The sequence below is a fragment of the Lissotriton helveticus genome, chromosome 5_1, assembly GCF_964261635.1.
Source record: "Lissotriton helveticus chromosome 5_1, aLisHel1.1, whole genome shotgun sequence".
Classification (NCBI taxonomy): domain Eukaryota; kingdom Metazoa; phylum Chordata; class Amphibia; order Caudata; family Salamandridae; genus Lissotriton; species Lissotriton helveticus.
Window position 1 is genome coordinate 1,879,349,564 of NC_136065.1, and position 72,089 is coordinate 1,879,421,652.

The 72,089-nt window shown below is 45.5% G+C and overlaps 1 pseudogene; it reads right to left on the reverse strand.

The window, feature by feature from the left end:
• Window positions 1-34,160: 34,160 nt before the first annotated feature.
• LOC144756884 (U2 spliceosomal RNA) lies at window positions 34,161-34,336 on the reverse strand (annotated as a pseudogene).
• Between the last annotated feature and the right edge of the window lie 37,753 nt (window positions 34,337-72,089).

Genomic DNA, 72,089 nt, shown 5'->3' on the forward strand with positions numbered 1-72,089 from the left:
TCACATGTTCCCGACCCTGAGGCAAAGGCCAGCTGCGTGATAAACATCATATGTCCGACTGTTTATGAGTGGGAGGGTACGAACCAACTTGTCCAAAATGTATGGCATCTTGTCCGGGGCGGGATACCAAGCCTACATGACACCGCTCATAAAGATTGTATTGTCGAAACACTGTATAAAAGTAGCCTGTTGAAGAGTTGAAGTTAGAACACCTCCTTGAGAGACATCCCGTTGTCTGCGGTAGACGTTCTCCCCTCTAGAGTAAATAAACCTCGTTCTTGCCTTCCAGTGTCCAGCGCCTGCCTCGTTGTTTTAATAGAATCAAAAGTGAATTAAAGGTGATAAACCAAGCAGCTTCAGGGGTCTCAAAGGGGGCTGCTTTTCATCAGTCTGCAGATCCTCATCTTGGCATTGAGGCCACAAGGCGTGGCGATTATGAATGCTGCTGCCCCCACACCATCCACATGTCTGCCCCCTGGTGTGTCAGTGCCTCCCAGTGCGGCAGACCTATCCACTCCGTCACCTGATGTGTCAGTGGGACACAGTGCGGCCGATAATCCTCCTCTGGCCCCTGATGTGTCAGTGGCACACAGTGCCGCAGCCGGTACAGCAACACCCAGAGGTGGGACAGAGCACTCATCCGGGGACGAGGAGGTGGATGTGCCTGTGATCATAAGGTCTCAGTAGCATTCATTTCTGCCAAGTGGCCTGTTTCTGCTTGGTCCCGCACTGACCTCTGATTCACTCAGATGCACTCAACTTGGACAGCGACATGGACTGCCACATCCTATTTGATGACCAATGACACAGCGACCAGACTGCGGACTGTACCCTTCCTCTTCCTCAGTACTTGTCATCCCCGGATGGACTCTGGCTGGCCCTTCACGGGCCCATATTGTGTAGTGTGCTTGGCATTGTCCTGTACCGCTCCAGCTGCAGAACTGTACTGGATATGCAATAAACATCCAGTGATGCACTGCTGTGTCATGTCTTTCACCATTCATATATGTATGTGTGGATGAATGTAGGGACAGTGATTTCCCTTGCATCAATGGTCAATGATGCTCATCCTGTGGAATGCCAGTCAGATGGTGCTACATAGCAATTTGTGTAACGGGTCCTGTGGACACCACAACAGGGACACATGCATCAGCCACTTCCTTGTCCGGACATGGACTGAGCCACCCCCAGAGCCCACTCGTCATTATTGCAAGCCCTGCGCTGTTCGGCGTACGGCAGGCCAAACCACTCCGCTAACGCTCCGAGGGGGGTGCTCATTGCTACCTGTTGCAGGCGTACTCACTGGTAACGTGCAGGTCACTGGTCCAGATGTCAGCATGTCACAGCCACTTCCTGAGGGCAAGTTTGCACGCACACCACACACATCCAGCACAGGCGTCACAGGCCATGTGACCCCGCAAATATAATGGGCTGACAACGTCACATTCCCCTCTGCCGGTAGTGACTGGATGACAGACACTTCACGGTGCTCAATCATAAAGGACCCATGATTTGCAGCGCACAGGGTTGGTGGCACCCGAGGCCTTGCGGCCGACATGGGCCTACCACCAGATGGCGCTGACTGGGCGTAGCACATGGTTAGTGGCATCCGAGGCCTTGTGGCAGGCACAGGTCTACCACCACGTGGCACTGACTGGGGTTGCACAGGGTTAGTGGCACCCGAGGCCTTGCGGCCGGCATGGGCCTACCTCGACATGGGGCTGACTGGGGTTGAACAGGGTTAGTGGCACATGGAGCATTGTGGCCGGCATAGGCACCCTGCCACAAGACGGTGACTTTCGGTGCACTGAGGTAGGGACACCTTAAGTGCTGAGCGGGTGTGCAGCCTGCGATGATGCCACGTCCTGGTGGTCCGGACAGCTCAGGTTTTGTGTGCCCTGCTGGACAGCTGTGTAGGCCAGAGACAGCAGGCAGCGCAAGCCTACCACCACGTGGCCTCGCTTCCGGGATCACAGAGTTAGTGGCACCCATTGGGCTGAGCGGGTGGGCAGCTTGCGATGGTGCCAGGTGCACTGGTATGTCCTATGCCATGGAGGAATTAAGACCCAGCACCAGACGTGAGACCTGGTGGCCGTCGCAGTGTGGCTGCATGGTGTGGAAGGTGCCATGTTAGCAGGCCACTGTCTTTTGGCTTGCAGCGGCATGTGGTAGGACCTCATGTCTACACGCCGGTGGCAGAAGGTGAGCAGTGAGACCTGGGTGTGCATAGGCGGGCATGCTCCAATGGGCGGCGGGAGGGGCTGGGGTGCCTCTGCCAAGGTGTGTATGGGCGGGCAGGCGATGGTGTCTCGTGTAAGTGTGTGTACTGTGCCAGTCATGTATCTGGACTCTGTTTCAGATGATGGCTCTGACTCTGATGTGTGACCTGGTGTACTGCTATACGTGCACAAAATGCATCATTTGATATTTTTTGCCACTTGGAATTACTTACGCTACATATTTCAGTTCAATATACATTGATATTTAAAGTATATTGAACTTTCACCAATGTGATTGTAATGCATCACTTGGCAGTCTTTTCTCCAACATTCTCTTGGAGAGGGCCCTCAAACAAATTGGAAAATATCTTTTAAATTCTAACACTTTTTCGCAATTTGAGACTTTTTTTTTAAATACAACATGTAACACAACAATTTTTCTAAGGAATTTCTAGGAAAGAACTATCTAATAAATGGATTGTGAGAAATCAATAATGCACCGGACGTTTTGAAATCTTGTGATATTGTATCATTTACTTGGAATAGATTCTAGAAGTAATCTCTTTCCACACCTCATGACCCTTTTATGGTGATGTTACTGGGTGCCATGCCAACAAAAAGGGTGCTTCTTAATACGGCCCTGTATGCTCGTACTGTTCAGTTTGCATGGGTTAAGGTAGAAAATGAGGGTAGAGGTGTGAATATCAGCAGGGATAATTCATCCTGTCATCCTTCTCAGGTTCACTGGCAGCTGGTAATTGAACCAGGGAGGGGGTTGGGGGCAGGGGGCATACACGCACACACACACACATCCCCAACACTCACTAACAAATACACATACATTCATACATACATGCATGCATGCACCAAACATAAACAAAAAAAATAAAACTTACCTTACATGCAGATCTCCATTAGGAAAGCCTTGGAGTTCCCAGGAGCTTTTTGACTACCGGCTTCCCACAGTGGCTGACCTTAGGTCAGCCAATGAGGAAAGGCAGCAGACCCAAGTCTTGAAGGTCCCAGGAGGGTTGCTCCACAGATATACAATTTACCATGCCACAAAGCCGGAAGGCCATTGCCTTTTTAGGGGAAGGCTGGGCAGTGCATGCGCTGCTCTGCGATTCATGCTGTATTTGAGTATAGACTTGAAGCCCCGCCCACTCTCTGCCCATTTGTGTCATTGGCTTGTGTCAAAGTCCTTCGTAAATGCTGGCTTCTGATTCGTTAACAGGCTTGTTAGTCCTTCCTTAGTACTGCCTTGTCTTCATTTGTAACCTTCCATGAGGACTGGCCCTTTTAATTCGGCTGTTACACGGTATGTCTTATTTAGTCTGTAAGCACTATTTTGTTTAATGAGTTTCTCCTACTGCAGGCACGACATGCTTTCCTGCAACATTCAGCTTGTCATCTCGCTTTCCCTTTCCAAGCAGCCTGGGACAATGACGGCTTCTTCTTTGAAATGAAATAGGTCTTGCATTTACAAGAGTTTGAGCTATTGGCATTGCAAATGACAATGCCTTTTTTTTATGTGTTAATTATCAAAACAGATAAATAAAAGTCATTGTGATTTACAATGCCAATAGCTTAAACTCTTGCAAATGTGAGACCTATTGCATTGCAAATGCTTGTCGGATTTATGGATTAAGGTTGTGCAAGAACAAGTGGTTGGCTCCCTTTACAGAAAATCCACAGAAAGAAACTCCCTGCTATACTATTCTAGAAGCCACAACAAGAGTTTGAGGGACAAGTTTCCCTTTGGGAAATTCTTATGTATACGCAAGAATTCCACAAAAAGATCAGATTGCTTCGATGATTCAGGCGTCATCATCATAAAGTTGATAGAAAGGGGATACCCAGGCCGCCTGGTAATCCAGGCAAGGAAGAGAGAATGGTACAATCTAACATATGTTAGAACCACGAATGAGAGACAATTTAGGAGAACGGATTGTCGGTGTTACCATATTCAATCCGGCAAATAACGATGTCAAAAAAGTTGTCAAGAGACACTGGGAAATAGTCATAGACCTCCTCACTATCAAAGAAGACCACTGGTCTCTTTCAAAAGAGTGAGCAATCTCAAAGATGCTCTAGTAAGGGCAGCACTGTCTCAACATTCCAAAATCACCCCTAATATTGTGTGGGGATTACCAGCTGTATTAGGCCATTACAGGTGTGGTTAATGTGTGGTCTGTATATTTTGCACAAATACAAATGTTTTTGCACACAAAAATGTCACATTTTCATTACCTGTTTATTCCAGTTGTAATACTCGCGATGTCATCCATGCAATGTAATGCCCCTGTGGCGATGTAAAAAAGCCCAATGTAGAATCTTGCAGCAAAGGAGCAGATTAAATGTGGAACTGCATAAGCACCATTGGTAGAACATTTCCAACAAACAGACATATCAGTGAGGACAAATGATGGCAGGTGGTGGAACATATTTCTGTGGGCTCACGTGGCAGAGACAGGTGGCAGCTGGTGGATTTTCAAAGTGGTGAGGTGCAAATTCTATACCTCCGTATAATGATCAGTAAGCAAGCACGAAGGGAAAAAGTAGAGTGTGAGGTGGAAGGGTTCTCGGCCTGCAAGATAATTTTGAAATACATTGATTCAAATGGTGGATTTTATAGCACATATCTACTAGGACTGCAACATAGGAAATGCAGGTAACAAAAGAATTTCTGTGACAAAAGCAGTAACCCACTGAGCTATCCACATAAAAAACAGTTATGTGACCTGAACGTTTTTTTCCTGTTTCATATAGTCTAAACTCGACCTGAAGGGATTTGGCATGCTTAGTAGACACAGGGAGATTAAATGATTTGCCCAGAATCAGAGGGAGTTGAGCTTGACACCCAGACTCGAACCTAGTTCCCCAGCTGCAAGCTCAGCAGCTCCTCTCCATGTTACATGGTTTGGCTTTGCAGGAGGCACATTAACCCCTACCACGCTTATGACGGAACTGCTCCGTCACGCCCCTCGGGTGGGCTGTGCTGGTGACAGAGCGGTTCCGTCACGGCCCGCTCGCCGCGCCTGCTTGGCGCTGACTTTGCACCTGCGTGGCGCGTTCTATTGAGCGGGCGGGGCCATGACGGAACCGCTCAGTCACAAGCACAGCCCACCCGAGGGGCGTGACGGAGCGGTTCCGTCATAAGCGTCGGAGCGCCGCGCGGCTGCCCCCCGCCCCTTAGCGCTGCGGCGGAATTGCCGCCGCAGAGAAAGGGTTAAAGAAAAGTCCAATCTCTCCTGAAGGTACATTATTCACCAGCTTTATCTTACTGATAATTGCTGGGAGCAATAAGAGCTCTGCCACAGATGGCTTTAACCCAGTGGTCTTCAAAGTGTTTAATGCCGCGCCCCACGCCCCCCGCTGCAAAAAAAAAGAAAATCATAGGCCCCCATCATAAATTTTCACAATTATTCTATTAAACTGGCAATGTTTAAATATGTCTAGACTTATTTAAACATTGCAGGTAAATTCTGTTACCATTTTAAAAATGAAATCGAATACATGATTGTCAAACATACTATTCTGGTCAGACAGGCCTTACCAATGTGTAAATGTTTCCACTGTGTAATTATTAGAAATGGTGGTGGGGGTTTTGAAGAATTATTGGAGTCTCTTCCCTTTTGACACATTTTCCCAGCCAGAATATGATTGAGAAAAGATGTTAGTGATGGCCCATTACAGAGTGGATTACTGCCACTCATTTTTATTCCTCTTAAAACAAAGCACTGTTATCACCATAATACTCCTTTTGGCAAGAGCCTAGTGCCTCCCCTGGGATCACTCGAGGCCCCCCAGTTGTAGGACCCTTGCTTTAACCCATTGATGTTTCAAACTGCAGCCTCCCCACCGCCCCCTTGGGCTCCAGTGTCATGCCCTAAAACTAGCACAGGGTGAGAAGTGGTGGCGATGCGTGAAAGTGTGAACGCAGCAGGGCCCCGTTCTGCGAGCCCAATGACTCAAGTATTATTTTATAGTGTCCCTCAAATCAGATTAAGTGCTTAGAACGTTCACCAATTCATGCCAAGGATAGTAACCTACATCCACCACTCTTGGTCTTACCTCCCAACCCTAAGTCTGCCTGGTAGTTGTTTTTGTATAGCGTTGTTTGATGTCCCCGTGGCCTAGTGCTTAGATATATGTGCAGCTTGGACTTTGTTCTGTGCAATCCAGCAAAGTGTTGCCTAATTCAATGGCACTTCATTGGTCCTACTCAGTGGACGAAGTGGGAGGGATCGGCAGGGCACGGCGAGCCCCTACTTTTTAAATTTAATACAATCCATTCCCCTACTTTTTCATTTTAAAAATGGGTCCCCTGACAGAAGAAATAACTAAGGCCTATATATAACGCTCAGCCGTTCAGGAAGGGTGGGGTGGCAGAGAAAAAAAAGCATTGGCAAAGCCAATAGGTCTTATCTTTAGCACTTAATAGTTTTGCCAATGCCTTTTCGTGACGCTGTACAACTCAGTCAAAAGATCGGGGCTAGGTCAACTAACGCCCACAGGATACTAATATGTAGCATGACCAAAAATGTTTTTAAAAAACAGGATCGCAGGTGTGCAGTTTGGGCACACAGAGCAGCGGAGACAAATGTAACTCATGCAGAGTACATTCCTGTGACTGTCCCAGCACAGGTGTACACTATGTACATTATTTTCTCTAAGGTTAGTGCAGATACAATGCATTCTATTCCCTTTTGAGTATGGTGGCAACTTTTACCCCAGAGCGTGATTGCACCTCTGTGGCATGTGTGCATGCAAAACTCTAGCAACAGCGACTGTTCCACCCACTGGGCCACCTTCCAGCCTCTAGAAGATGCCACCAGTCCCGCTTTCATGAAATCATCTCTTTTAGCCACCTTGGAGAACAGCACCCACTTAAGCAGATCTCGGACCTCCCCAGCAGACCCATTGGGCTGCTCACTGACATGCCATAAAGCCAGTTTCACAAATGGTTTATTGACCTTTGACCAAGCCCCTCGGCCGTCGCTGGCCCCTTCCGGTGCACGCCCTGCTGGGCCTTATCGGGTGACTGCAGCCCTTGAAAGCAGCTCTGTTTCCTGCGTGGCTGCAGCTCGGTCTCCCGGGCAGCCCAGCAGGGTACAAAGTAGGTTACCATGGCAACCAGTGCTTTGTATTGGTATTTCGCCTGTCGATTAATCGTGTGATATACATGGTGTGCCTTATGAGTCACAGCACAGGCCTGGTGGTGCCACGCCACATTCTCACAAGCATAAACTGAAATGAGGGCCTGGCAAAGACCAGGGGAGGGGAGAGAGGCGATGAGGTAGAGAGAGGATGCGAGGGACATAAGCACGAAAGGAGAGAGAGAGAAATAAAAGAGCGACAGAAACCGAGAAGGAAATCAATGAACAGGGGAGGAAAATCGGGATAGTGGGAGAAAGGGAAAAATACAGAGGAGAGCAGAGGCACTGAGGGTAGAATGGTCCATGCTGGACAGAAGGAAGAAGGAGCTGATACATGACAGGAGAAGAGCAGACAACCAATATGAGAAGGAACTCTGAGAGGTACAGTGAAACGGCGACAGGGGGAAAGATGCGGAGAGTAGGGAGCGAGTAGCAGTGACAGATGAGACGGAGCGAGGGCAGTGATAGGAGAGAAAAGTGAGTGGTGAGATGAAGTAAACAAGCAAAAGCGAAAGCACATGACCCCATGTTACCCAGGAAGGATGCAGCTTCCACCCAGCATGCCACTGCTCCCTCCCAAGACCCAAACGCCATGGGAGTGAAAGTTTAGAGAAAAGACGGGATATGCACCGGTCTTTGGCCAATTGCGTGCTTTCATTATTGAAAGCCACACACAAAGGCCGATGGAATGTTTGGGAGTTGCCAGACCCACACGGAGAAGTCTTGTGAAAGTTAAGAGTGCTTACAAGAAGCCTCCCCATAGAGCAGCGAATGTGCGCTGCGCTAGGCTCGACCTAAAAAGAACGTTGGGCCTCATTTATGAAAAGTGATGCATCGCTGCGTGAAAACAGCAATGCGTCACTTTTCACTGCGCACTCCTTGCGACACCGATGATGCGTCATATTAGCAGTATGACGCATCATGGCGCAAGGAGTTACAGATACGTCAGTATTTCTGACGTATCTGTATGGCGCAAAAGTGACGCATTGCTGGAGTGTGTCACAAAAGTGACGCAACTCCAGCAATGTGTTCTTTCACATGGGGCAAGCCCCATGTGAAAGAATTTGTGTGAGTCTTACGCCTGCTGTGAGGCAGGCGTAAGAAATTGACGCACTTGTGTCCTAGAAGTGGCGCAGTGAAATCTTATAGATTTCACTGCGTCACTTCTATGAGCCTATCTTGCGTCAGAACGCCCCCCCTGCATACATTATACCTGGCGCAGGTATAATGTGGCGCAGGGGTTTAAAAAGTGACGCATCTACCTAGATGCGTTACTTTGTAAATATGGTGCAACAAGGCACATTTTTTACGCTGCTGATGCGTCACAAAAAGTGACGCACCGGTGGCGTAAAAGTGATGCACGGCCTCATAAATGAGGCCCGTTGTCTTTTGCTTCTTGCACTGGGAAGACAGGGACAGTGTCCTCTTCTCCTGCTGTGCCACTGGCAGCTGCCCTCCACCCTCTTTCTTCCTCTTATTCCCTCTCTTTCTGTCTCGCTCCTCCTCACTTGCTGAAAACTCTGACTTCAAAAGGCGGCTCTTACCCTTTCTTTCCTCTCCTTCCCATCCCCTGTGAAATGGATCCAAAAAAGAAAAAAACACTTTTGCTGTAAATGTAATCTTTTTCTGCCATTTTTCTCGTCCAAGGTGCATCCTCGGGACAAAGCATTGAAGAACCGGGATAACCCACTTACTGGGTCTCGGCGGCGGGGAACCGCCCAAATCTTCCATACCTTCCATACTTAGTAAAAGGAGACACAGGAGCCTTCGTCTGCAGGAGGAACCCAGATTTATTTCAATAGCCCGGGCTATGGAACAGAGTCCCAAGCTAGTCAGAGACAAGACAGAGGAGGCTGCTACTTCACTCTGTAGCTTCCAAGCCTTTTATACATTTTTCATCTCAGTCTTTTGGCTGTCAGACCATTGTTTAATCAGGGCAGTGTTTACAGATGATAACCAGATTCAGACAATGTTTGTAGTTAGTGACCTGGTCAAGGCTTGGTAAACAGATCATTGTTCACTCAGCTTTGATCAAGGCTCAGTTTTTCAGGTCTTTGTTCAATTGCCTTGATCAAAGCCCGGTCCTTCAAGTCATTGTTTAATCACCCTGATCAGGGCCCAATAGTCAGACCATTGTCTAGATAACCTGATCACGGTGTCAAGGATGTTTGCCAGGCTGGGAGCAGGAGATGGAAAACAAGCTTGTTTACACAGGGCGTGGGTGTCTCATGGCTTTCTGTTGAACTGCAAAGAACAGGGGGTTGGGTGTGCGACAGTTCCTGGGCAGAAAAGCAGGCTGCAAGATGGTTTTTGTCGTGTCAGTTTAGATTTTCCTCAGGCATCAGCAGAAATGACCAGGTGGGTCGTGTGGAAGTGTTTGACACGAGATGGCAATGAAAAAACAATGGAGTCCCGGTACAGATTATGCTAATCAGAAAAACACTTTTCCTCAGACCCTCCTTTTGCCATTGAGTGGCAAATAGTTTTAAGAAATGTCAATGTACATAACACCATCTGTTTCTTGTTGGAGCATCATCATCATCATATTGGTGTTGTGAATGTTAGAGGGTGGAGGCTTGATGGTCTGGACACACATTGTACAGAGCACTGGCAGGCACTGAAAGCACAAACAGCAGTAGACCAGGACATCTACTCCCAAGGCAAGGAAGATGAGGACCCTCCAACCCCATAGGGAAAGGAGGCCACAGATCCAGCCGGTGAGGGACCAGCTGCCTTCATCCAAATGAATTTCGGAAGAAAGGCGATGCAGATGTCGGATGGCATCGTACACTGTAGGTGCGTTGTCTGGGATGTACACGCAGCAGCAGCCGATCAATTTACATACACCACCACCATCAGCAAGGATGACGTCGAGGACCATGCAGTTTTGGAGGGATGTATGACATTACAACGCATGCTTTTACATCGCATGCTTTTACATCGCATGCTTTTACATCGCAGTTTTTACAACGCATGCTGTTACAACACATAGCGCTTTGGGGTGCTGGATAGTGAATAGTTTAATTTACTATTCCAACTCCAGTCCCCGTGGATAGTAGGGAAGGTGTTGGATAGTAAATTAAATTTATTCCCTATCCTAGAGCGCCCCCCAGCGCAATGCGTTGTAATGGTTTGCGTTGTAAAAGTTGCGATGTAAAAGCACTGCGTGGTCAAAGTTGCGTTGTAAAGGATGATTCCTGTTTTGGAGCATTATAAGGCGGTCCGCCTGCTGCTCTGCAGTGATATTGGAGAGGGCACCAGCTGTTACAGTGATGGTGGCCTCAAGACCCTGGTCAGTCCTCGTACAGCCTGACTGTTTGCCATGGGGGCCCAGAATGGAAGGAAACCTTGAAAGAAGTCCCCAGCTTCCTGGCCCGCTGTATCCTCAGCTGATATTGATAGAGATCGCAGGTCACCCGACCCATAATTTCACCACTTAGGTTTCGGGCCCATATACTTTAATTCACCATCTACATTGATCAGATGACCTCACAATCTACTACCAATAACCATGAGTCCTTTCGATTGTTTCTAGTGTACCCGACTTACCATCCACCGTTACGGGTACCTATGACCACGATGGGTCAGGGAGCTAGCTGTAAAGGAAAGGCAAAAAAATACAAACCCAACTTTAAATAACTTTGATATTTTATCAAATGACCAAGGACAACTGGGAAGTTTTAAGAATTTTATCTTAGTAATCTGTTTCTGAGAGTAGTAGACTTACAGTTAAAGACAGTCAATAATCAAGGATAACAAAATCATATAACCATACAAGAATAAGGTAAGAGCAAGCATTTAGGTTTTCTATATGATAGTGCGACAGGGAACACGCTTAAGTAGAGTAAATTGTTACTTCAAGAATAGACATCTTTAACTGGGCATAGCTTATGCAAGTATACATTTATACTATGGGAAACGTATTTCATGAATATGAATGGGAAATTAGGAATCCTAAATAACTATAATAAGAGTGAAAAGTGGAATACGCTATAACTCTAGAAAATTACTTCAGTCAGTTTTATATGAGAAAATTATAGACCACATCAGAAAATTGCAAACTGCAATGGAGAAAATGATTTCTAAAAGGTAGGGTAACATAGGAACACGCTATGAAATTAAATGCAAATGACTTTATAAGATGCAATGGTTGTGAAAAGCATGGAAAATTATCATGTGCAAAGGTATGTCTTTATTGAAGCAAAGACAGAAAAATAGAAAAGGTGCAGTTTTAGAGTTTCAGCAAGATATTTACCTAGACTGGTGTGAAAACCAACCCTGGCCACGGGTCAGTTAAGGACAGGAAATACCCCACGGAAGGACAGTCATCAATGGGACAGCAGGTGCAGAATGGACACCCCAGGACCGGACAGGAAACCCAGATTAGGATCAGGACAGGACCACCAGGATACGACCAGCACCCGCAGTTCAGAAGCAACGCCTGCGCTCCACCTTCTCTGCAGCTATCAGTCAGAACCCCGATTGGGTTAGCGAACTCCCCAGCAAAGTGCTCCGCCAGCACTTAAGGTTTAGTAAAACCTTTGAGTCTATGGTCAAATTCGGACAGAGTGCTCCGCAGCGCTCTGTAAATTCAGTCACCTATTGAGTGCGTTGGGTCAGTGACAGGTCAGCTATTCGGACAAGTCGGACAAATTCCCTAGGTGAACCTAGGCTAGTTATACTGTTTTGGGTCAGTGTACCACCCCCAAATGTTGCAAAGTGTCAGAATCCCCAATTTCGATTGGTCCTAAGGTAGGATGGGTTAACACACCAATCAGAACAGACTTTTCTAAGACCTAATTTACATTCTAGGGTACCGCCTAGCAAGATTGGGGTTCCCATGAGAAGTCGCACTGAATACAATAGGAAAGAATACATTGTATATAATGTAGCACAATTTGGTCTCTCTGGCTGGGTGAAGGTGCATCTTCCCAGGCACGTCTTGGCAGCGACTTTCTCTTGGCGCTGTGTCAACGGGACCTCGCTACTTCTGGTCCTGCGCAGTACCGCACTCCAAAATGGATTCATAAACCCCCATCACCCCTCCGTGCCGAGGATACATGAAAAGTAAGCGAAAACAAATTAACACATAGAAATAAAGAAATGTATTACATATTGTGATTTCGTATTTCAGGTTTATCATCATAAAAATATACTATGCGATTAAGGGTAAGTGCAACAGACAATATCACAAGAGCAGCGGTGCAAGCTTCACCACGTTATCACATTAAGCGGTCATCTTATGGCTATTACGCATGCGCACCCTTTCCCTCCAAACTGCAATTACGTAAAGTCACGTGAGTGTGACTAACGCATGGGCAGAAGCAAAATTCAAGCAGCGGCCATTTTATTTACAAGGGTTACTCGTATTAGTAAACCACATAGGCAAGCATCACTATGATACACACGCACATTCAAAAACACATAAAATTAGTAAAACGAACGATTTTGGATTACAGGATTATAACAGATTTCGAGGTTCTTGACTCGAGCAAGTCGCGATGCGAAATCTTGCTCTATCAATCCCCTCTTTGATGATATTTACTATCATCACAAAATAACGGAACCAGATGCCAACTTTCTTTCACACTTTGTACAACTCTATCTCCTCCAACAGGCGATTCAGTTTCTCTTTCTCATTTTTGGTAGGGTGAGAATTTTTCACCCTTTTGTAAATCTGATTATTCATCTCTTCCAATTCAAGCTCATCCGCACTCCGTTTCACTCCTCTCGCATTCACTTGGTACTTCTTTGTGTGTTTGCGACATTTGCAACAGACGAATATGAGGAATAGGATAAAACCTATCACTCCAATTGGCATCAGTACCTTAAACAATAAGCTTTTACCTAAGCTAGCAAACCAATGACCTATATTGGAGAGACCATCAACCAGTCTCTTCCAGGCACTGTCAACCTCGAGTGGTTTGAGTTCCTTTTCCAAATTAGTAATGTTTTTCACATATCTTTTGAGCTGCACACTTTTGTCTGGAATGTAAGTGCAACAATGTTGCGCCTTCAACATCCGGCAGACTCCGCCCTCTTTTGCTAACAAAGTGTCAAGAGCAAGTCTTTTCTGCAAAACCATTGATCTGATCGCAACCATTTCAGTATTGACCAACAGAAATCCATGAGCCATGTCAGTAGACAACACATCCACTATTGTGGATAATTTGCAAATTCTGTGAGTGTTCAGAACCACTCCCACTCCAGGTATCAGTGCACTAAAAATACTACCCATTATTTCTCCTACGCTTTCTCTTTTACTACGCACTAAGCCATTAGCGTTTTCATTGCTTCCAGCAATTTCATTCACATGGTATATTTTCGGGAAGACAATGCCAAAGTAGCAGCTTCCATACCAGTGATCCGGCAATTTGAAATAAGCCTTGTTTCCACATATATAATAAATTCCAGGAAACACAGGTTCTGACCCATTTTTGAAACCCCAACCTCCAATTACCTTGTAATTGTGCTCACATTGACTGGAACCAATGAAAATGTTATTATAATAACTAGTCTTCTCGCGGTGAAGACAGAGTTTCCCTTTCTTTTCGAAATCCAGCAACAAAGCAGGCCCAGCCCCGCCATTTGAGGTGCTTTCCATGTCCTCAGCCCATTTTGGGGTTTTCTGTCTTTTGTCATTTGCCTTTCTTTGGAAACTCTCCCTTCTTTTCTCTGCCATGTTCAAAAATATTTTTTCTTGTTCATGTAATGAACAGGTCAAGTTGTCTCTGTGTGCGTCATTTAGGTCTATGGTACCTATAGTCAGAAAGTATTCTCCCATATAACGTATAACGTCACTCTTAGTATGTACAGGATTCAGATTTCCACGTATAGGAAGTTCAGAAAATATCACGTCATTGTTAGAGTAATAGTACTGTAACGGTCCTCTTTTGTAAAATAAGCTTGCTAAAATGCTACAGGAAATTCCATATGTCAAGGGTAGGTGATGATAAGTCACGCCTTCAGCCACAGAAGTAGGTAGCTTCATGCAGACATAGCAATCTTCTATCTCCATAGTTTCTACATAATGTACTAACAGGTTTGCGAAAACATTTAAATGAGTCTGGTTCTTAACTCCGTGGTAATGCAGTCCTTCCTCATCTGATGCTTCTAAGTCTCGTTTTGTTTGTCTGAGTGCTTTTTCACGTCTTTCTACACTTCGTGTTGTCAGTTCTTCAGTGTCAGTAATCTCAGTAGGGTTAATATTAGTATTTTTGCTTACCATAAAAGGAATGAAAACTGTTAGTCCTATCCAAACTATTATTACTATAGCTACACTACATATACATACTTTGCAGCATGTTCTGCAACAACTGCGACTAGGTCTACCATTCACGTTTGAATCAGACATTTTGGCTCAGAAGAAGTTCTCAACCCCTCTCTGTAACTTTACACAGGTAGCTTACTCTGTGCAATTTCAGGTGAGCTCGTCTTCTTCGGCAGACAAATCAGCAACCCGTTCTCCGTCACTTTCGTCAGTGATATCCAGATCCTCAAAATTTTCCAAGACTAGGTATGTCCATTCAGGATCCTGGTATTTTTCGTTCAGTCTTTTTATTCGATCACTCCTTGTTTTGGAGCTTTCTCCAGCTTGCTCTGCTATTCGTAGACTTTTCCTTCTGTCAGCAAGTTTCTCTTCTACTGTTTTTTTTCTCAGTCTTAGTCTCTTGATGTATCTTGGTTCGATATTTTTCTTTTTCTTGAGTCTTTTGGCTGACACTGTGAGTTGGCTTTCTTCTAATGCTCTTTTATTTTCCTTTGTTTGTGGCACTTCTTCTGTCTCTTACGTTCCTGTCTGACTAGTCCCAGGTCTTGTATCTATTTCTTCTGCCTGGTTACTAAACTGGCCTGGTTCAGGTGAATTTTGGTTTTGGCTTTCGAATGTCTCTGTTTCTGTGTCCTGAACACGTTCTTCTAATTCTATCTGATCCTGTTCAAGCACTTCGATCCCTCGATTTTCTTCTGCTCGAACTTTTACACTAGTTCTAGTCAGTCCCTTTTCGATTTCAGGAGTTAGTGGAGGTGTGTCAATCACCTGTTCTGTCCCTGTCTGACCTTCCTCTTCGTCCTCAGACTTGACGTGAATCTCAATGATCTGAGGGTCTTCGCCTGTGCCTATCTCTTCTTCTCTATTCCACTCTCTATCTTCGTAGATTCGCTCTCTTGTTCTGATTGGGTCTTCGGTTAGATCGATTATGGGTATCCAATCTTCTTGGCTGGTGCTCGGTAGTTCGTCATCAGCTACTTAAGGACCAACGTCTGCAGACCCCTCAGCTGGACAACCTTCAGCTCCAGGCTCCTCGTCTGGTATCACCTTCTGGGTATGGCTGGCATGGATCCACTTGGGAACGCCTGCACACTTCACCGCTGTCGTGGTTACCAGGATTATCTGGCGCTTTTTCCCCCACCTCGGTGCAAGGCAACTTGAACGATTATGTTTCTTGATTTTAACCCAGTCACCAGGAACCAATTTGTGAACTGGAGTTGTCGGGTTGGCGACGGCGTCTTCCCCAATCTGGCGAGAGATAGAACGCACTTGGTCACCCAGTTGCTTGCAGTACTCAAGTACCAAATCATCGGTAATGCTTAACAGTTTGTACCCTGGTACCCATGCTTGTCTCATCACTCTTCCCATCAAGATTTCATGGGGGCTCAGGCCTGTTTTTCGGTCTGGAATACCATCAGAACAAGAGGCAAGGCAGTAATCCAATTCATTCCAGTAGAGTCACACATTTTCCCTAATCTTGATTTTATAGTGCCATTTATTTGCTCTACTACTCCAGAAGCCTCTGGACGATGTGCACAGTTCAGCTTTTGTGTGATTCCAAATGCTTTACAGAGCTGAGCCATTACCTCATTCTGAAAATGTCCGCCTCTATCTGATTCAATAGTGACTGGAGCCCCTAACCTAGGTATCAATTCTTTCAGTAACAATTTGGCTACGGTTATGGCGTCACTCTGTGTGGCAGGGTAAGCTTCCACCCATTTTAAAAATAGGCAGACAATGACAAGGACATATCTTTTTCCCTCGCAACGAGGCATGGTGATGAAGTCAATTTGAATTCTTACAAAGGGACCCCCTGATTTTCCAATTTTCCCCAGTTCAACTACTGTACTTTTGCCAGCGTTGAACTGTTGACACGTCAAGCACCTCTGGCAGAGTGATTCTGATACCTTCCTGAACTTCGGGTTAAACCTGGTCTGTTGAAACACCAGAACCATGGCATCTCTACCAGTGTGTGAATTTCCATGTATCAGTCTGGCCATAGAGGCAAGCAGGTGCCTAGGTAACACAGGCATACCATTTGGGCCCACAATGACACCATCCTCACGTCTTGGTCGACAACCAAGTTTCCTCCACTTCTCTTGCTCTTTCGCTGGCACAGCATACTGCCAATCTCTCACTTCATCCCAGGTAGGCACTTCTTCAAACACCATAAGTTGGCAGCTGTTTCCAGTCCCTCCCAGTCTGATATTTATTGACATGCGTTCCATAGCACATTGTTTTGCCACTCGATCAGCAAAATCATTTCCCAAAGATACAGGGTCAAGGCCCTTTTTATGAGCAACACATTTGACCACTGCCAATTCCTTTGGTAATTGGATTGCCTCTAGAAGGTCTTGTACAATCTTTCCATTTCTAATGGGGGTACCTGATGAAGTCAGGAATTCTCTTTGTAGCCATAATTGGCCAAAATCATGCACAACCCCATAACAGTACTGACTGTCAGTATACACTGTTATTCTTTTGTCTTTTCCCAATTTACAAGCTCTTATTAGAGCAATCAATTCGGCTATTTGTGCAGACTTTATCCCAAATAAACAGGATGCTTCTTCAATTTTGTCTAAAGTGACCACAGCGTATGCAGCACTTAGGCCTACAAGTTCGTGTCTCATGCATGAACCATCCACAAACCATTCCTTATCATGTTCGGGCAAAGGTGTTTCTTTAATGTCTGGACGGGGTTTAGTACTGAATTCTGTCAGGTCAATGCAGTCATGCTCGTTCTCTCCCTCAGCTTCCATTTCCATTGAGTCAGGGAGTAGAGTGGCTGGGTTCAAAATATTACACCGAGTGATGACTACATTTGCAGCACCCATGAGAATTCTCTCATATTTAGTCAGCCGACTAGGGGTGAGATACTGGGTCTTAGTCCGGGTCAACAAAATCACGACTGCATGTGGAACATACACAGTTACAGGATGTCCCATGACAATGGATTCACTCTGCTCTAAGCGTGTGCAAGTGGCAGCTACCGCTTTCAGACACCCAGGTAATCCAGCAGCCACTGGATCCAATGTGGCAGAGAAATATGCCACGGGTCGTCTGGTCAAGCCATGCTCCTGAGTTAGGACTGACAATGCACAATTATCACGAGTGTCACAAAATAGGGCAAACTCCTTAGAATAGTCAGGCATCCCTAGAGCAGGGGCTGTACACAGACAGTCTCGCAACTGAGTGAAGGCTGTTAAGCTCTCATCATCCCATTCCACAGGGTCCTGTGCTCCTTTCTTCGTCATTTTTTGTGGAGAAGTGTGGCTCACTGGTTAGAGGAGGCAGACCTGGAAGCAGAGGTCAGCCCGGGACCAGGGTTCAATTCCCGGCTTGGCGGGGTCTTGAGTCCTAAAATGTCCATGGACTCGACAATTCTCGCTCCGGTGCCTACTCGATTCACGGGTTCACACTCTGCGACTCTGGGCAATAGCTTGCTTAATCTCCACAACGGCCCCTCGCGGCGGGATGCCTGGCTTTCACCTTGCGGATACCCTGCCGGGGTTATCTCACAGGGGAATACCAGGACGGGTTCCCTAAGCAAGCGCTTAGAAACCGTTCGGTGATTTGCGCTATATAAATTCCTGTACATTTACATTTACATTTACATTTTTATCAAAAGCTTTGCATGGACTGCGAATCCCACAATCCATTGCCTGCAGTAACCTACAACTCCGAGGAACATTCTGACTTCTTTCTGAGTACGGGGTAACTGCATATTTTGAATTATTCTGACTCTCTCTGAGGTGACTTTTCTGACGCCTTTCTCTATCTGGTGCCCCAGATATTTTACTGATTTTGAACAAAACTGCAATTTTTCAGGGGCCACTTTATGTCCCTTTTCACCTAGGTGGTTCAGTAGGGCAATGGTGTCAATCACGCAATCCCTATGACTTTTGGACGCCACCAAGAGGTCGTCAATGTATTGCACCAGTACAGACTTTCCAGGTAAGACTAAAGATTCAAGGCATTTTTTCAAGATCTGATTAAAGATAGAGGGGCTTTCTGTGTACCCCTGGGGGACACGATTCCAAACATACACGTGACTGTTGAAAGCAAATGAGAAAATAAATTTGCTGTCTGGATGCAATGGGATCGAAAAGAATGCATGACACAGGTCTATCACAGTAAACCACTCAGCATCCCAGGGAATCTGAAACAGAATCATTGCTGGGTTTGGGACGATAGGACAGCACGGAACCACAATTTTATTTACCTTTCTCAGGTCCTGTACTACTCTGTATTTGCCACTAGGCTTCTTGATGCCCATAATGGGTGAATTACACGGGCTACTCATCACTTCCTGTATGATGTTTGCTTCTAGCAATTTCTGTATTTCAATGGCAACTCCTGCTCTCACTTCGGCACTCATTCTGTAGGGCTTAGTATTGGGGTAAACTGCATTTTCTTTTATGGCTATTTGTATGGGGTCTACGTTTTTCATCAATCCTACATCTTTTCCAGTAAAGTCCCATACTTCTGGTTTCACTGTCTGTTGAAGTTCTTCAGGTAAGTCCTGTATAGTCATTCGTTTTATTTCTGAGTCAGGTCTGACTAACATTAATTTGTAGATACCATCTTCATCTGGGGTCTGAATTTCGACGCCCTTTGGTGTGCAAAAGATAGTGCAGTTCATTTTGCACAGCAAATCACGTCCCAGTAAGTTCACTGGACTAGTATCACAAACGACAAATCTGTGCATTTCTTTGAAGTTCCCTATTGAGATTTCCATGGGTTCTGTAACGGGGGTACTAATCAATTGATTAGATACACCCACTACTTGGATTGCTTCTCCCGAGAGGGGTAGGTTTGGAACGTCTGCTGTTCTAACAGTAGAACGGGTAGCACCAGTGTCCAACAGGAAGGTGACATCATTTCCATCAACCTTTCCTTCAATGTATGGTCCTGACTGGTCTACCGGCAAGGAGGCGCCAAGTACACACTCCTTGTCCTCCCCTCTCAGGCCCCGTCAGTACTGGTCGGTACAGAAAAAAGTGTCATTTAACAAATACTGCGAAGTTGCTGCATTTCTGTTCTCATTGCCTCCCCAGATCTCTACGTCGTCACCCTGCGGTGATTTCCCCTTAAAACTAGGTTTTGGTGCTCGGGGCACTTGAATCGTTTTTACCTGCTGCTGGGTCTTTCTTTGTTTTTCATTCTGCGTCTGTGGAATTAAATCAGGGGTTTGGGTATTATCATGCTGTAAATACGGACACTCGTCTCTCCAATGTCCAATTTCTCCGCACTGGTGGCAGGGAAATTTCTTTTTAGCTTCCTCTCTGCTCATTTTTGCTCGGGGCTTTTCCCCACCCCCAGGGCCTGGATTCTGAGTATTCTTACTGATTTTGCTTAATTGTTTTTCCTGTTGTTCTGCGAGCTTCACTTGTGCCCACATCACTTTCTCCTGCAAAGCCTTTTTCTTTTCTGCCATTTCGTCCTCACAGTACTTTGCGTACCGTAGGACCTCATCCATCTTTTTGGATTGCCAACAAATTTTGTTATCTTTTATCCACTGACAAATTTCGGGTCTTAAACCGTTTACAAACCTGTAAATGAAGTGGGTCATATCCTTCATCTCGATGTTATCTACACCACTGTATGTTTTGAACACCTGCAACAGCCTTTCATAAAAGGAATGCACAGTCTCGTCCCTTTCCTGCGTGGTTCTATCTATCTTGGTCCAATCAGTTTCCTTTGCGGGCACCTTTCCCTTCAGGTGTTGAATTACTTGTTCATATTTTTTCATCACTTCTTTAGATGGTTCTCCTGTTGTTGAGTCCCTCGGGTATTCCTCACTAGGCCAAGCTATGGCTATTTTACACTCGGTCCACAAATCTACCGGGACCACAATGTCAAAGAACCCATCCAAATCTTTCCACAGGCATTTCTGCACTTTTACAAACCTTTCTACCTGCCTGTACCAATCCACAGGCTTCTCTCGTAATTTCGGGAAGTCATTGATAAAGGACACAATATCCTGTCTGGACCATGGAACGTGCACATATTTTCCACCTGGCACTTCGCGCATAGGGTATAACTGTTCTGGCTTGTCAGCTTCTTTTAGAACGAATTCGGGAGTTACCTGCTTAGACCTGGCCTCATCTTTTTTCCTAGCCCATCTAGCTTTCCATCTCTCTACATCTCCCCATTTCTGCAATACTGTCAATAATTCCTTAACCTGTGCCTTTTTCCCTGACACATTCAGGTTTTCCAAATCTTTGTCTAAGAAATCTGCTCTGTATGGTTTCTGCAAAGGTTTCGATTTTGAAATATCTATTCCCATGCTAGCAGCAGTATCTGTCAATTTTTCATGAAGTACTCGGGCATTTCGGGTAAGACTTTTGCAAATAAACAGCAGCTCTTCTTCAGAGTAGGTATTTAATCTGTCTAATCCTACATTTCCTGCCATTAGCTCTTCTATTTCTACTCTCAATTTGTAGAGATCTAAAAGTTTCGTCTGCGGAGTTTGTTTCTCTAATTCTTGACTCCATCTTTCGATTTCTTCAGGAGTCACCAACGTGACACTCTTAGTACCCGAAGTCGATTCCATTTGAATCTCCCTCGTGTTGAAAGGATTATGTCTTTTCTGCATCCTTTTCCCTGTATTCCTAATGGGCAGATCCAATAGTGATACTTCAGATTCGCACTCACTCGTCTGTTCGTCTACGATTAAGGGTTCTGGTCTGGGTTGTGCTACGACTGGGGTAATGACTGGAGGTTTTGGACTCTCTTGCCAGTCCCCATACAACGGAACCACCGGTCCGATAGTTACTGGGATTGTCAAAGCTTCAGGACTGGTATTTAACTGGGAGATTTTCTGAACTATCTCAGCTCTCTGCTTTGCTAGAACTTCTCGCTCCTTCTCTTCCAATAATCTCTCTAAGGATTTGTCGTGTAACAACTGCGGGGTTAAGGTGGGAGCATAACTCGGGGCAGTGGGATGTGTCTCACTTGGTCCTTCACCATAATTAGGTCTTGGGAACAAACTTCCTGTACCTAGGGATCTTGGTTCCTCCTCATATAGAGGTTGTAAGAACGGCATTCCTGAACCTGATGGTCTTGCCTCACCTTCATAGGGAGGTCTAGAGGAAAAGTCTCTTTCACTGGAGTATCTTACATCCCCACTAGCTGGTATTCTTGGATAAATATCTCTTGTATCTACAGGACCTAAACTCTCGGGATAGGGAGGTGTGAGGCAACCCCCTCCTACACTGACAGATCTGGCCTCATCCTGGAGATGAAGTCTTCGGGAATTATCCCCCTCACTGGAAGGTCTATTTCTTTCATTGTAAGGAGGCGGACTTCTCATAAACAGGTCATCTAATAATTCATCATCCGACTCTCCAATAGGCACCCAATGTTTGCATTTTTCTTGTTTGCAATACTCCGTCATCTTTCGTGTATTCCGCCCAATTTTCCAACCATACACGTGTTGTACCATTTATCGAACATCATGAAAGATGCGGGAGTGTTGGGTGGCGGTATGACAACACCTTCTCTAGTTTTAATCGGCTTGTCCTTTTTGAAGTAATTATTTACATTATTTACAAGAGACAATTTTATCTTGTTTCCGTACATAATGTCGTTTTTAACTCCTTTCCACTGATCGTTCTCAAATCCCATATGCCGTGGATCAGGTCGAGTATGCGGTCTATACGAGTGCCACATACGATTCCTACGAGTGACCTCTGTTTACAAAGTCACTTCCAATCTAAGTGCGTCTTTTATTTTCGTGCGTCCAATGAAATGCACGAATTCAAATATTCTCGACCAATGGGTGCGCGGCCCTTTCGCGAGACAGTTCTCACGCTTCGGCGCTCACCCCTCCTTTAAAATTCCAGCTCCGCTACTCACCCGCTGCGTCTACCAATCCCAGCGCGGCACAGAGTGACGTCAGAGCAGCTTCGTGCCTGACTCCCTCTTTACAAGGTAACGGAAACTTTCTTTCTTTCTAAAGTGCTAGTGCTTGGTTATTTAACAACGAATACACATTCGCCACTGTACTCAAATGTCTAGACAGGAAAGAATTTTGTTTCACTGCAAGTAAACTACTTCCATTTACTTTTCACACACTACGGATAGATCTCTTCTGCCTATCCTTCACACAAGCATTGGAGAACCTGCTACTTCCCTAGACTCATCCACTTTTCCGGGATATATCCAAGTCTAAAGTTTCACCAGCGAGCCCCTTTGCTTTCACCCAAGCTCCGATGAACCTGCTACTTTTCCGGTGTGACCCTCACTAGGTTATGCCACAATAGGAATTTTGCCAATGAACCTCGTTGCTAACATTTATTCAATCATACATTCAGAAAACCCTAGTTAGTGCTTCCAGTTCTGCCTAACCCGCACCAACTTTCCTTGGGCCAGTGACCTCAAAGCAAGTGGATTCTATTCACCACTCGCTATTCAATTCCCCGGGGACTTCCGACAACACAGAAGACGTTTTACAAACAAATGGATTAATACATATATCAATATAATAATAAGAATTACGATTTTAAAACATTTCATAACTTTTCAAAGTAAACATTTCAAGCGAGTGATCAATTCCCTTGAACTGCCTACTCTCGTAGCAGCAAATAAGGTTCCCTACCTAGCAGCATCCAATTTAGCTAATCTAACTAGTCCTACCTAACCTTTAACTATTCCCTAACCATCCGCTCTGCTACCAGAAAATTACTGATAGAGATCGCAGGTCACCCGACCAATAATTTCACCACTTAGGTTTCGGGCCCATATACTTTAATTCACCATCTACATTGATCAGATGACCTCACAATCTACTACCAATAACCATGAGTCCTTTCGATTGTTTCTAGTGTACCCGACTTACCATCCACCGTTACGGGTACCTGTGACCACGATGGGTCAGGGAGCTAGCTGTAAAGGAAAGGCAAAAAAATACAAACCCAACTTTAAATAACTTTGATATTTTATCAAATGACCACGGACAACTGGGAGGTTTTAAGAATTTGATCTTAGTAATCTGTTTCTGAGAGTAGTAGACTTACAGTTAAAGACAGTCAATAATCAAGGATAACAAAATCATATAACCATACAAGAATAAGGTAAGAGCAAGCATTTAGGTTTTCTATATGATAGTGCGACAGGGAACACGCTTAAGTAGAGTAAATTGTTACTTCAAGAATAGACATCTTTAACTGGGCATAGCTTATGCAAGTATACATTTATACTATGGGAAACGTATTTCATGAATATGAATGGGAAATTAGGAATCCTAAATAACTATAATAAGAGTGAAAAGTGGAATACGCTATAACTCTAGAAAATTACTTCAGTCAGTTTTATATGAGAAAATTATAGACCACATCAGAAAATTGCAAACTGCAATGGAGAAAATGATTTCTAAAAGGTAGGGTAACATAGGAACACGCTATGTAATTAAATGCAAATGACTTTATAAGATGCAATGGTTGTGAAAAGCATGGAAAATTATCATGTGCAAAGGTATGTCTTTATTGAAGCAAAGACAGAAAAATAGAAAAGGTGCAGTTTTAGAGTTTCAGCAAGATATTTACCTAGACTGGTGTGAAAACCAACCCTGGCCACGGGTCAGTTAAGGACAGGAAATACCCCACGGAAGGACAGTCATCAATGGGACAGCAGGTGCAGAATGGACACCCCAGGACCGGACAGGAAACCCAGATTAGGATCAGGACAGGACCACCAGGATACGACCAGCACCCGCAGTTCAGAAGCAACGCCTGCGCTCCACCTTCTCTGCAGCCATCAGTCAGAACCCCGATTGGGTTAGCGAACTCCCCAGCAAAGTGCTCCGCCAGCACTTAAGGTTTAGTAAAACCTTTGAGTCTATGGTCAAATTCGGACAGAGTGCTCCGCAGCGCTCTGTAAATTCAGTCACCTATTGAGTGCGTTGGGTCAGTGACAGGTCAGCTATTCGGACAAGTCGGACAAATTCCCTAGGTGAACCTAGGCTAGTTATACTGTTTTGGGTCAGTGTACCACCCCCAAATGTTGCAAAGTGTCAGAATCCCCAATTTCGATTGGTCCTAAGGTAGGATGGGTTAACACACCAATCAGAACAGACTTTACTAAGACCTAAATTACATTCTAGGGTACCGCCTAGCAAGATTGGGGTTCCCATGAGAAGTCGCACTGAATACAATAGGAAAGAATACATTGTATATAATGTAGCACAATTTGGTCTCTCTGGCTGGGTGAAGGTGCATCTTCCCAGGCACGTCTTGGCAGCGACTTTCTCTTGGCGCTGTGTCAACGGGACCTCGCTACTTCTGGTCCTGCGCAGTACCGCACTCCAAAATGGATTCATAAACCCCCATCACCCCTCCGTGCCGATGAAAAGTAAGCGAAAACAAATTAACACATAGAAATAAAGAAATGTATTACATATTGTGATTTCGTATTTCAGGTTTATCATCATAAAAATATACTATGCGATTAAGGGTAAGTGCAACAGACAATATCACAAGAGCAGCGGTGCAAGCTTCACCACGTTATCACATTAAGCGGCCATCTTATGGCTATTACGCATGCGCACCCTTTCCCTCCAAACTGCAATTACGTAAAGTCACGTGAGTGTGACTAACGCATGCGCAGAAGCAAAATTCAAGCAGTGGCCATTTTATTTACAAGGGTTACTTGTATTAGTAAACCACATAGGCAAGCATCACTATGATACACACGCACATTCAAAAACACATAACATTTGTAAAACGAACGATTTTGGATTACAGGATTATAACAGATTTCGAGGTTCTTGACTCGAGCAAGTCGCGATGCGAAATCTTGCTCTATCAATATGACGCCCCTGCGTGAACGGCGCAGGGCGCCCTTCATTGACTGGTGGTAACCTCCATGGGTAGAGTATGTTGGTGGAAGGAGGAAGGCCAGATAGCAGGTACCAGGCCAGTTACAGGGGAGGCAGGTGTAGGCGGCAGTGCCACAGATGAAATAGGTGTTGGGGGATGCCACCAGCTTCGGGGGAGATGTAGAGTTCAAAGCTTTTATGATATCACACGTACTGGTACCAACTTTCTTAGTCCCTAGGCCATGGATGCAGACACGGCCTTGCAAATTTATGACATTCACAGTGTCTCGTTCATCAGGCAGTATCCTTCTTGTGCGGAATCTGGAAAATGTTCGTCGAGTGGTTGAGTGGAATACCACCATTTCACTGAGTTCATGAGTTCATCTGGTGGTAGTAGCAATGTGGACGAGCTGATCGGGCAAAAAGGAGCATTGGCATTGCCAGATCTGTTCCACCAGAAGTCATCCCGAAATGTCCCAAGGATAGAATTGGCAGTACCATTGACAGTGTAGGCCTCTTGCATCAGCATCCACCATGCAAGACAAGACCCAGTGAATGTAGAAGGGGTAAGGAAAGAATGGAACAGGGTGTATCATGGAACGCGGCATCAGTCCACAAACCCAGCAGTTGGAAGTGTTCATGATCAGCTGATGATGATGATGCAACATTTGGATGAAGGTGTTGTTGAAGAATTCTGCACGGCGGGGTAATTCGTGGGCTGGTAGCGTGTAATACTGGTGTTCTGCAGGAGTCGGGGTAGGAGTTGGTGAGATAACAGGATGGTAGATTAGTAACAGCCAACCACGGATAGAGAGGATGAGGGAGACAAACGGCGTCACCACGGTGGCTATGAAGCATTTACTATGTCGGAGACTGACATCTTGTTTCTGGACTCTGGCGTTTTGGACGGCTGCCATTGTGCTAAGCCAGGGACCTCTAGCGGCTGTCTGTGATTGGTGGTTGCTTCACTGGGCGCAGGTGCCAAGGAGCCCTATGGCATACCTTAGTCTGACACACCAGCACTACTCTCATCTGGGAAGATCATAGCCCTACAGCCTATCGACACTTGGCGAAGTCAAGGGCAAGCCTTCCCTCGGGGGCGCAAGTTATATCGGTCGGAAGTAGGAACAGTATGGTCAGGAAACTATTGCTCTTGGTGTTGAGCAGAGTTAGGGGAAGGTTCCGCGCTTCCTTTCAGGATGTTGTCACTCTCTGCTTCCGTAGATGTTGAATGCAGTCTGGCATCGCTGAATGGGACAAACGTCGGAACTGTTTCTGTTTCTGAGTCTCCTTGTCCTTCCCTCACCCACTGATCATAGGGGAGGGGCAGAGGCACACGCCGGTAGTGAGACGAATGAACCCAATTCATCCGACCTTCTACTTTCACAGCGGTGCGGGTGGCCAGTAACACCTGACGGGGCTGTGTCCAGCGGGGCTCGAGGCTCTTAGTCCGTTGAAAGTTCCGGATCAGGCCCTCGCTTTTGTCAGGTATGGCCTTGTGCACCTGGTGATAAAGAGTACAAAAGGTATTAGTTAGACTGTACAGATAATCAGTTAATACAGGGTATTCAACATCAGACAGTTTCTTTGGCCGTGGGACACCCCAGACATTGGCAGGCCCCCCAACACGATCTCGTGGGGGATAGCCCTATCTGGGTGTGTGCCGTTGTTCTTGTAGACAGTAGGGCTTGGGGCAGAGCATCAACCCAAGTGACACCTGTCTCGGCTACTATTTTGGCCATTTTAGTTTTTAGGATGCTATTGTACACCTCTACTAGACCTGCTGACTGGGGGTGGTTAGCTGCATGAAACTTTTGTTTTATACCCAATGCTATACAGACATATTCCATAATTTGGGCTGTAAAGTGGGCCCCGTTGTCACTCCAGACCAAGCGGGAAAAACCGAATGGTGGGAGGTATTCTTTTAATAGCACTTTGACGGTAGTGATAGCGGTGCAGTCTTTGACGGGGTAGGCCTCCACCCATCGGCTGAAGGTACGGACCACCACCAGGACACATTTTAGATTGTTACATCTGTCCATCTGGATTTAATCCATTTGGAGGACTTCAAAAGGGAAGGTAGGAGGAGAGAATCCTCCCTTTAGGAGTAACTGTGCCTTTTCCTGGGTTATACATTAGGCAAATCATGCATGTTTTAACCAGCTTCTCAGCATATGCTGGTATCTTAGAGTTGTACCACGTAGGTTCCAACAGCTTGCATATCCCTTTTGCACTAATGTGAGCAGGATCATGGGCCATCGTAACTACTGGTGGCACGTGACTGTCAGGTAACATCCATTGTCTTTCCATAGTCGTACGTACCCAGCAACCATCAATTCCCTCCTTTGCTAATTGCTCCTTCCACACCCTTAGTTCCTCAGGAGTAGCATGGGACTGAATATCAATCACTCTTTGTACTGTGTTTTCAACCATGCCCTCATCTGTCACCCACCTAGCGGGACCTCCTACATACATTCCTTCTCTTTTCCTAAGAGCTGTTTGTCTGGCCGTCTGGTCAGCCAGGGCATTGCCTTTCCCAACATCATCTGTCACTTTCTTATGGGCCTTACATTTTATAATGGCCACGTTTCTCGGGAGTGTCAGGGAGTCTAACAGTCTGTGAATTAGGGGGCCATGATGGATCTTGGTCCCATGGGAAGTAAGGAAATTCCTTTCTTTCCACAATCTCCCGAAGTTGTGGGCCACCCCAAAGGCATACTGACTGTCAGTATAGATATTTACTGTTATTCCCTTGCTTATCTCACAGGCTCTAGTGAGGACCACTAATTCTGCTGCCTGAGCAGAGCACTGCGGAATCTGAGCTGTTTCTACTACTTGCCCCAATGTTGTGAGGGCGTAGGCAGCTGAGGTGTTACCATCTGACCCTCTGAGACATGATCCGTCCACATACAGTGTACCTTCTGGTTCTGCTATCGGGGTATCCTGTAAGTCAACCCGTCCCTGTGGCTCCTCCTCTCTCCTTAATATGCAGTTATGTGGGTCTAAGCGGGCATCCTGAGTATCCAGTGGGAGTAATGTGGCGGGGTTCAGAACAGTGCATCTTTTGATGTTGATGTGGCTGACAAAGAGTGTCAGTTCATATCCTATGAGTTGTGCGCTAGTGAGGCACGGTGTCTTGGTGTTATTAAGGAGGGTATCTACAGAATAGGGGACCATCAGAGTCAAGGGGGAGTTCATGACGATTCCCGCACTCTGACGGACCATGAGGGCGGCCGCAGCGGTCGCCCGTAGGCATCCTGGGAGAGCCCTTGCAACAGGATCTGAGGTGTCTGAAAAATAGGCACATGGCAGTTGGTGACCTCCAAACATCTGGGTCAAGACAGCGCATGCACAGCCGTCTGTCTCATGTACAAAAAGAATTGTCTTTTGCTATAGTCAGGAGTACCGAGGACTGGAGCAGTACACAGGGCCCTCTTCAAATCTTGGAAGGCCTGCGCATGCTCTGTAGTCCATGGAAAGGAACTGTCTGATGTGTCCTTAGTGGTGAGGGCAAGAAGAGGTTTGACCATGGCCGGAAAATTGGAAATCCACTGTCTACAGTATCAGGTTAGGCCTATGAAGGCTCGCACCTGCTTTTGTGTTCGTGGGGCCGTCATAGCATTGATAATGGCTACACGATCAGCGGTGAGCTGCCTTCCCTCCTTCAAGAGGAGATGACCTAAGTAGGTCACCTTCTCTTGACAAAACTGAAGCTTTTTCAAAGAGACTTTGTGGTTATGGAGGGCAAGGTGGCGTAACAGACAGAGAGTAGCTTCTTTACATGTTGGGGCAGAATTTGCAGCAATGAGGAGGTCATCTACATATTGTAATAGTGTGGAATTATCAGGGAGTTCCAAGGAATCTAGTTGACTTTTTAGGGCTTGACTATAGATACCGGGGCTCTCGGTGAAACCTTGAGGGGCGCGGCAGAATCTAAAGCTTCGCCCACCAAGGAAGAAACCAAAGAATTGTCTGCTGTCAGGATGTATAGGGATGCTGAAAAAAGCATTCTTCAGGTCTATGAGAGAAAAGTGCGTGGCATCAGAAGAGACCATTGTTAAGAGGGCTGTAATGTTGGGGATAACAGCATATTGGAAGATTGGTATTTTGTTAAGGGCTCTCAGGTCAATCACAAATCGGTATATTTTAGGGGAGAGAGCATCTCCATTGGTCTCTTTAAGAACAGGAATAATGGGACTGTTACAGATATTGCCTCATCTCTCCTCCACTACGCCCTTGTCCATCAATTCAGATATTATTGTCAAAAGGGCAAATTCTCCTTCCGCGGGTAGTCGATACTGCCGGAGCCGGGGGAGAAGTGCACCTGGCTGGATGCGTACCACATGAGGGGGTCTGTTGAGACACCCTACATCAGTGTCTGATGATGCCCAGAGGGAGGAAGGTAAAGACTGCAACTCTGGTGGGAGGGGACCGGACAGGTACATATGGGAAGCTGTGGTGGGAGAAATTGTTAGGGATATACCTTGGGGACTACATGATATGGTCGCATACAGGGCTTTCAGTAAATCCATGCCTAACAAGTTTTCACTGCAACCTGTAGTAAGAACCATGGGAGCGTCAACATGTGCAGGGCCAATATCGAGAGGGAGGGGTTCTGAGACAGGACTGGTCACAGGTGTTCCTGCAAAACCCACAGAGACATTCATATTGCCAGTAAGGGGTGCCTCCGGGTCTGACAGACGTGCAATAGAAGACCTGGTGGCCCCAGTATCAAAAAGAAAATTCTTATCGTTCCCCACAACTGACATTATGAACATATGGGCCCCTTTGATCCACTGGAATTTGCACTCTGGTAATACCCCTTTCCTGGCTGTCCTATGCTTGGTAGGATCCTGTCTCATCAACTTCGTCATAATCATCATTGTAATAAGTGTGTGTTGCTTCGCACCCATCAAACCTATTGGCCGGGCGCGGCCAGACGGGAGCGTCATCCCTGGGCCTACGTTCCTTATCCTGTGGATGGGGCGGGCCATGGTCCCTAGTTGGCCTCGCTTCCCTAGGAGCGCGAGGCCGAGTCTTCCCTGTTCTTATGTTTTCCGCTAACACAGGACACTCATCTATCCAATGGCCGTACCCCTTACAATAAGCATACTGATCTGCTTGGAGGGCTCCCGTACGTTGAGGGCTGGAGGGGGTAGACTGGCGAGCTCTCGGAAGGGGTTGTAGTTGAGGTCTAAAATTCTTGCGGGCATCGGGACCTCGGGGAGGGTAAGCCTGCTGCAGAAGTGCCTTAGTCTTAAGATCCCTAACCTTCGTTCTTTCCCTGTCTCTATCTTCATTCTCCCTATTCTCGTGATATTGTGCCATAGCCAAGATACCAGTCATAGTTTGGGCAGACCACGTACTTTCAACTTTCTTAAGCCTGGCGCAGATCTCAGGAAGCAAGTTTCTGACAAACTTATCGACAAATACTAGGCCAGAACCTGGGCTCCGGGGATCCAAACCACTGTGTCCCTTGTATTCTGTCTCAAAATGGGTAAAGAAGTCAGCCACATTCTCATCTTTTCGCTGCCTACAGGCGTTTATTTTATCCCAGTTAATGACAGTTTCCAGCAAAAGTGTTTTCATAAACGTCATTATTTTACTGGGCAAAGTCAGGATGGCAGCTTCTGGTTTAGTCCCTCCTACCCTTGTTTCTTCCATAGCCTCTAAGTCAGCCCATTTACCTCTCAATGCCCCTTCATGGTCAGTATGTCGAATCTTGTCCCAAATTTCAGTGGGGACAACCATACCAAAACGTAAATCTATATCCTCAAGAACGAGAGTACCTGCAGATATAATCTGACCTAATTCTCTGTAAAAGGCAGCCGGATTCTTCCGGGGATCTGGTAATTGTCCTTTTAACTGCATTACTTCTGACCTTTTCCAAGGAACATGAACCCAAAGCCTGCGCCAGTGTGCTTCAATAGCCCCATAGCCATTATTTTAGGCATCGGTAAGTGCGCTAACAAAGACAGGGGCCGCCTCTCTCATTGGCATAGCTGTTTCCAGAGGGATGTTGAGAAAAACTGTTATATCACGGTAAGCCACTACAGCAGACATAGCGCAAAAACATCCCCTCTCCCTGAACATCGCCTCTTTTTATTTGTGACCTAAGGTCCATTACTCCGGTGGGTACCTGTTTAAGCGCATTCTCAAATCTTTGCACGACCAAAGTACACATATATTCAGCCCAGGTGGTCTGTTCCATAATCGTCCACTGAGAAAAGGTGGACCATATTTCCTTAAAGGTATAAATATTCCCGTTATTTAACCAACATTCACACTGTTGCCTCTGTAGATCATTTTCTCAAAGGGAAGAAAAGCTGACTGCAGAGCGCAGGGAGGTCAGTCAGGGGGAATTCAACAATTTATATAAATCCTGCTTAACTGTAGACCACTGTGAAGTAGGAAAAGGGCGGGTAGGAGTAAGGCCGCAGGGGTTAGGCGGATGGAGACTTGTTATCATTCCCGCAGCGAGGACAGGGTTAACGGGCGTGGTTGGTGTCATAGGAAAAGTCGGGAGGGTCGGTGTGACAGGGAGAACAGTAAGAGGGGCAGTGGGGACAGGAGTGGGCGGTGGCGGGGGACATGCGGGGTGTGAGGCATCAGGGCAGGGTACATTGGGGCATATGCAGGAGGGCTTTCTAGCATGGTATCAAGCAAGGAATCACTTTCTTCTCCCCCTTCCATATGGCCCTTTCCTTTCTCCTCACGTGCTGGATAACAATTTTGTACCCGTGCCCCATGCTCTCTATCGGCTATTTCTACTGATTTTGTCATTTGATTTTGTAAATTTTCTCTGGCGTGGTCGGCCATTGACATACGTTCCTGTTTTCTTTCTCGAGCCTTCTGTTTTCGAGCTCTCTGCTCTATCTCTCTTCTCCAAAATCGGACAGATTCAAACATAGACGGGCGCGTTTTTCTTTCCATTAATTGTTCCTCTAAGTTGGCGAGAACTTGGGAATTAAAGGAGCCATAAAGTGGCCACTGTAATTCCATGTTACTTTTTTTTGTATATTTTACCCAGAATGAGGAAAACATTATGGCAGAAGGGCCATGTTTAACATACATCGTATGGCATGGGGTCCCTTCTGGAGGAAGCGGACAGGCCGCCTCCAGCTGGGAGTCCTGCGAACACATACAACAACATAATCTCTTGAACTTACTACTGGCTGGCATGCTTAAACGTTCAGCGCCAGTGCTGAACGTTCGAAGAAACAGGTGCGGCCGCGTCGGCCGTTGGACATGCGCAGCACCAGGGAGGTAGCTCGCGCGACGTCCAACGGCCGACGGCAGTAGCGAAGGGGTTAAAAACAGATAACAGACACCAGCGAGTTTTTCTAAAACTCACCTCGCTTGCTTGGCTTTTGCAAAAGTCAATAACAGCAGAATCATACAGAACAGACACCAGCGGGTTTTTAAAACTTCACTTCGCTTGCTTGGCTTTGTCAAAAGTCGATAACAACTTGGCTTTTGCGAAAGTCAATAACAGAATCATACAGACTTGGTGGATGATCAGTCCACCCTTACCTTACAGGGGTAGTTCTCTTCTGCAGATGTAGGGCTGTGTCCTGCTCCAGAAATTATTTGCTAGGGGACTCCAGTGAGAACGCTGTCATGTGGCCCAGACCGGGTGTGGAGGGACAGCGGGCGAGTCGTTCGGTCTACCGGAATACAAGAATCCCTCGGGTAGGGTGTCTCCGTCGGAGGCTCTCCGTGCACCTCCTCACATCCACTGGGCCTGACCTTCGTGCTCATGGAGTCCCTGTTCAGGCTCCATTTGAAGAACCGGGATAACCCACTTACTGGGTCTCGGCGGGGGGGAACCGCCTAAATCTTCCATACCTTCCATACTTAGTAAAAGGAGACACAGGAGCCTTCGTCTGCAGGAGGAACCCAGATTTATTTCAATAGCCCGGGCTATGGAACAGAGTCCCAAGCTAGTCAGAGACAAGTCAGAGGAGGCTGCTACTTCACTCTGTAGCTTACAAGCATTTTATACATTTTTCATCCCAGTCTTTTGGCTGTCAGACCATTGTTTAATCAGGACAGTGTTTACAGATGATAACCAGATCCAGACAATGTTTGTAGTTAGTGACCTGGTCTAGGCTTGGTACACAGATCATTGTTCACTAGGCTTTGATCAAGGCTCAGTTTTTCAGGTCTTTGTTCAATTGCCTTGATCAAAGCCCGGTCCTTCAAGTCATTGTTTAATCACCCTGATCAGGGCCCAACAGTCAGACCATTGTCTAGATAACCTTATCACGGTGTCAAGGATGTTTACCAGGCTGGGAGCAGGAGATGAAAAACAAGCTTGTTTACACAGGGCGTCGGTGTCTCATGGCTTTCTGTTGAACTGCAAAGAACAGGGGGTTGGGTGTGCGACAGTTCCTGGGCAGAAATGCAGGCTGCAAGATGGTTTTTGTCGTGTCAGTTTAGATTTTCCTCACAATGGAGTCCCGGTACAGACGATGCTAATCAGAAAAACACTTTTCCTCAACAGAATTAAACAAAAACGTTAAAAATACAAAAAATAAAAAAATAAGTGAAGCAAGACAGAGTGGTCGCAAATTGGCCAGATTGGTTTTATTCACACCCAAACACATTAGCACCACTTTACAGAGTTTACCAGTGAAGCGCTACTTACATTTTCTCGTCTTTCTTTAAACAGCATTGTTTTCCCCGGGTGAGGAAAGTGCACCATTCCTGAAGGTACTACAATACCAGGTTGATGCTTAGAGTGGACAGAGCAAGCTCCTATCCTATCTCCCTGTTTCAAAAATCAATGTAATATATGGTCCCCAGCTAGAGGATGTATCAGATATTAAACTGATAAGAACTGATTTTTTTTTCTTTTGTCAGGAATTTTTGTCTGGTCAGTGGTCAGATACATATAATAGCCACCCTCCACAAAGACCTATTGTCTGTAAGTTGTAAGTAACAAACTTGATAAGTACACAGACTATCTCTTTGACCTTTTACCTTGCTTGAAAAAAAATTACATAATCATCCAGCCCTGTGTTGTACACATTGAGGATGGCCTCAGTAGTCGCCACAACCTCCCCCATCTCCTTCTTTTTATCTGGGGGCAGGGGCCTGCCCAGCAACACTGAAGAGGCCGTCTATCTTGTTAAGCATGTGAAACCAGCTACCTTTGAAGGCCCTGCAGTGATGTACGCCTCAACTAGGCTGACTGCCTGCCCTCACTGTGACCAATACAAAGGTCACATCAGGATGCATTGCTGGCCCTACCTATGACTTCGTCTGCTCTTTATTTTCAGACTCACCCAGACTGATGACACCAACAGGAAAAGAAGAAGAGGGTTTCAGAGGGGAATTCCAGGATCACTCTGCACGTCCGCACTCCACTCCGCTAGACCTTGAAAATCGGAGAAAAGGAGGCTGCAGTAGAAGAGGCCCTCTACTGGTCTCTGTACCCAGTCATCGGTCTCTGGACCCACTGCGGACCCAGCACTTCCAGTCTCTCCAGGAAATCGTTCTTCGTGCCTGCCCAGAGGTGCCTACCCCCTTCTTGACAGCTCTGCTCTTTTCTCAGCACTGGGCCCTGCAAGAGCAGCCTGGGCTGCCAAGAGCTAAACTCAGCGCTCTTTAAAAACAAACATCAAATACGTTGGGAAACAGAAGAAACCTTAGCGCTTTTTGTTAATAACTGTGGAAAATGTTTGATGGGATCCTTATCAACTGTTTTCTTTATTTTAGTTTATAAAATGCGTACCACAGCTCTGTGTTCAGGGATGAGGTCTTTTTAAACCATACTGCTTACGATTTGTAAGAATATAAGCAATGGACATTGAAATGGGTCCCTTCAAGGCCCTGTGGTTATGTCCTTTAATTTTCAGGCAAAAACATTCATTGATATCCAACTACTGAGTGTAAGAGCATTAAAGTAACCATGTCGTTCTTGCTTACATTTCACATGCTTTACTTAATCTTGCATTGCCTATGGGTGTTTGCTTTTTCCAGGATGTTGTTATTTTCTTTTTTCAGGCAGCATATTACTCTTGTCTAGAGCATTCTTTGAATTGAGTAGCATCCAATTGTTTATAACAGGGCACAGTTTGGTTATAGCTGAAGGCAGTGCGAGTTTCTCTCAGTGGGGCAGAAAGGTGTTCAGAGGAGAGAGGATGTGGCACTATGGCAGGAGCTGCCAAATTTGGTACTGGGGAACTAAGTTCAGTCTTCATGATCAGTCCACCATACCACTCTCTTGAGGGAGCACATTCCCATGCCAGATCTGAGAAGCCCTGGTGTCTTAGCACCAGCAAGGGGACTCTAGCAGTGGCAACTGTGGGTTAACCTTGAAGGCCTGTTCACCACAATCTATACTGAAGTTCACCTCCAGTCTTGCGGGCAGTCCTACGAAGGATCACACCCTGGAGCAACAGTGACTCTGTCACTGAGGCCACAGGATCCTTGAGGCCAGTCCGCCTGACCCATTGGTACCTCCATTGGCCTTGTTTCAGCAGTAGTAGTGCAACTCACCAGCAAACGGCAATGCAGGATTTGGATGCAGACCAATCTAAATTTGCAAGCTTCACAGGTTCGTTGCTTCATGCACAAACACTTATAACATGTGCTGCCTGCTATGGGGCCACTGGAGTTATGCAGCAATGGAGGACAAAACTATGTTGCGGTATTGACTAAATTATGCAGCAAAAAAAGTCTGCAGTGTAATGCTGTACATTTTCTGATACTTTATAATTTTGACATTCTTACACATACTAACAGTCTCTGCAAAGATTTTACCTCATTAGTACCAGTGTAAATTACAGACGCAGCAGTGAGAAAGGTGAACAGTCAACCTTTGCAATGGACCCTCCACTTGTCAGCAACACAAATCATATTTTTTAGAAACTTTGGGTCGGTTTAAGCTACAAACCATTTTTTTGTTAAAATCGTCAGATTATGCAGCAGATGATGCATTATGTGGCAAATATGACAGAGCCATAATTATGTGGAGCACATTTGCAAGCCAGGATATTTTGCCATTCATGTTTTAACTGCTCTCGAAGAAAAAGGAAGGAGAAGTGATGATGACAAAGAAACTGCATGTCTCGGAGTTGAATGGTTTGTGATTCCACTTTTAAGCGTATTTGGGACATTTTGTGATTGGAAATGTATCCCAATTTGTGAATGTATTTTAATGTTACTAACTCATATTAAACTTTAAATAAACATGTGTATCCTTTGGTTGAATTAATAACGTAATATGCTGTAAAAGGTCAGTGAAGTGCCAAACAAATACTAACAATTGGGATGTTTTGCTCTTCCTGACCACACCTCCGACTCTGCCCACTGACCCAATCCTCAGGTTATTCCCACTGTCTGATTTACCGTCCACAGTTCCCCTACTTTTTTCCCCACTTCGACTACTGGTCCTCATTAAAATAAAGGCGCTTGTAGCCCATAATTGACTGGATGGGTCGGTAGTTAAACGATATTTCTTCGCCCCTCTCCTGTGAGTAATGATGGCAGACAGGCAAGCTGTGGTTCATTGTGTACCTAGATAAGTGGGTGCTGGCCGCCGTGTCTGTGCAGACATCATATTAGCACAATGACAAAGGAAGTACGGAAGGATGAATATCTAGTTTATTTTCAATGTAGGGCACAATTAATTACCCTAGTGTTAATATATAATTCTACAAGGACCAATGTTTAATTAATTTAACACACATGCACCAGTCTCTGACCCAAAAATCACTCCAAACGTATATTAATAAAGAAACATACAACAATATATGTACAATAACACAAAAAACAAACATACATATATATATATATATATATATATATATATATATATATATGGCGTGCACCTGTGGGCTTAGATATGTTGGCAGCACTAAGCTCCAGGTGCACGTCCGAATATTACAGCACTTGCGGGCAATTCTTCATAGTGACCCTACATACCCGGTCGCCCGACATTTCAAGCGGGTACATAACAAAGATCTAAACTGCCTCAGCTACTTTGTGATTGGAGCAGTACCCAGATTAAGAAGAGGAGGTGACCGTGAGGCAGAACTCAGGAAAATGGAGTCTAGGTTCATATTGGAACTCGATAGTCGTTGGCCCAACGGGCTCAACAATATTGAGGAAATGCACCATTTTTTGTAATTATCATGTTAATACTGGTTGCTCCACTCTGTTTTCCTCTCAGCAATTATACATGTACTTCTAGTTAGGTTCCCTATTAGAAGTACCCTGTGTTTGCGATATCCCTTGTCCCATGATCTGCTTTTACAACTAGTGAAGTTTAGATCGTTATTCACTCATGGTGACGCACATCATGTACTCTATTATATAGCACGATTAATATTCATTTTTAATATATTCATACAATTCTATTCCAGGACTTATTGAAAGAGTTTTATGGTTATCACTCCAATGACAATTTTAGACTGTATAGTTATTGAAATATGAAGGTATAAATTGTGGATTTGTGCATATTGATATTGTGCTGAACATCTTCATATATGGGGTATCTATGGAGATGCACACATGTATATACTTGTAAATAAAGGGGAGGTCTGTGCCTGTATTTGTATATGTATGTATGTATGTTCACATATGTATATTTATATATGTGTATGTATATATGTATATAGATGTATATATCTGGGATGAAATTGGGTTCTTTTGTGTTCGTTAAAACAGTGGGGTTTCTTTGAGCTGATTTAAAGTTGCTGTTGGTTAGTTGTGGGGGAGGGTATGTAGAGGTGGGGTGTGTGTGTATATATGAAATATGGTCTTATTTATACATATTGTCATTTTTAGCTTCTTGGAAAATAATTGCTTTTTCTACCTGGAACACTTTAAAAGAACTTAGTACAGAATGGGATTGTTTGATTAATTTAATCATGCATTTATTAATGTACATTGTATATTTGCACATTACTGTTCTAATGGTAGTTTAGTATGTTCCCGCAACTTTCTTGCACTTTATTACATCTTTATCACTTATGCACTTTTTTATCTATGCACTTTATAAACTTTCGCTGCTACATATAAGAATTTGCATATTTGCACAGAATTGGTATATATGTCATTTGAATTTTAAATTTGACAAAAGAAATTACTTCTTAATGCTGTTGATCTACAATTTTCATTATGTGACTGATTTGGATTAATTTCTGGATTTAACCAGTAACAACCTTTTGTTTACATGCAAGCAAATAGACAAGTATATTAGCGATAGTGTGTTTTCACTGTTTATTATATGTCACGTGATTATGGTGGACGCCACCAGGGGGCGGCGTCAACATCACTGCATAAACTTACAAAATAGCATAATGATCCTTAACATGTTGCAGCGTGACCAAGGGCTTCTGGCCCGAAACGCGTCGCTGGTTCTGTTTCTGTTTTAAAATAAATACCATCTTGCTGACTCTGCTGGTCCGGTCCCTTTTCTTTGCTGGCGTGGAGGCGGTGTCTGCGAGCGCAGAGCAAGCTGAGGAGGAAACTTCTTTTCATATATATATATATATATATATATATATATATATATATATATATATATATATATAAACAGGAAAGGCGACACCTTAAGGAATTCGAAGGACGACAGCTGACCCAAAATTTGAAGGTGCAATATTTTTTATTTGTGCAAGTAACCCCGCACCTTAGCCATATATATATATATACAAAACTCTATATCTCCAATACCGCAACAAGATATTTTATTCACTAGTGTTCACTCATTAAATCTGAGTGACACACTCAGAGGTAGTCCTTCCAGCACATGAGGTACAACATCTCTCTATCCTTTCACTTAACGTGCTTCTGATCAATTCAACAATGTTAAACATTAATAGTAGCTCCTCTATACAAAGCTGTGCAGACAGACCTGGACACGCGCTGTTGTATGTTTATAGCGCAAACACAACTCAAAGGTATTTAAATTGAGCACTAACAAAGATCGAGTTGCTGCCAGTGCAACTCCAACATGAAAGGCCTTTGGCAGCTTTCACCACGAAAACTGACCTCGGGCACAGCACAGAACAAGCATTGACGTAGCCAATAGGTCTTGCTTTTGGGACCTTATAAGTATTTAGTTATGCAACACAATTTAGTTAGTATTTAGTTGGTGCAACAACATTAACTGTTGCATGGTTAAACACTTATACGGTCCCAAAGGCTAGACCTATTGGCTGTGCCAATGCTTGTTTAAATCTAAAATGAAACAAACAGTTTGCCAAGAGTGGTTTAATTGGATATTTCTGACCAAATATGGAGATATGGAGAGGATGTACCTCTCTTCAATTGGAAAGAAACTTCTAGATAGCAGGATGGTCAGGCTGATCAGAACAGATACTCATATCTATGAGAATTATCGGGTTTGTATTTATCACCATCATGTATGTCAACTGGCCTTTAAAGCGATCAGCAGATCAGACTTCACGACCAGGTTTTTGCTGGATCAACAAAACATTTTGCGTGCGAGACGGCGTGGGCCTGAGGATTATACAGCTATGGATTATCGCTTCACATACAATATTACCGGGCAGGTGTGTGCAGCAGTTGGTTGCTAAAGGCTTTCCACTACACTTTTGCTGACGTTTTGGGTCATTTAAAAAACAGGTTTCTTTTACAACAAGCAAAAACGAGCTACTGCACTTTGATGAAATCTCCATTTTGATGTTTACTTTTGCAATTACAAACCTAAAACTTCTTACTACTGTAACTCACCTTACTGAGGTTGCATCTTTTCCTGATCTGTACAAAAGCCATGATTACTGAAAGGAGACTGTTACACTGTAGAGTAACATGTAGAAAGTGAGCAGGTGAGCTAGTTCTTTAAGGCTATCCTGCATCCGACCATGACAGCTACATTTACATCAGTGGGCCTGATACTCTGATGTCTTGAGCTTATATCTGCCGAGACACCTAAAGGCCCGGTACTGAGCTCTCAGCTGTTGTCAAGGATCACACTGGGGGTGGGAGGGAGAGAGAGCGAGAGAGAGAGAAAAGGAAAGAGTGAGATAGATGGAGAGAGAGAGAGCGAGAGGGGGGAGAGAGAGAGAGAGAAAGAGAGCGCGAGAGAAAGCGAGAGCGGGAGAGACAGAGAAAGAGAGAGAGAGAAAGCAAGAGGAGAGAGAGAGAGAGAGAGAGAGAGAGAGAGCGAACATGTAAAAAGATTCGTGCTACCTCCTATGTTGTGTTACCAACTAACATTTTCACAAGAGAAAAAAAATGACCAGACATTAAACTGTAAATGCATAAAAAAAACACACATTTCTACCTACTATATTATTTTTCGTCAAACTGCTCCTATCATTCTTACGTTATATAATTTTACAGTATGTTACTAAGTCTCAAAACAAGTTATTTGCAGCTGCGCTTAATCTGGCCACAAACAGAGAAAAACAATGCATTACATTTGGGAATCAAAATCAGTCCTGTAGGCAAAAGGCCACCTCAAGCAATCCACTAAAACTGAATTGTTAACGGCAAAACTGGCATTCAAAATGAAGTTATGCTCCGCATATTAGAACAGGCTGTACATTAACTGCTGTTTACGCAAGCAAACTAGCATTTTCAAAAAAGCAATGTAGCTTCATAGTCAAAAATACTTGCATCAAGGCCGATTTTGTGTACCACAGACTACTAATACTTAGTGAGAACCTTTGGATTCTGCCTGCACTGCAATACAAACTGGGAGGCCAGGGAAATGGCAGAACGTCACATCAGCGGAGGATTTGGGTTAATAAGGCAGCAGGTTGGCTTGCCCATCAAAACTTCCAATGAGTCCTTGTTCGCTCAAGTGTGAAGGTCTTTGAAAAAAACACGAAAGAAGGCTGAGGGGCGCTGGGACTCAACATCGGTAAACTGCTCCATGATAATACAGTAAAACACTTTGAAGAAAAGCATCACAACATAAGAATGGACTCCGCATAACAAAGAAGCAGTGAGACAGCCAAGCCCACAGGAACCTGCCACAATAACACAGGAGATTAGACTGCAGCGCACACCTCGGGAAGCTAAAAGAAATATGATCTGTGGAGGGTAAGGGGCTGTTAACAGAGAGGGGGAGCAGGAGGTGAGCCTGCGACTGGTGCGCTCGGCAAAAGTGAAAGTGATCGCGAGCGATGTGTGTGCACCATGACAAGAGAGGAAAGCCAGATGGCGCCTCTGCTCCTCATTGTGCGCGTAGCCGCACACTCTATGCCACCCCAAAGCTGTGGTCGGACTTCTGAAAGCCCACACACTAAATGTCTCACCATACAGCGCATGCGCTGGCCCAGGCGAGACCTAAAAACATTGCCAAGGCTCAGCAGTGTGAGCCGAGCGGGACATGAGTGGGGGGGTCCACCCAGGGCCTTTGATTCCTGCCGCTTATCGATTCACACACATTTTGCACATTATACACAGACACAGAAAGGGCGGCACCTTCCCTCTTATATTTGTCCTCCTTAAATCGAGGTAAAATGTGCCCTTTAAATTTCAAATAGCAGACACCAAAGAAGTGTTCCTATTGTAAAGTATTCCCTGCAAACTCACTTGTGTTTTGCCATTTTAATGGAGGCCATACCTGTAGCAAGAGGCATGCATGTTATACATAGACTCCAACTTCTGGGATGGCTCAGCGAGCTGAATACTGGCCACTGAAATATGCAGTGACCTTCACATCCTAAGTTCAATTACAGCATGGGCAGAGATCAGTAAATTGATTACATTAAATTGAGTAATAGTAAAATTGTTTTTTAAGTGCTTAAACGCGTCAGAAGTGAAGACTGAAGTGCAATTTTTTTTTAAAATTGATTTCTGCAGCTTGCCCCCAATCCACAGTGCGATCGTAACGGTCTGGCACTTCGGGGCACTTACATTTGCGAGTAATGTGCAAGCAAACTAAAAATGTAACATGCAAACACTCAAATAAATTGCACCCAGAAACAGTAACTCGTCCAAATTACACTCTCCTTTAGGTTGCAAAGTCCCCCTTAGTGCATAGTGGCTCTGCTGAGTAGAAAACATGCGTTCCTCTTCCAGGAATGGTCAGGCTGTAACAAGTATAATGGCCTTCATTTAGCCATGGATTCACATGTGTGCACCCAGCGGAGCATGGAGCTAACTGGGTATGCAAGAGAGTGCGTCATCTCCCGGGGCAGGGGGAGTGAGAAATAAAGGAAGGACTTTGGAAAATATAGGCATCTTAAGTGGCTTTAAGTCCGGTGAAACCGGCTCTTCAATCTTGAGCTCTGAGAACTTAAAATGTATGTCTCTTGGCATAAACGAAATGTGCTATCTCCTGGGGAAACTCCTGGGGCAAGGAGACTCAAAAATTAATGAAGGACTTTGGAAAATATAGGGGCATATCTACAAGGAAACGGCGCGACGCTGCAGCACATTTTGCAGCGTCACGCTACGTCATTTAAAAAAGGCCGGAATGCGCTCTATTTACAATAATACAGCACCCCCCTGTGTTTTCCCTTGTGCTGGTGCTAAAAATAGCTGCCTAGCACCAACACAGACACCTTTGTGCCATACTGCAAATGTGCCTGCGATGCAGGGAATTATTGTTTATGTGTAGGAAGGTGTCCCTGCCTCCACATAAACAATCAATAATGGTGATTTGCTACTTCTAAGTGTGCTGCACTCTGCATTGCACCAATCTGACGCCTGCTATTGCATGCCGTTAGTTTTTGGCGCTGTCTCAGATTTACAGATCCTTGTAAATCTGAGGCACAGTCAAAAAGCAATGGATGTTGCAGTGGAACTCCCACAGCAACACCCATTGCATGCCACTTTCATGCATTAAACTGCGTGAAAGGATACTATACTTACAAAGCGGTGTTAAGCCATGCAAAGTGACTTAAAGCCTATTTGTAAATAGGGTACAGGGCACTGGGTCACCAGATTGTCGTTCCGGTGGTGCAATCCCTATGTAAATAAGCCCCATAAATATCTGGAGTGGCTTTAAGTCCTGCGAAATCGGCTCTTCAATCTTGTGCTCTGGGAACGGCTATCTATATTTTTAGTTTGAAGGGATCATTTCTTGGTGTAGGTTCAAAACCTGAACCCCTACTCAATACTTGTTTGGGGGTTAGGTTAATGATGTTATCCGTTAACTCCTGCTGGTCACTGGTTGGGGTTATCTGGTATTCAACTGGTCTTTGTTCTGTCTCTTTCCAGGATACCCTGCGGTCCCTGTTTTTCCATCTTCCGTGCCCTCTTTCTAAAAAAGACTGTGGGAAGGGTGTTGGTTGCCATGGGAAGCTTTGTTGGGGTGGGAACTGTGAGAACCCATATGGTACCCATGCCCATTGTGGAGAAAAGAAGTTCCCAAGGTTGTAAGGCCCTTGAGGTCTAGGCTTCCATTTATAGTTCCTCCTCACATGGTCTCTTTTGTTGTTGTTATCTGAGGATCTATCAGAGGACCTATCAGACCCTGAGGAGTTTCTACTCTCTTCTGATGTAAAAGAAGAATCACAATATCTTCTAACATAGTCTTCGCTTGAATACAGATAGATTTTCTTGTGCGAGACTTTCACCCAGTCCTACTGGACTTTGTTTATTTCTTATTGTGCACCTTAGTCTTTATACTCCTTAGTCTATACTCTAAAGTCCCTTGTTTACCTCTTCCAGTTTCTTTTTATGACTGTAATAGAGAACTGGGTTTTGAGTGCATTCTCATGTGTTTTTATTTGGATTACCATGACACCAGATGGTCTCTTGGCTGTTTTAATGATCAGAACTAACCATTCCCAGGTACATTTCCAGGATATAAGGACCAATCTTTTCTGAATTCCTTGTTATCCAAATAGATCCTAGATTCATTGGTAATAATAAGGCCTCTTGGGGCAGCGTTGCCTCTTAAATATTCTGGGATCACCACTCACTCTGTGGAGCATGGCTTTGACCAGGGTTTTCTTGAGCTCGGATAGTGGGTCCCAGTCATTCCTTTGTGTCACTGTTTGTGCCAAGGTTCTGTTGCTCATACTAGAGGGTGCTGCTAAAATCGAAAGGACATCTTCATCGTCGACGGTGAGAACTTCCATTTTTATCCTGTTTTAGGGGGTTAGTTTTTGACTTAACTGGCTTACTTGCCAAAGTATTGAACTAAATCGCTCGAAGCCAACAACTGGACAGAGTACCATGAACACAGAAGGGAGAGAAAGAGGTGTTGAAACATCTGACAAACTGTAATTCCAATCATGTTGTATATGTCCTCATATGCCCTTACAAGCTCCTACACATTAGTATGACCACTAGGAAGATACATGTTCACATCACTGATTACAGAAGCATGATTAGGTGCAGGAGAGACCATATATAACTGACTAGACACTTAATTGAGCACCAACATAATGCGGACGACATTTAATGGTATGTGACCTGTGTGAGAAGTTGGCCTGGTATATGCTGTCCACTATTCTAGTGGGCACCTTGCACCAGTCCAAATTACCCTTATTGATGGTAGGTTTAAAGACAACCTATATAGAAAGCTATCCTGGTGGTAGCTGTGGAGAGCAGCATTCAGGCTAAGTTTTGAAGGAATGTAAAGCAGCTTGTTTTTCCAGTCAATAATCTTGTGAATGACCAAATGAAAGGAGAACCACCTAGGTATATGTAAAATATATCTATTTAATCTAAAAACACATCCCTCTAGTCTCTTTATGAGGCTAGAGGCAAGAGTACATACAGAAAACTTATTTAGCACACAGCAAATTAGCACACTATACGTTTTGCCCCAGGGGCCTCACAAACCATATACTAGAAAAGTGGTATAAGTACCACTACAGTCATAGAGACAAGGCCTAGGGTCTGTAGAACCACTGGGGCAACCAGGAACCACGAAGACCAGGAGGCGTCAACGACAACCAGGAGCTGGATTCAAGCTGTCCCACATTAGGTGTCGAGTGCTGCGGTGTCAGTATCCGGATTGGACCCAACAAGCCTTGGCAACAGCAACCTACGCAGAATGCAAAGATTGGCTTCGGAGCAGACCAGCAAGATCTGAGGGACTCATCCTATGGAGGGAAGTCAGGGCACATTTGGAGCAATCAGGGAAGCCCAAGAAACAAAACAGTTACGTTCGTGGGGACCCACCAGTCGACAGACCAGGGATCGCGTAGGGGCCTCAAGCAGAAATGCTAGAAGCAGGCCCACGGAACACTCGTGGAGTGTAGGCCCACAATCTTCGGCGCAGATCGTGCTCATGGCTTAGACTACAAGTAGCCCATTGCATAACTTTGGGAAAGCTCGGAAAGTAGATGCACTAGCAAATGTGCACGGTGTCCAGGAGTTCCTGTCCCATGTCTCTCGTGATGGCTACAGGTCTCAGCTTTGCTGTGATCTCGTGTCGGCCTCGGAGATGTCTGGAGTCTGTATCCTGTGTCGCAAATCCTTCGGGATCCGGCAGGAGCCTTGGAAATGCAAACCGGCAATACGCTTCTTTGGTGCCTGTTTGAACAGGGGAGTCACTCCTTGACCCAAAGGGAGATCCTTCTGTCTTCAAGTTCAAATAAAATGTCGAAGTTCCAGGATATATGTTGCAGAGTTTCATCCAGGGTAATCTAAAATCCTAGGGTCTGGGTTCCTATACTTATACTAAGTTTAGGGGATGAACTAACTCTAAGGTCCCAACTATGGGAGGACCTGGGGAGGGGGTGGTTACACCCCTTCCCCTTTGTCCAGTTTTGCGCCAGAGCTGGAGCAGAGTGCCCCAGCAACCGGTTTGAACTGGGGTATGCACAGGGACACCTTGTGTGCCCCAGGCACTATCTGAGAAGCATTCACTGAATGCACCCACCCTGCCCCAATACACTAAAGCCTGTCTGGGGGGGTGGTTACACCTCCCTGTGACAGGAAACCTATTGTCCAGGCCTCCCCTGCCGGAGTTTCGTCCAGCAGCAGGAGCACTGCACAACACTTCACCCTTTATTTTATTTTTATTTTAAAAGTTTTATATAGCGCTAGCTTGACCCATGGGTATCAGAGAGCTTTACATATACACAGGAGGTAAAGGTTGCATTACATAGCATGATCTACGGAAGCAAAAAAAGATATAAGCAAAAGAATAATAATTAGACAAAACAGTGAGAGATAAAGGTTGCATTACTTGGCATGAACTAAGGAAGCGAGAAAGATAAAGCAAAAACATAATAATTAGGCAAACGGTGAGGGGGAGGGAGACAATAAAAAAGTAGGTGGTTGACACAGTCCAGTAACCACCTATCCGTGATGGACAAGTGAGGGGGGAGTCTTCATGTATTGTACTTCATGCAAGCACACATACACCCAGGATGCTTTCATTGAGCATGCACTGCACAGCACTACATCTCTCATGTAATGTATTCCTCACAGGCACACACACACACCCAGTGCATGCTCTATCCACACATGCACTGAACAGTATTGATCTGTCCATGTACCCTTCGGAGGCAAAAATACATGCAGTCACTACTCCGGTGCTGTGCAGCATTCTACATCTATAACTGCTGATCACTACACGATATGCTGCCACCACTACGCTTTTGTTGCTGACTCCTGGATAAGGTGGTAGCCTTCCACCACTATACTTTGGGTGCCCCTTCTGGTCGAAAATAACCGCAATCCCTGACACAGGCCTATGTCATAGCGCACATGCATGATCCATGTTTACCTATGAGAAAAAAATCAGCATTTGGGATCCAGACAACAGTACAGTTGGGCACATTTGACAGGAGTACGTCGTCAAGCATGCAGAGGACTTTTCCATCCCAACATATAAATTTGTGAATACACACAAACTTACAAGGTATTGTAATTCAGCACGCTTTGCAGGTTTTCTCACATTGAAAAGCCCACAAATTGCCTTTGTAAAGACATTTATTCACACTTCAAACAGTGGATTAACACAAAATGAGGGCCTCCCCCCTGTAGAATGTGATGAGGGCTCGCTGTGTCTCCTGTATCCTAGAGGTATTCATTGGCGTTTGGCTGACTAGTGGGCCCCTTGAAATTTGGGCTCCCTAGAAGGTTTCCCCTCACATCCAGGCCGCATGGGCTTGTGTTATGCCCCAGACTTCAAGCTAGAATATACCGGTGCAATTTTACATGTGAGTAATTCCATTAAAAGTGATGTGCATTTTGTGAATCACAAACTCAATTTTGCACTTGTAAATGCACTTGGGTATGCAAAGTAGCACTAGAAATGGGGCCCCTAGTTCGCATCTCTATTTGTCCAATACAGCCCTGCACAAATATGCCAAAGAACATTTGAAAGTGATTCTTCTTAAAGCTTGGCTTGCTCCCATAACATCATCAACAACTGGTTTGTGTAAACGATTCCGAATGAGATAAGTCCAGATGCTTCGGCCATTAGAGCTGGTGTCCTTTTGACCCTCGCAGCTCAAGTCCCACAACTGTAATCGCGGTGCAGACACTTTCCTGTCCATTTGGTTTTCGAGGAAAGTTATAAGTTCAATGTTTTTTTTAAATATTTTAAATGGGGTGCTCTGGCATGATCAGGCTCGCAGTACACAAAAAATGCTGGCGATCACAGGATGGGAGGCTGCCCAGCTATCAGATTTTTAGCTGGAATTTCCTTTTCCTGCCAGCCCCTAGCCCAGATTAAGGACAATAGCGTTGAAGGCACAGAGGAGTTTCAGCAAGCACCAATCCCCGGGTTTCCTGTTATTGCTTGTTGATTCAGTCATGCTAAATTACATACCACAGATAAATGGCACTGGTCACATACCTACCAAAGTTTAATAAAAAAGAGCTTTCTGTTCTCACACAGGGACGTAAGAGGGGATGCCTGTTTGAAAGGGCAGGCTGACAGCCTGTGCTTTTAGGACACTAGTTGTCCTAGTTGGCCTGGCTCCCTACCCTACGGATTTACTGATTAGAATTACACAGGTGGCAGCAGTTTTAAAAATAAAAACTAAACAAAAGAGATGCAATAACATGGGGTTCAACAAGCAGTCAATAGTATGATACCTGTCTCGGAGACCAGTGGAATTCAGCAAAGGGCCTTACACAGTTGTTGTGAGTGGCACAGTGGCCTTACTAGATGGCCGAGCCCTTCATCTTAACCTTCCCAGTGAAGACTGACTAGTAAATGTATTTAAAGGCTGGCACTACTCGTTTTTGCCAAACATGCATATATACAGGTCAGTATTGTATGTTCGGCAGGCTGCTGTGTTATTGTAGCCCACTCGCCAGGTTTTTTTGTCCCAAAGAAAAAAAAATGGAGACTGCAGACCTAAATAAAACAGTCCTTGATGCTCGTGGAGTTTTCTCCCTGTCTGTCAAAGAAATCTCGCTGTTTTCCTGACCATGACTTCAAATGTCTTCTGCAATGCGGAAGCTCAGTCCAATATATATGATCTTCCCTGGCTGTGGGTATCATAAGTATTTGCAAAGCACACGTTCACTCGTGGGCATCTTGGCGCTCAATAACAGATGGTTTTTGTTAGTCAAATCAATGGTACTCGTTTTATCGACCTCAGAAGGATGAAAGGCTGTGTGTGCCCGCTGGGTTTTGAACCTGGGACCATGAGGTACAAAACACATGCCTCTACAGTGGACACTAGCCCACTGAGCCACCAGACTCGGATAGTAGGTACTGTAGGTTTGGGATCTGATTTGTAGCAGGGCTCTCGTTCCATCAAGCCCTGCATAACGCCAGACGTGCAAATTAAACAAACATTCAAACCTTACAGGCTCAAACCTTCTAACCAAAAATATCCCCTTGCTGAAACCTACAAGCCAGGCCTGCGTTCTCTGCCAGGCTGGGCCTGGGAGCCCAGGCGTGGAGCCAGGAGGCCTGTATTTTTATGTTCCACATTGTTTCTTCTCTACGTTATCCCATGGATCCTTGGGTTAAAAAAAACCCTGCCAGTTACTCTGGCAACAGTAGGTGAGTGATTAAAGCATCTCCCCGATCGCTAAGATACCCACCGTTCACATACAGGGCTCTGCCCACGCATGACTCCACCCCTCAATGGGTTGTTATTTAACATAATCATATGTAATGAAGAAGAGTACAAAAATGTAGAGGTAAAAAAAGTCGATGTCTAAGGAATACCCCAACAATGTAGAGGTAAAAAATAAAGTAAATGTACTGCTACATTTGTGAATTGTACAAAGACACAAATTACCCTTCACCCGAACCCATGGTACATCCTATTTCACAGGAACATTTCCCGATTTTCCTTAACAGCATGTTGTCTGTGTAATGTTACGAGGGGATACCTACCTTCCTTTTACACCATCACATACCCCTTCTATTACTCGAAACCGAGACCCAGCTGCGTACACTAACCTAACCATAACCTCACCCCTTGTTCAAACGTCATCATTAACAAGCATTTGCAATGCAATAGGTCTCGCATTTACGCAAGTTTAATCTGTTGGCATTGTAAATGACATTGCCTTTTATTTATGTTTTAAAAACAAAAACAAAAAAAAGGGGATTGTTATTTGCAATGTCAATAGCGCAAACTTGCGTAAATGCGAGACCTATTGCATTGCAAATGCTTGTTAATTATGTTTCTTTTTCCTGAAGGTATTCATTAGGTCTCGCCTACGCAGCGCCCATGCGCTGGTAGACAAAAAGACCTTTTGTGATCGCAGTGGTGATTTACTTGCTGGAGTGAGTGCCGCCATATGGTAGCAATTATCGCTCCCGCAAGTGAATCGCCAGGCCCCCCTCAGCCCCCCTGCTGCGCGTGCCTCCCCCTGCTGCCGCGCGCGCTCAAAACATTAATAGCTTTCAAGTAGCGGCACGGTCAGCAAGAACTACTTGAACTAGAACGATAAATGTGCGACTGCCTGGAGATTTAAGGCATTGTTAGCGGCCATCTTAGTGTGGGTGCATTTCAGTGGGAATAGTCGCATCTTAAGAGTGGCTAAAAGCCCTTTTGAGCAACCATCGAGCGGCTCATGGTTACCTAACGTTTATACAAGAGCCGGGGTCTTTTGGAGAGGGTGTGGCGTCAAGCAGACTTTGGAACGTGGGAACCCGGTTGGAGGCTCGGCTCAACTTTCTGTGATTCTGGGCAAATCACTTAATCTACCCGTGTCTTAGAAATGCAAAATGTGTCTTTATTTTATGCAGCTGGGTCTCATGTAAGGCATTCCAAAACTTTGGCTTAAATTCGCACTATATAAAACTGTAAACATACGTATAAAGGTAATTGGAGATGGCTGCAATGTTTACTTGCATTGAGGGGGCGGAGCTTCTCAGTGCAGTCCTCTTCTCTGTCAATGATTCAGAATAGGCGAAGGGCAGCAGTCGCTCTAGAGTGTCTGAACTCGAAGGAAGGAGCCTCCCCTGGGGCTCGTTCTCAGCTGTTATGCTGAGAGTCCGGCGTGGCTTGATGCGAGGGGCTTGTGCTCTCTGCAAGCCGGAGACACCGACTGCTCTCCCACCTGTCGGTGCCACACGGGAACAGCACAGGTGAGACGCCGGGGTCCGATTGTGCTAGCTCTCTGTGAACTCAGTCTGCCCTTGTCTAAGTGATCGCCGTGCAGATGTATCTATTATTGTCCTTACGTGTGGAATATGTAGTGCCATGTATTTTTTGGGTTTTAGTGACAGGCGCTGACATTGCTGCCTAATTGAGGTATACCTGATTCCAGCCTTTTATCAGTTTTTGAGTGCAGGCACAGCTCAACAAGTCTGAAATATATTTAACAGTAATATGCCAACGTTTCATGCTCTCTGGGCTTAGTTTGTGCTAAATGAACTGCATACCTTCATACTTGCTCATAAAGCACTCATGCACACAAAGCATGACACCCTGTGCCACACAAAAGGAATGGGAATGTGCTGGCCAACTTCAAGTGGAGTTTGCAGTTGTAAAGGGCTGATCGTGGTTTATTTGGCTTCCCGTTCTAGTCTATAAGTTCCCTTCGGGAGCTTCCCTTATTAACCATGCGAAGTACATGCTCAATGTGTGCTAAAGCATTAAATAAATGTCTGGCGTTGATTTACATTTAAACTGCATTTGTCTTTGGTTAGCAGTTCTGAGTAATATGTCATTTTAAGCAGCTTGGGTGAAGCACGCTCTCCCTCCTTCGCCCCTCCCCCTTTCTATACCCACACATGCTCGAGCCGGGCCTTTGTTTTTTTTGCCTATTTTATTGTCTAGCAGTTGTGAAGTTTAGTTGTGAAAAGTTTAGCTATATTGTAAATCAGAATTCTCATTCCTTCCTCCCAACGGGACTTGCATTTATCTGACTCACGGTAAAAATATATATATATATGTATATATATATATATATATATATATATAAAAATATATATATATATATATATATATATATATATATATATATATATATATATATATATATATATATATATATATATATATATATCCTGCTCCTGGGTCTGCCACACACAAAGAGAAAACACTCGAACAGTTGTGAAAGGTATTACCCTTAACCTTTATTCACTCGGTATGAACTGCGCACGCATGCAGGCAGGATATGCAGTACCTTCGCTATGCCTGACGCGTTTCAAAATCAATCTTCCTCAGAGGCTTTACGTCGAAGATCACGTGCAAACTTCCATATGCTAATTACGCAGCATTATGGAAGTTGAAGTCATAAGTCCTCAATGGACGCACTTTCTTAGCTGCCGCTCTGTATGAGCCCAAGCTCTGAATGAGCCCCCACATGCGCCTCAGTCCTCATCCACCACAACTGTTCCACGTTGAGATAGGCAAAATTCCATTCTCATAGCCCCCGTACTACACAGGGTGGTGCACTCCTCGCGGCCGGGCTGCCGCCATTACATCCTGCTCCTGGGTCTGCCACACACAAAGAGGAAACACTCGAACAGTTGTGAAAGGTATGACCCTTAACCTTTATTCACTCGGTATGAACTGCGCACGCATGCAGGCAGGATATGCAGTACCTTCGCTATGCCTGACGCGTTTCAAAATCAATCTTCCTCAGAGGCTTTACGTCGAAGATCACGTGCAAACTTCCATATGCTAATTACGCAGCATTATGGAAGTTGAAGTCATAAGTCCTCAATGGACGCACTTTCTTAGCTGCCGCTCTGTATGAGCCCAAGCTCTGAATGAGCCCCCACATGCGCCTCAGTCCTCATCCACCACAACTGTTCCACGTTGAGATAGGCAAAATTCCATTCTCATAGCCCCCGTATTACACAGGGTGGTGCACTCCTCGCGGCCGGGCTGCCACCATTACATCCTGCTCCTGGGTCTGCCACACACAAAGAGGAAACACTCGAACAGTTGTGAAAGGTATGACCTTTAACCTTTATTCACTCGGTATGAACTGCGCACGCATGCAGGCAGGATATGCAGTACCTTCGCTATGCCTGACGCGTTTCAAAATCAATCTTCCTCAGAGGCTTTACGTCGAAGATCACGTGCAAACTTCCATATGCTAATTACGCAGCATTATGGAAGTTGAAGTCATAAGTCCTCAATGGACGCACTTTCTTAGCTGCCGCTCTGTATGAGCCCAAGCTCTGAATGAGCCCCCACATGCGCCTCAGTCCTCATCCACCACAACTGTTCCACGTTGAGATAGGCAAAATTCCATTCTCATAGCCCCCGTATTACACAGGGTGGTGCACTCCTCGCGGCCGGGCTGCCGCCATTACATCCTGCTCCTGGGTCTGCCACACACAAAGAGGAAACACTCGAACAGTTGTGAAAGGTATGACCCTTAACCTTTATTCACTCGGTATGAACTGCGCACGCATGCAGGCAGGATATGCAGCAGCTAAGAAAGTGCGTCCATTGAGGACTTATGACTTCAACTTCCATAATGCTGCGTAATTAGCATATGGAAGTTTGCACGTGATCTTCGACGTAAAGCCTCTGAGGAAGATTGATTTTGAAACGCGTCAGGCATAGCGAAGGTACTGCATATCCTGCCTGCATGCGTGCGCAGTTCATACCGAGTGAATAAAGGTTAAGGGTCATACCTTTCACAACTGTTCGAGTGTTTTCTCTTTGTGTGTGGCGGACCCAGGAGCAGGATGTAATGGCGGCAGCCCGGCCGCGAGGAGTGCGCCATCCTGTGTAATACGGGGGCTATGAGAATGGAATTTTGCCTATCTCAACGTGGAACAGTTGTGGTGGATGAGGACTGAGGCGCATGTGGGGGCTCATTCAGAGCTTGGGCTCATACAGAGCGGCAGCTAAGAAAGTGCGTCCATTGAGGACTTATGACTTCAACTTCCATAATGCTGCGTAATTAGCATATGGATGTTTGCACGTGATCTTCGACATAAAGCCTCTGAGGAAGATTGATTTTGAAACGCGTCAGGCATAGCGAAGGTACTGCATATCCTGCCTGCATGCGTGCGCAGTTCATACCGAGTGAATAAAGGTTAAAGGTCATACCTTTCACAACTGTTCGAGTGTTTCCTCTTTGTGTGTGGTAGACCCAGGAGCAGGATGTAATGGCGGCAGCCCGGCCGCGAGGAGTGCACCACCCTGTGTAATACGGGGGCTATGAGAATGGAATTTTGCCTATCTCAACGTGGAACAGTTGTGGTGGATGAGGACTGAGGCGCATGTGGGGGCTCATTCAGAGCTTGGGCTCATACAGAGCGGCAGCTAAGAAAGTGCGTCCATTGAGGACTTATGACTTCAACTTCCATAATGCTGCGTAATTAGCATATGGAAGTTTGCACGTGAACTTCGACGTAAAGCCTCTGAGGAAGATTGATTTTGAAACGCGTCAGGCATAGCGAAGGTACTGCATATCCTGCCTGCATGCGTGCGCAGTTCATACCGAGTGAATAAAGGTTAAGGGTCATACCTTTCACAACTGTTCGAGTGTTTCCTCTTTGTGTGTGGCAGACCCAGGAGCAGGATATATATATATATATATATATATATATATATATATCTCGAGCTCCGTGGTTCCAAACCCTTAGAAAAAGCACTCGCAGCAGGTTAAACTTCGTTTTCAAGTTTATTGCGCAGATGATCAAACAAACAGACGCGTTTCAGCTCTTGCCTTCGTCAGTGTCAGCTGGCGGCGACAAGGCGGAAGTGAGATAAAGCAAAACCATTGAAACAAACAATGGACAATTCGCTGTAATGTATGGGCGCCATCTTTGAATGGTAAATAACCCAAATTATAAAACAAAACAATCAGGCAATGTTTGGACTGATCAACACAAAACAATTAATTAAGCAGCCCGACTATATAAGAAGGAGCAAATATCTACATACTATATACATGATATCTACAAAATTGAGCCCTGGATGGGCTAATTCATCTTGTATATAAGCAACCCATTCTGTATTAGTCAACCTGACCTACATTGCACTAAATCACTACAAGTTCTCAATGGGGAAGGGCATCTCTGGGCTAGTTATGTCCATATAGCCTAGAACCAACATTGTATTAACAGTAATGCTGTGTACTATTGATGACATGCATCCCTAAGTGTACTCTAGCTAAAGATACCTAATATCCTGATGTAATACTGAATTTAATTGCCCCACCACCAACAGAAATTCCAAGTTAAATTCTAAAACAAACAAAATTATTCTCAGGAAAGACACATTCTAATTCCAGCCCCTTAATATCAAATACTGTAACTCAGAGGTGTGATAAGAGTTCCTCCCCTGCATTAAGGCCCCCAGGTGATTTGGTCTGCAGGTCCACGATGTATCTGGACTCTAGACGCCTTAATTTCATTTTCAGATCCCCGCCCCTTATGTTTTGTGGGACACAATCTAGGCTGAAAAAGCTTAGGAGGGTCCTATCACTATTGTGACACAAGGCAAAATGTCTGGCCATCGGATAGCTCTCATCTCTGTTAGCGATGGCCCTTTGGTGTTCCAAAAACGTAATTTAACCGCCTTTGTCGTGCTACCCACGCATCTAAGTCCGCAGGGGCATGTTAGACAGTAAACTACAAATGTAGTCGAGCAAGTAATAAACTTGCTTATCCTGATCTTACTTTTTCTATGTGGAACATCGTAGGACAGTACTCTCTGACTGTTGTTACATGCCTTGCATTTCCCACATGGGTATGACCCATGTATGGCACGTAAATCTCCTTTAGGTTTCTCTTTTGCAAGGTGACTTGTGACCAACCTATCTTTAAGTGATCTTATTCTTCTAAAGGTGATCATGGGATGTTTTTGTAGGTCCTTCCCTATTACGGGGTCGGATCTCAGGATGCCCCAGTTTTTGGACATGATGGCTCGAACTCTATTCGCTGCCACCGAATAGTTCGTTACCAGCCTAATGATACCACTCCCACCTTTGGAGGTTGCTCTCTTCTTGTCAATCAGCAGAGTTTGCCTGTCAATGGTTTTCACCTTGTGTTCAGCTTGTTGGAGCGTTTTACCGGAGTAGCCGCGTGCTCTGAAGCGTGATACGCTTCTGCAGGCAGCTTCCGTAAAGTCCCTGTCCAGTGAACTGTTTCGCTTAATCCTCAACAGTTCCCCGTAGGGGATACTCTTGATTAGGGAGGCCGGGTGGCTGCTCCGCCCGTGGAGCACAGAGTTACCTGCCGTCTCTTTTCTAAAGAGGGCAGCCTGAATTATGCCAGCTTCAACAAAGACCCTGAGGTCTAAGAAATTCACTTCAGATTTACTAATGAAATGTGTGAATTGCAGATTCAAATCGTTCTGGTTGAGTATATGTATATACTCTAGAGCAGAAGACTCTGACCCTCTCCAAATAAGGAAAAGGTCATCAATGTACCTTCTCCAGCATATTATTTTATCAACAAAATACGCTTTGTCATCCGCCCAGGCTACCTGCTTCTCCCACCAGCCCACGAATAGGTTCGCGTAGCTGGGGGCGAAGCAGGTACCCATGGCAGTCCCCCTAATTTGTCTGTATCGTTGGTTCTGAAAGACAAAAATGTTATTCATTAGGCAAAAGGACATAAATTCCAAAAGCATTCTGCTGTGCTCCAGGTGACGTGCCGGGCGTAGATTCAGAAAGGTTTTAGTGGCTGCAATCCCATCTTGGTGACTGATGCTCGTATAGAGACTTGAAATGTCCATTGTTATCATTATAAAATCTTCCTCCCACTCCACATCCTGTATCTGTCTTAGGAAGTCCTTAGTGTCTTTAGTATATGAGCTCAGCTGAGCTACCCATGGAGCCAAAAAAGAGTCAATAAATCTCGACATCCTTTCGGTCAATCCTCCTATGGATGACACAATCGGTCTCCCTGGTGGTTCTGTGGCGTCTTTGTGTATTTTCGGGAGGTGATAAAAGCTTGGAAGCCTGGGCTGTTTGTTTTGTAGAAAGATATACTCTTCCCTTCCCAGTATGCCTTTTCCGTGACATTTGTCAATAAGAGAATGATAGCTATGGATGCTATCCAAGTATTCCTTCTCAGTCGCTGGCGTATAGTTATTACGGTCCTGTAACTGACGTAGCGCTTCCTTACAGTAGTTAACTCGACTCTGGATAACCACGTTGCCGCCCTTGTCCGACGGCTTGATTACTATCGAGTCGTCCTGTTCAAGGTTAGTGATGGCCTCTCTCTGCTGGAATGAGAGGTTCCACCTGATTTTCCCTTTTTGGTCTTCTTCGAGTCTCGACAAGTTTCGTAAGTCCTGAATGACAGCTTCAGAGAAAATATCCATAGCATCAGTTGGTGTCTGGGGGAGGAAGCGAGAGGTCGGCTTGAAGGTGCTCTGTTCACCTACTTGGCTTATACCCAAGGAAGTACCTCTATCAACCACATTAATTGGCGGGACAAACTGGGAGCCACTTTCTTCTAGCAGGTCCTCTAGTACGGCCATACTCTCTAGATCGTTAATATTCATCTCTGTTGGAATGGATTCAGTCGTACTTCCCGCCCTGGGTGGGGTCACATTGTCTCTCAAAGCTTTTTGTTTAAAGTACTTCCAAAGTTTTAATTTTCAAACAAATAAGAACAGGTCTATCCGGGTCTGTGCATATTCATAACGGCCTGTTGGACAGAATGTCAGTCCTAGTTTCAGGACACTTTCTTCGTTTTCTGTGAGGGCTCGTTGTGTTAAATTGATTAGATTCAGGTTCTCATTTAGTTCTTCTTGGCCTTGGTCTGCCGACTCCTCAGCCTTCTGTTGCCTCACCCTCTGTCTCCTCCCTCCGCGCCTTGTGATGCGTCTCCGCTTGCGAATGAGGATTGGTCCGGGGGACGCTTTTTTCCATCCCTCAGCCAGGTCTGGCGGATTAAATCGCATTCCTCGCGAAAAGAAGGCGGCTCGCGTCTTGCTCTAGTTCCTTGCTCTGTGCCTGTTCTCTCTTCTTCAGATTGCTCCGCGCTCGTGGCTTCGGATTCAGAGGTTTCTCTAGATACAGGTGGTTTCTGTTGTCTTGCCCTCAGGTCTCGACGGGGCGCATCGTATTTTCGTGCGAACGTTAATATCCTTCCTTGTTCATAGTCGCGAGCATCGCGTTCGAATTTTTGTTGTTTTCTCAGTTGTATCTTTTCCTCATAGCTTATGAGTCTTTTTTTCATTAGCTCCTTTTCCTTGTCTAGTTGTTCTTGGTCCGTCAGTTCCACGATTTCCTTCTCTAGTACATCAATATCCTGCAATGCTCTCTCCCTGTCTTTCCAGGCAAACTTAATGAGCAATAACAGCATTCCCTCACATGAGTGCGCTATATAGTCGGCCCATTGACTTAACAGTTCGGGATCCGGATTCTCATATGCCGGGATTGTGTAGATGCGGAGACCGCGTGGGACCCTCTTAACCTCCACGTAGTGTTGCAGTGAAGTGGCCTCCCACCACTTGCGTATTTCTCGCTCATATAGTCTCTCCAAAAGCTGATATTTGCCTTTGAGTACAGAATGGGCTGTGTCAGTTCCCTGTGAGGTGTCCCGTGCCTGCGGCCCCGGTCGTCCTCCAAATATATATATATATGTATGTTCAAAGCAAGAAGGATCCTTCCAAGATCCTCTCCCTTGTCAGGTGGCGCAAAGTGCGGCGAACCCAAATGCCGCTCAGTTTGATTCTAATTCGAAAAATGCTCGCAAGCAATTGCGCACTCAGAAGCAGGTTGCAGAAAGTAGATTTATTCTCGGATAACGCTACACGTTTCAACACTAACTTGTGTCTTGGTCACATGGTAAATACTCCGACAATACCGGCATGTTAAGTAAACACTCAAACAAACAATCAAAGGCATGACGGGAAAACTTTTCAGGTCACATGGTTCAGTGCATGTAATGCTCCGCCATTACTGAAAGGTGCAAAACGTCAATACAATGATAGTAAATCATATCAAATTAGGCTTGTAAAAAATGATTAGACTTTCATAATTTGCCAAGTTGTGACATTATACGGGTTATATTACAACATATAAGACAAATCCAAAGCCCAATCATATTTCTGTTTCTACTCATACGAGTCTCCCATGTTGGAAAGGTTCTACCTGTGTTTTAACCCGTCCACGAGTACCTGGTGAATATGTGTATTCATGCATGATATGAAAGATGCGGAAACCCTCACTAAGTGTTACCTTAGTCTCGTTGTTGGACCCATGATATTAACACGGGTCCTGGCCTCAATTATTATGTGTCAGCCAGTACTCCCCGGAATCGAGGTGTACCTAAGTGTGTCCAAATTACATGGGTGTTCAAATACTTTAACCATCCACGATGATTTACTCGGTCTAGTGCCCGATTTCACCCATGTAATGACATGACACCCTACTCTTATATCGGCTAATGAAGTAGTTCATGCCACAAAAAAAAGGAGAGGATTGAAAAAGTGGGTAGAACAGATTTGTATATCTACTGGCAGAAGGTATCAACATACTCATGCAAGTGTACTACATATTAGGTAGCCCAAGATTGATGTCTGTATTGGTCAACTTATGCCAGAAATCAGCGAAGATTAGTGCACAAAAGTGAATTATCTTATCTTACTCCAGTGAGGTGATGTCTTCGATCCAAAGGAAGAAAAGGGTAGGGAAGCAGTGAAGTGCACAAAAAAGTGAAGTGAAGATTCCCTTCCTTTTCCCCTAGAAAAAACTTATAAATACATGTTAAAATCAACATTCGATAAAATTATAAAGATTGATACAGGATCATGTATTTACAGTAATACAAACTACACTATGTATAGACAATAGGCATAGAATCCTAGTTTATATCTGGTTCATCATAAGCAGATTTCTAAATACCACATTCGACTATTTTATTCTATTCATGTAGGTGAGTTGCAAGTTCCTCATCAAGATTATGGCCCCCGGGAATCTAGTTTCGAGGTCCATAATCCACCTGGATTCACATTTTCTCAGTGCTAACTCACGGTTACCTTCTCTTTTACCGATGTTAACTTGTTCCACCACAAAAAATCTTAATTGGGAGGTGTTAGATTGATGGAATTCTTGGAAATGTCGTGCTGTGGGGTAGTGTACATCTACGTGTATTATAGCTCTAAGATGTTCCTGTACGCGTTTTTTGGCCATACAAGTCGTACTTCCCACATATCTCTTTCGGCACGGGCATTCCAAAACGTACACAACGTAGTTGGTGTTGCATGTGAGAAATTGTTTGATTTTTCTAGGTTGTGAGTGCCCTGGAATGTCAAACTCCTTGACCATGTAGCTATATTTGCATGCCCTGCAGTGTCCACATGGGTAGAAACCTTTAAGACCCTGTATGTGTTGTTTTTTATTGTCAGTGATATCTCCTTTCACCAGAATGTCTCTCAGGTTCCTTCCTCTTCTATACGTGATTGATGGTCTTTCCCCCAATCGTGGACCTATGAGGTTATCTGATTTAAGAATTTGCCAAATATCCACCAGGATTTTGCGAATCCTGTTGGATCCCTGTTGGATAGTGGTTATAATTCTAGGTGTGCCACCCTCTGTGTCAGTGTTGTTTCTAGGCTTTAGGGTTTCTGATCTGTCTATTTCTGCCACTTTGCGAACAGCTTTTTCTAGAACCCATTCGGGGTCGCCTCTTTCTCGAAACCTGGTTAGCATGGTTTCCTGTTCTAAATCGAAACCTTCATTACTACTACAATTTCTCCAAATGGTATACTCCATTTCAACGGATCAGGATGAGCACTGAGGGCGTGCAGAAGGCTATTCCCAGCGGTTTCCTTTCTGTGTAAACAAGAAACCAGGGGACCATTGTTGAGTCTTACTTCAGTATCAAGAAAATCTATACAATCTCTGCTTATATTGTATGTGAGATGTATGTTGTATCCATTGCTGTTAAGCTTCTCCATGAAACTTGTGGCTTCATTGTGTGTACTGATGAAGCAAAGCTTCGCATATTTTGCGGCTTGCTGTATTCATGAACCTCGTTTATGTGTAACAAGGTAATAATTGTATGTCTTATTAACGTTTATTTTATGTTTGGGAAAAGTTATGAAGCTTGCCTATGTGTATTTCTAATGCATTTAATCCGTGTCCTTTAATATGGCCGCTGCTTGTATTTAGTTACTGCGCATGCGTCAGCCACACTCACGTGTCCTGACGTGTTTGCAGAGTTGGAGGGAAATTTATGCGCATGCGTAATACATAGCTTTGCCCGTAACGTGGTACTGCTCGTGCCACTGCTCTTGTAGCTGTTTGTATGTAGCTAACATTTAGACTGCATAAGCATATTTTATAGTGATAAGTTGAAAGTACAAACCCAGTGATGTGTTTCCATAATGTTATTTCTATGTATTAATTTGTTCTCGCTTACTTTTCATGTACCGTGGGGAATGGGGGTCTGTCTGTACCGAGAGCCATCTTGGAGGTCCCTTCTGCGCATGATCGCCTTTCCGGGGACCTGACAACTTTGGCTGATAGAACTTAGCCAGCTGGCAGTGATGGGCAAGATGCTCCTGAGAACTGACCTGAAAACCCAGGAAAACGGAGCCAGTTGTCCTAACTCGGCAACAATGTTAATTGTCACTCGTATTTCTGCACAGTTTCTCATGGGAACCCCAAACATGCTAGGCGGTACCCAGATATAAGTGGTAAGTGGACTGTGGCAGCGTCCCTACCGCTTTTAAAACTAAAGCGCATCTGCGTGCAGCTCGCCTGCTTAGCGGCGCGTGAGCATTTTTTATGCTATTTTAAACTTTGCACATTATTTTATTATTTCTCCTCACCTTGCTGGGAAGCACAGCGTGTTGGCAGCGTGTTGTGTGTGCCCCTTGTTTTAGCTCGGCTGAGCTCGGTTAGACGGATCACGGAGGACTGGACTCGCCCCTCCCTCCCGCCTCGGTCTGACGCCGGCGATTAGCGCCGTTTGAGCAGAGGGCGTGGAGGGTCCGAGCCAGGCACTTCCAGTAGGAAACAGCAGCGCTCTAGTTGTTGAAACTGTGGGGGGGATATAAGGCACTGGATTCAGGAGCCCTGTGTGGTAAGTGGACTGTGGCAGCGTCCCTACCGCTTTTAAAACTAAAGCGCATCTGCGTGCAGCTCGCCTGCTTAGCGGCGCGTGAGCATTTTTTATGCTATTTTAAACTCTGCACATTATTTTATTATTTCTCCTCACCTTGCTGGGAAGCACAGCGTGTTGGCAGCGTGTTGTGTGTGCCCCTTGTTTTAGCTCGGCTGAGCTCGGTTAGACGGATCACGGAGGACTGGACTCGCCCCTCCCTCCCGCCTCGGTCTGACGCCGGCGATTAGCGCCGTTTGAGCAGAGGGCGTGGAGGGTCCGAGCCAGGCACTTCCGGTAGGGAACAGCAGCGCTCTAGTTGTTGAAACTGTGGGGGGATATAAGGCGGATGTGTTGTCGACAGCGCAGCGGGCGAGCGCAGCGGGCGCGACGAAGGCGCGCCGGAGTTGCGCCAGAGTTAAGCCCGTCTGCGCCCGTCCGCGGCTGTCCGCGGCCCAGGGCCGTAACCTCTGCCTCTCCATCCTGTCTAGTCTCCTGGAGTCGAGATGATTTACTTCTCCTCCGTAGAGAGCTATACGGGCTATGCCCCCACAGCATTGATGCAGGGACCAATGCGGGCTGTAGCCACTGTGAGTACACCTTTAACACAGGTAAGTCGCTAACCGTAGGCCAACATACTCTGGTATGTGGTCTACTAAATGTTCGCTCCCTACGGAAACACTCCCTGGATATTCATGATCTCCTCACGGGGAAACAATGGGATCTGTTTTTCTTCACGGAAACCTGGCTTGACCCGGATTCCATGCCGGAGATAATTGAGGCCATCCCTGAAGGCTACTGCCTTCATAGGCTAGATAGACCACGTGGGAGAGGGGGCGGCATAGCCATTGCTGTGCGGCAAGATTATCAATGTCAGCTGGACCGCACTGTGATTGACGACAGTGAGGCTGGCGCCTTTTCCATCTCTATTAATGGCTGTCTCACCTTGAAAGGCTTGTTAATCTACCGTCCTCCAGGCTCTCCTGCAGCCTTCGTTGAAAAGTTAATGGAAGGTGTCACAGAAGCCGCTCTACGCTCGGACAAATATCTGGTCCTAGGGGATCTCAATTTACATCTAGATACCCCTTCGGACAGAGTGGCGAGCGAGCTATGCCACACGATGGCTAGCTTACAATTTGAGCAGAAGGTACTGCAGCCTACCCATAAGTTGGGTCACCTTTTGGATCCAGTTTTTGCCAACTGGAGTCAAGTGGACGCTCAAGCCCCGATTCCCATCGCATGGTCTGATCATTTCCTCGTCCCTTTTACCATCGAAATACAGGGACCTCGCCCCAATGACCCTCCCGCTGATAAACATCCGAGGCGCAGATGGTCAGCTTTCTCCCAGGCCAAATTCAACCTGGCACTCATCGAGAAAGGTCATCCTGGGGGTGACGGGGCTGATGAAATCAATTCCAACCTGGACCAGCGGATCTTGGAAGCCCTGAATCAGGTGGCACCTCTGGGTGTGGCGAAATCAGGCGGCCGAATACAACGGTCGGCGCCCTGGTACAATGAGGATTTGCGAACGGCCAAAGCTGCATGTAAACGTGCTGAAAGGCAATGGAGGACTGCTTACTCCATGCAGGCCAAAACTGTTTACACTAATTGCAGACGTGCCTATCACATGTTGATTAGGAAGGCCAAATCAACGTACTATTGCAATAAAATTGAGGAAGCTAAGCAGTCCACTAAGGAGCTCTTCTCTATTTACAAATCCATTGCAATAGGTAAATCCGCCGTAGTACCGAAGAAACTTTGCACCATGGAGGGCTGTAATCGTATTGCGGAGTACTTTGCAACCAAGGTCTCCAACATATACAACTCCTTCCCCCAGAGGACCGACAGTGGCCTTGCCCCCTTGGAACTCCCAAGAAGGGAAGGGGAACATTGGCTAACCATGTTCGTTACTCCTCCCACTGCGGAGCTTCTCCGCATTTGTGGATCCATCAAATCTGGTTCCCCCAGAGATCCGACCACCCCCAGCCGGCTCAAGGACAGTTTGCCAGTGCTAGAGCCCTATGTGCGTCAGCTGCTGGACATCTCCTTTGAGTCTCAGGTGGTCCCGAAGGCTTGGAAACAGGCGGTGGTACTTCCCCTGCAAAAAAAGGCCAGCGTTAGTTTTGAAAAGCTGGACAACCTCCGTCCTATTTCCCTGCTTCCCTACATGGCGAAGGTGGCGGAAAAAATAGCCAACATACAGCTCATGCAGTTCGTGGACACGGCTTCAATACTCCACGACTCGCAGTTTGGCTTCCGTCCCCGCCACTCGACGGAGTCTGCTCTCCTCGTGGCGGTAGAAGCACTCAGACAGGGAGTAGACGAGGGCCAGACGATGGCACTGATCCTTAGACTTAAGCGCAGCATTCGACACTGTAGCACATTCCACCTTGCTACAGTGTCTGAATGGAGGTGGGGTGACAGGAGCTGCGCTTGGTTGGATTAAGTCCTTCCTCTCTGAGAGGTACTTTCAAGTCAGATTGGGTGAGTGCTATTCCAGGGAGATTGAGCTGGGCCAGGGCGTACCTCAGGGTTCGTCCCTGAGCCCAACTCTATTCAATATCTACGTCTCCCCCCTGGCGGCCATTGTGGAGGGGCATGGCCTCCGCCTGGTGTCCTACGCCGACGACACGCAGTTGGTCATCTCCCTATCGCGCGCGCCCGGTCTTGCGGCTGACATCTTCAGGAGCTGTATGAAAGACCTTGCTGCCTGGATGTCTGCCAACTGTTTAAAGTTGAACGGGAGCAAGACCGAGGTGCTCGTGGTGGGGGGTGCACCGTCGGCGTGGTCGTCGGCGTGGTGGCCACCTTGTCTGGGGGAAGTCCCCGCTCCCTGCCGTGAGGCCAGGAACTTGGGCGTGTGGCTCGATAAGGACCTCACCTTTGGCCCACATGTCGGCCGGGTGGCGGGGGTATGCTTCAGTGTTCTGAGAGCCCTCAGGAAAGTCTTAGACCTGCTTCCCATTTCTGCTCGTCAGACGCTGGTGCATGCCTTGGTCACCTCCCGACTCGATTATGGGAACCTGCTCTATTTGGGGGCCACAGGAAAGGTCATCGGCCGCATGCAGGTTCTCCAAAATGCGGCAGCGCGGCTGGTCCTCAGACTCCCCAGGAGGTCATCTGCCAAATCAGCCTTGCAAGCGCTACATTGGCTCCCTATCGAGAGGAGAGTGAAGTTTAAGGCCCTTGCCACCTGCCATCGTATTCTGCACGGCAAGGCACCTCCTCCGCTCCAGAGCCTAGTAGCCTATTACGAGCCTACACGCAGTCTTAGGTCCTCGCAGACCGGGCTGTTAAAAGTTCCAAGAATATCTAAAGCTCGTATGGGAGGCAGATCCTTTAGATACCTTGCTCCCAAGTGCTGGAATAATCTTCCACTGGAACTTTGGCTTGAGCCCTCCGAAATCCAGTTTAGAAAAAAACTTAAAACGTATCTTTTCAGTAGATAGCTTGGTTTGGGAGGAGGGGGGACAGTCACTCCACTTGTCATAGCGCGGGGACACGCCACTGGCGTAACCAGGCGCTTAATAAATGTCCAATAATAATAATAATAATAATATGTAAATGAAGCATCCAAATAGTGTGTTATGATTGGTGTGTTACCCAAATCCTATCTTAGGACCAATCCAAATTGAGGGATTCTGACACTTTGCAACATTAGGGGGTGGTACACTGTCCCAAAACTGTATATCTACCCTGGGTTCACCTAGGGAATTGTCCGACTTGTCTGGTTTAGCTGACCTGTCACTGACCCATCGTACTCAATAGGTGACTGAAGATACAGAGCGCTGCGGAGCACTCTGTCCGAAATTGATCATAGACTAAGGTTTTACTGAACCTTAAAGTGCTGGCGAAGCACTTTGCTGGGAGTTCGCTGACCCAATCGGGGTCTTGATCGATAGCTGCAGAGAGGGTGGAGCGCAGGCGTTGCTTCCAAACTGCGGGTGCGGTCCTGTCCTGAGCGGTCCTGTCCTGAGGGTTTGCTGTCCTGTCCTGAGGGTCCTGTCCTGATTCCTAAATCTGAGGGTATCCTGTCCTGTCCTGGGTGTCCATTCTGCACCTGCTGTCCTTTGAGGGGTATCCTTCCTTGAGGGTTTCCTGTCTTTAACTGACCCGTGGCCAGGGTTTGGTTTCCACACCAGTCTAGGTAAATACTGCTCTAAATTCTTTAAACTTGCACCTTTCTATTTTTCTGTCTTTTGCTTTAATAAAGAGACACCTTTGCACATGTTGATTTTTCCATGCTTTGCCGCAACTATTGAAAACATAAAGTCAATTGCATATTCTCATAACTTGTTCCTATGTTCCCCTACCTTTTAGAAATCATATTTTGCATTGCAGTTTGTCATTTTTTGATATGGTCTAGAACGGCCTTACTTAATTTGTCTCAAGAATCCTTGCCCTGAATGCATAGCGTTATTTGTTGCATCTCATATTAGCGTTTCTATGATTACCCTGACTTTATTTCTCTATAGTTATGTACTTTTCATTATCTTGGTTATTGATTGCCTTATTCTTGTAAGTTTGATGCTTGATGAAAACGAACTTTAGATAAACATTTTAAAACTTCCAGTTGTCCGTGGTCATTTACAACAGTATTGAATGTCATTTGAATTTGCATTTGCTGCCTTTCCTTTTACAGCTAGGCCCCTGATCCATTGAGGTCATAGGTACCCGTGTCGGTGGATGGTAAGTCGGGTACACTGAGTAATAACATTAGGGAACACACACAAATTGGTAGCAGCCCGTGAAGTCGCCTGGTCAATGAATAGTGTGAATTGAAAGTATATGGGCCCTGAAGCCGGAAACGGCGGAATCATTGGCTGGGTGACCTCGCGCGCTCTATCAGTTTTCTGGTAGATCAGAGGATGGTTAGGGACTAGTGAAAGGATAGGTAAGGAGTAGATAGGCTAGCTAAGTCGGCAGCTGCTAGTACATTAATGCTGCTATAGGAGCGGCTGTTCCGAGAGATCTGATCATTCTCTTGTGGATACGCTGTTTTTGAATTTATGAATTGTTTCATCATTGTTATTCTTGTTCTTATATTGTTATATGTATTAATCCATGCATTTGTAAACCGTATTGTTTCATGTTGTCCGAACTCCCCGGGGAATTGAAAGGGCAAGTGGTGAATAGAATCCATTGTCCTGAGGTCACAGGCTTAAGGAAAGTTAGGTGCAGGTTAGGATAACCGGGAAGCACTAACTAGGGTTTTTCTGAATACATGTGTGAATAAATGTCAGTAACGAGGTTCATTGGCAAAATTCCCATAGTGGGTTCATCGGAGCTTGTGTGAAGGCAGAGGGGTCCGCTGGGAAACCTTAGACTCAGATATATCCCGGAGAAGTGGATGAGTTTAGGGAAATAACAGGTTCACCGATGCTAGAGTGAAGGGTAGGCGGAAGAGATCTACCCGCAGCGCGTGAAAAGTAAATGGAAGTAGTTTACTTGCAGTAAATCAAAGCTATCCTGTCTAGACACTTGAGCACTGTGGCGAATGTGTATTTGTTGTAAAATAACCAAGCACTGAGCACTTTAGAAAGAAAGAAAGTTTCCGTTACCTAGTGAAGGGAGGGAGTCAGCCGCGAAGCGTCTCTGACGTCACTCCGTGCCGCGCTGGGATTGGTAGAAGCAGCGGGCGGGTAGCGGGGCTGGAATTGTAAAGGAGGGGTGAAGCGCCGAGGAGTGAGAACTGTCTCACGGAGGGGCCGCGCACCCATTGGTCGAAACTATTTGAACGCGTGCAACCCATTGGTCGCACGGAATTGCAAGGCGCATTCTGATTGGAGGTAACTTTGTAAACAGAATTAAGCGTAGAAATCGTATGTGGCACTCGTATTGTCCAGAGACTAGACCCGATCCGAGAAACCAAGGGTTTGAAAGGGATCAGTGGAAAGCCAATAGATACGATATTATGTACGGAGGAAAGAGAAAGATGTCCCTTGTGAATAGGGTGAAGAATTATTTCAAAACGGACAAACCGATTAAATCTAGAGAGGGCGTTATTGTCCCGCCACCGAATACTCCCGCCTCATTCATGATGTTTGACCGAGGGTACAATACCTGTGTATGGTTGGAGAATTGGGTGAAGTACACAAAAGATGACGGAGTATTGGCTTTTCCGTTAGATGGTACTTTTAATGGCAGAATTTGATTTAATTTGAGAACCCGAATGAATGAATTACATCCCAGACCGAGACTAACGCAGTATGAGGCATTAGAGGAATGGGAGATTGAGGCTTTCGAAAGAGAGAAACCCCGGATGGACAAAGGTCTGACCAAGTGGTACCCCAGGCTGAAACAAGAGACCAGGGATAAAAGGATGAAACAGTGGAGACAGAGCATGATTGTTGAGGGTCTGTTTCCCATGATGCCAGCAGGTACCCCTTCGGAGGGAGAGAAAAGGACAGAAAAGAGTAAGCATTGGGGAGCCCCTGGGGAGTCAGACGATGAATTGTTAGATGACATCTTTACGAGAAGTCCGCCGCCTTATAATGAGGGAGCCCGACCTTCCAGTACAGGAGAGAATCCCCAGCGTCCATCCATTAAGGAGGAGGACAGATCCCTAGTTAGGGGGGGAGGTGGCCAGGTACTGCCCTATTTTGAGAATCCCGGACCCGCGGAGGTACGAGATATGTATCCTAGAATGCCCGTGAGCCCGGAGGAAAAATATTCCCATGGAAGAACGTTTTTCCCCCGACCTCTTTATGAGAACGAAGAGAAACCATTAAGTTCAGGAATGCCCTTTTTGCAGCCTCCATATGGGGAGGAGCGCAGGTCATTTGGCACAGGAACTTTGTTCCCGAAACCAAATTATGGTGGGGGACCAAGTGAAACGCATCCTACTGCCCCGAGTTTTACCCCTCACTTGACCCCACAGATAATACCTGACCGAACATTAGGAAGAGCACTAGATGAAAGGGAGCAAGAGGCCATAGCTAGACAGAGAACGGAAATAATTCAGAAAATCTCCCAGTTAAATACCAGTCCTGAAGCTTTGACTATTCCGGTAACAATTGGACCAGTGGTTCCGTTATACGGGAATAATCAAGGAAGCCTAAACTCTCCAGTTATGAACCCAGTAATGGCCCCGCCGAGGCAAGAGCCCCTACTGATAGACGATCAGTCCAGTGAGTGCGAGTCTGAAGTTGTGTTCTTGGACCTGCCAAATAAACAGAACGGAAAGGGAGTGCAGAAGAGGCAAAATCCTTTTAATGCGAAAGAAATTAAATTAGAATCAACATCAGGTACTAGGAGTGTCTCTTTGGTAACCCCGGAAGAAATTGAAAATTGGAGTCGTGAATTAGAGAAACAGGCTCCGCAAACGAAACCTTTAGACCTCTACAAGCTGAGGGTAGAAATAGAGGAATTGATGGCAGGAAATGTGGGATTAGATAGATTAAACACCTATTCTGAAGAAGAGTTGCTGTTTATGTGTAAAAGCCTTACCCGGAGTACTAGGGTGCTCCACGAAAAACTGACCGACACCGCAGCTAGTATGGGAATAGATATTTCAAGATCCAAGCCCTTGCAGAAACCATACCGAGCTGAATTCTCAGACAAGGATTTAGAGAACTTGAATGTGTCAGGGAAAAAGTTGCAGATTAAAGAGTTGCTTGCAGTTTTGCAAAAATGGGGAGACGTGGAAAAATGGAGAAGTAGGTGGGCACGAAAGAAAGATGAGGCCCGATCCAGACAAGCTACCCCTGAGTTCCCTCTGAGGGAAGTAGAAAAGCCCGAAACGTTATGCCCCATGCGTGAAGTACCAGGTGGGAGGTATGTGCACGTTCCATGGTCCAGACAGGATATTGTGTCCTTTACTAACGATTTTCCGAAACTGCGCGAGAAACCGGTTGAATGGTACCGGCAAGTGGAAAGGTTCATAAAGGTGCAAAAATGCCTGTGGAAAGACCTGGATGGGTTTTTCGACATTGTGGTCCCGGTCGATCTATGGACCGAGTGTAAAATAGCAATAGCCTGGCCTAGTGAAGAGTACACAAGAGATAAAGAAACAGGGGAACCTTCGAAGGAAGTCATGAGAAAGTATGAGCAGGTAATTCAGCACTTGAAAGAAAAGGTGCCCGCAAAGGAAACTGATTGGACCAGGATAGATAGAACAACGCAGGAAAGGGATGAGACAGTGCACTCCTATTATGAAAGGCTGTTGCAGGTGTTCAAAACCTACAGTGGTATAGATAACATCGAGATGAAGGATATGACGCACTTTATTTACAGGTTTGTAAACGGTTTAAGACCTGAAATTTGTCAGTGGATAAAAGATAACAAAATCTGTTGGCACTCCAAAAAGGTAGACGAGGTCCTGCGGTACGCAAAGTACTGCGAGGACGAGATGGCAGAAAAGAAAAAGGCTCTCAAAGAGAAAGTCATGTGGGCTCAGGTGAAGCTCGCAGAACAGCAGGAAAAGCAGTTGAGTAACATGGTCAAAAATGCTAAGAACGAAGGTCCTGGAGGAGGGGGAGGAGGTAAGCCCCGGCCCAAAATGAGCAGGGAAGAGGCTATGAAGAAATTTCCCTGCCATCAGTGCGGCGAAATTGGACATTGGCGTAACGAGTGTCCTTACTTGCCTGATGATAACCCCAAAACACCTGATTTAAATCCACAGACGCAGAAAGAAAGAAAGACCAAGAAAGACTCAACCACAGGTAAAAACAGTTCAGGTGCCCCGAGCACCAAAGCAAGTATACAGGGGAAAACAGGCAGAGGGAGATGAGATAGAAGTCTGGGAAAAGCAATGAGAACAGAAATGCAGCAACTTCGCAGTATCTTTTAAATGATACCTTCCTTTGTGATGACCAGTACTGACGGGGCCTGAGAGGGGAGGACGAGGAGTGCGTACTTGGCGCCTCCTTGCCGGTAGACCAGTCCGGACCATACGTTGAAGGAAAGGTTGACGGAAATGATGTCACCTTCCTGTTGGACACTGGCGCTACCCGTTCTACTGTGAGAACAGTGGACGTTCCAAACCTACCCCTCTCGGGAGAAGCCATCCAAGTAGTGGGTGTATCTAATCAATTGATTAGTACTCCTGTTACCAAGCCCATGGAGATCTCAATTGGAAACTTTAAGGAAATGCATAGATTTGTCGTTTGCGACACCAGTCCAGTGAACTTGCTGGGACGTGATTTGCTGTGCAAAATGAACTGTACCATCTTTTGCACACCAAAGGGTGTTGAAATTCAGACCCCAGATGAAGACGGCATTTATAAATTAATGTTGGTCCGCCCTGACTCGGAAATTAAACGAATGACCATGCAGGATTTACCCAAAGAACTCCAAGAAGCAGTGAAGCCAGAGGTGTGGGACTTTACTGGGAAAGATGTAGGATTAATGAAAAACGTGGACCCCATACAGATAGCCATAAAGGACAATGCAGTATACCCCAATACTAAACCCTACAGAATGAATGCAGAAGTGAAAGCTGGTGTTACTGTGGAAATCCAGAAATTGCTAGAAGGGAACATCATACAGGAGGTAATGAGTAGCCCGATAATGGGCATTAAGAAGCCTAGTGGCAAGTACAGAGTAGTGCAAGATCTACGAAAAGTCAACAAGATAGTAGTTCCCTGTTGCCCTATTGTCCCGAACCCAGCAGTGATTCTGTATCAGATTCCCTGGGATGCTGAGTGGTTCACCGTGATAGACCTATGTCATGCATTCTTTTCCATTCCCTTGCATCCAGATAGCAAATTTCTTTTCTCATTTGCCTTCAATGGTCACGTGTATTGCTGGAACCGGGTCCCTCAAGGGTATACAGAGAGCCCCTCTATCTTTAATCAGATCTTGAAAAAATGTTTGGAAACTTTGGTCTTACCTGGGAACTCTGTCTTAGTGCAATACATAGACGACCTCTTGGTGGCGTCTAAAAGTCATAAGGATTGTGTAATTGACACTATTGCCCTATTGAATCACCTGTGTGAAAAGGGACATAAAGTGGCCCCTGATAAGTTACAGTTTTGTGCAAAATCGGTAAAATATCTGGGACACCAGATAGAGAAAGGTGTCAGGAAAGTGACATCTGAAAGAGTGAGAATAATTCAGAAGATGCAGTTGCCTCGTACTCAGAAAGAGATCAGAATGTTCCTGGGAGTGATAGGATACTGCAGGCAGTGGATTCTGGGATTTGCAGTCCTAGCTAGGCCCTTGATAAAAATGACCAAGAGAGGTACCCCAGATATTGTAGAATGGGATGATGAAAGCTTAACAGCCTTCACCAAACTACGAGATTGTCTGTGTACAGCCCCTGCATTAGGAATGCCAGACTATTCCAAGGAGTTTGCCCTATTCTGTGACACTCGCG